This window comes from Patagioenas fasciata, chromosome 8, assembly GCF_037038585.1.
Source record: "Patagioenas fasciata isolate bPatFas1 chromosome 8, bPatFas1.hap1, whole genome shotgun sequence".
In the NCBI taxonomy this organism is placed as follows: domain Eukaryota; kingdom Metazoa; phylum Chordata; class Aves; order Columbiformes; family Columbidae; genus Patagioenas; species Patagioenas fasciata.
This window is the reverse complement of record NC_092527.1, coordinates 15396497-15464058: the sequence shown is the minus strand read 5'-3', so window position 1 is coordinate 15464058 and position 67562 is coordinate 15396497. Positions and strand designations below refer to the sequence as shown.

Genomic DNA, 67562 nt, shown 5'->3' with positions numbered 1-67562 from the left:
TGAATGGTTAATGTTCACTTCATACCTAATAAGACAAAAAGCTTCCTGCAAGAGGTAATTGCCACAGCGCAGTGGGAGTGGATGTGGTGAAAGGCCGTGGTGTATCAGCCCATCCACCTTATTTCGTATACGTTTTGGCAAATGACACAGAAAAATCCATACCTATTCAGAGAGTGAGAAGCTGCTTCAAGCAGTCATGCTGCAGGCTCCAACAAACTTTTCAGAGCCCTTAGGAAACCTTGTGTAGGACGCATGGTACTGGTGTGGTAATAACTCTTCAAAAAGAGGGAAAAATGACAGAAGAGGAATCTATGATAGTCTCTGGGGCTGGTTCGCATACAAGCTAATAAGAAATAATTCTACTGAAGTTAACTGATATTTGTAAGGATAATATGAAAGTAAATGGGAAGAGCATTAGACTTTTAAAGACGTAGTTACATGTTCATTTATCTTAGTGACAGTACATGGTAAATAGGTCTCGGCACTCTTTCTTGTCCTGCCAAGTGCTTATTCCTACCATCCACAACTGTAATACAAAATACTTTCTACTGCTGGCTCCTGAAAAGCATTTATGTAAACAACCGCGTGCATGTATCTGCTTAAACACATAGCTACACGCCAGGAAAGAAAACTGGCCTACTAAAATGATGTTTAAAAGAAAAACTACAATCTTTACCAGTAGGAAAAAATAAAAATAATTTTTAAAAAAAGAACGAACCAACAAAATACAAAATAGTTTCCAACAAAAATATAAAGTACATTTTCTATTGAACAATGTTTAAGGGTAGTTTTTTGGAAGATGATCTAAAAATACGTGGCTAGCTTCCTCTGACAGGCTACATTTTCAATTTCACACATTATGTGAGCTTGTGAATCAATGGCTCAGAAATGTTCCTCTTCACTCTAGTCAATTGTGCCTTGCAGCCTTGTTATGCTATGGCTGGGCAGGCACCCAATTCCCAGCTTGCCACCTCCCTGACAGATGTTATTTCCAGGGATATTGGAAGTTTCTAAAGAAAATGCCAAATTAAGAGCACTTGGTAGTGGCCATCTTGATCAAACAAGTTTGACAGAAGGAAACAAAGACCAAAGTGATCCAGTGGTCAATTCGGAACCAAGAAAGCACATTAGAGAAGAGAGAAATGCTTCCCCGGCAACCGAGGCAGGCACAAGCACCCTGCAGAGCCCAGGAGCTACGAGTCGCACCACAGGAACAGGTCCTCAGCCCTGCACAGAGCCAGGGATCTCTCCCCACTCCGAGGGCTATCTAAAAGGGAGAGGGTCTCCAGGGAAAACTACACCTTCTTTCTCGCTCCATAGAGCTGTGCCAAAGCATGAAGCCTTCAGCCTGCAGCCCTGAAAGCAGACGAGCTTTTGAGCTAAGAGATGAGTACTTGTAACGTACATGACATAATCTGGGTAGGTGGACTCTTGTCACTGATATTTCAGTGCCTTATACTATTGTGCTTGAATCACTGATGAATAAAACCAATATGGATATGTAAGGTGAAAACTCTGCAGAAATAAATAACAACTAACTCATGTAAAGAACCAAACAAAACTTAATCCTATGCCTGTAACTTAAACTGCATTCATAGGCCAAACAGGTTTACGATTATTTTTCTCTTTTGTTCAATTAGCCATCAATTAGATTTTGACTTTAAAGTAACCAAGATTTTTATGTCAATCGACTGACATATGACTGATTATTTTTTTAATTGATACATCAGTTATGTAGGTGTCCTTCCACTAAATGAAAGACACTGTGATCACTTTTCTTCTGATAGATCATGTCAAGTTCAGGAGGAAAAGCTTTCCAGGAGTTCATGTCCTCTGTGACACCACTGAGAGAAGGAAAAGCAATTTTCCAAAAGAGGAGATGGAGCAAAATCTCTAATACGGAAATGCCTGGAAGCATAGAGTCACAATGGATTGCATACCGATGGGGAGCCACAGTTCATAATTTCAAATCCAGAGTCAGAAGTCCGTACTCTGAAACACTTTCTCTCTGATACCACGGTAAACCTTACTGCATTAAGCAAATCTATCAAACAGATCGTCCCTGGCAAGCCACTTCAAACACTATATAAAAATGCAGCAGAGAGGTCCTGAGTGGTGGCAGCAGAGACAACATAACAGCTGGTTTTGGAGATAGAACCAGAATTACAGGCTCTTTAAAGCTTCTTTCAGTCTCTGCCCAGCTCTTTATAAAGACACACCATGTATGGAAGTTGTGTCTCTTTTTCCACTGAGGTGACTACTTTGTTTGCCAGCTTGCAAAGATGCAGAGAAATTGATTTTAGTTTCATGCTTAATGGCTGTGACGCAAGTAGCACCTGCACAGCGTTGGGCGAGCTCCCCCGGCACTGACCTCTGGCCACGACACTCACAGCTCTAAATGGATCTCAGCAACCTACTGTTTTGTGGAATGGATTATTAGATGATTACTATGGAAATACAGGACACTAGCAGAATATTAGCATAATAAAGTATAAGCCAATAAACACAGCAGTTGCTTGTTGAAATATAAGTTCCAGTCAGGCAACTACACAGCAATACAAACAAAACAAAACATAGACAGTCTCTACCAGCTTTATAGTACTAAGCCTTTGAATTTTCTGGAAAATTACATTAGGGTTTTTGGTTGAGTTTGGGGTTTTTTGTATGTTTGGGGTTTTTTTCCTAGAATATTGCCAGCTTGCTTCTCCTCCCACACACACAGGCTCATAGCTCTAATTTCTCCCTGACAGTCTACTTACTGAATATCAAACAATCAGTGTTGATTGAGTTTGTAAAAATTGAGTTCCTCATCTGCTAGTCAATATTTTTGTTGAATTGCAACACTATAAATTTTCTTGGCCATTTATTTATTCCCCTTCCCATACGAACTAACCCTTCCCAACTAATAGTTAGGAATGTAACCTATTCACACATTAAATTGATCTATTATCCAAATCCCCAGTGTGCTGTTTTCTGTAATAGATGTTTAAGTACCATACTTTATATGCACACACAAATGCACATGAACAGATAAATCACCAAAATCTTTTTGAGATTCATCCCATTGAAACTACACGTATTCCTTAATCACTCCTAAAATATTGACCTTTAATTAACCTGAGCCACTAATGAATCTACAAATCTGCATTTAAATTGCTTTCTTCCAAAATAAGAATGCTCTGAAAATTGCATCAGCATTGCAAAGACCGGAAGAAAAACTTCAGGAGCAAAGGAGTGAATAAATATTCATGTATCATAGCAACTTTTTTTCTTATTAATACACATTACATTATTGTCTATATGCTTCTTGCAGTATTTTTATGTTTATGATACAGAACTAAACTTTATAAAACTTCATCCACCTTGCCATTGTTGTATTCAGCTGTGACATGAATGGGAATGCTACAGAATTGACTGTGTTGCTATTTTCCCAGAAATGTGCGTGACATGAGGTATTAAAACTTCAACTGCTCTCCCGGTTCCTCCCTCCAGCACGTACATGAACTTCAGTCCGTATTACTTATTGCCAAGCTTTCTTACAAACGCAGGATTCCAATTGTGCACACAGTAGCATGTCTGTGCACTGTGAAGTGCATGACAGCTGATGACATACCTAGTCTTGATTACTGTGACAAGTACATCAACAGACCACCAGTTTTAGCACATGGTTAACTGAACAAAGATTGATTCACCAAATGTCTTTTGTCCTATGTAAAACCTATTTTTGAAAGGTGCTTATATTGCTGCCTTTATTGCCACATCTGCCCAATGCCGTGACCTTTTTGTAAGTACATCAGTTAGGAAAAGTTGTGTTAACTTTTCTCTGAATGTGTTTTAAGATCTATATATTTAAAAAAAAGAAGAAAAAAAGTATTTATTTTGCACAGCTACAATATGAACAACTTCTCACATTAAAAAGAAAAAAAAAAAATTAGTAAGTAAACAGTGTCTTTTATGTTGTCTCCATTTGTTTCAGTCACCTGTACTGCATGTGCTAAGGAACTCCCTTGATGTAGGGCTAAGAGTCAAAGGGATAAGCTGTTGCAGAAAACACTACCAGCCACCAGTGGCAAAACACTTTTTTTGACCTGGAAGTAATGTGTTACTCTGCTCGGATATCACTACAGAGAAGACTATATGTTGTTATAGTTATCAGAAAACCCGTGTTTTTTCTGTATCACAAAAGTCATCTCACATCCCATCAGCAGAGTGGAAGGGAGGAAGGAGTCCAAGTGTGTGTGACAATATTGAAATTAGGATTAAAAGGCTAAGGCCTGAGCGTGCTGGTACCCATTATCTCTCTAATTATGTGGAATATACTCATTCAGCCCTCACAGAGTCCCCCCCAATATTTTGGGGGGATTTTGATAACTTTTGATCAATTCTAAAGTTTATAAAACAAATCAACAACTTCTCAGTTAAAATACACAGAACAGCGTGCGGGAAATAATTAGAATAGTGTTTACATGGCTTAGAGAAAATCGTTACCAACTTCTACACAGGATATGTTTAGCTTACCATTCTTAATTATCGTGGTCTAGAGTATTGAGTGTTAAGATTAATATACACCCAACTAACTAAAACTTTCTAAATTACAGAGTACTGTATCACGTGAGAAAGTACCATATTTCATGTCTATGGATGAACAAAATTCTCTAAAATAAATACGACACCAAAATTGCTATCGCAGACCTCAATCCTTAACAAATGTCTGTAACACTTACGGTACCAGACTAAATGCAAGCACTAGAGAACAGAAGTTATGGCAAGAAATGTTTTATACCACGTAGAGAAGTATTCTTAATTGAGAACTGAATAAAGCCTTTTAAACATTCAAAAGGAAGGAGGTGGTGGGAGGCACAGAATCAGGTACCTTTAAAGATGTTGTGAAAAGTATTCACATGCTTAACTATGCATACTGTCTGCCTGACTTCAAAGTTTGTGAAGCTTATTATAGCCTCTGAAGAACTCCTCAAATAATTATGTCTCAGATTAAGATATCTGGGTGAAAAGACACCCGATTCTCCTTCCAGTTCCTCCATTAACTTTTGTGTGATCATTGGCCTGTTATTGAGATAGGATTTGTAACGGAGCCTAAAAGAATTCCACAGGGAAATTCCACTGAAATTCTCTGATAAAAGGGTATCTCACTTCTTTACATTTCAAAAGTCTCAACCATCGTATTCCAGAGCATCAGTTTCACCATCTGTGAAATAATTATTTCTTTGACTCAAAGGACTCCTTAACAGAATTAATATTCAAAAATCACTTCAACCTTTTATCCTAATAAGAGTATACTACAGTTGGACAAAAATGTACATATATTTGAGTATGTATTATTCTTAACTCCAATACATCGATTTCAGCAGATACATAGAAATCTATTACAAAAAATCATAATCTTACTAGTACATTTCATGGGTGTCTAAAGGACTTCAGCCCATTAGGATATGAAGCTCATTTGTGCTAATGAAAACATCATGCCTCTCTCAACAGTTTATGTATTTGCCATGGAAAAGGTAGCAGAAATGCGTAGACCAAGAAAGAGACACCAGAGACATGAGGCAGGTCAGTTTGCTCAGCTCACACAAATAGCAGCATGCTTCAAATTGAAGAGCTGCCTGCAAAACGTGCATTAGTAGCCAAGTACTCTCTCTGTCCAAGTATGGTTCTGGGATGAACAACAGAAAACTCATTGTTGTGCCCTTGTATATGCACATAGTTCACACATTCCATGTAAAGAGAGCTAGTCACAAGCAGACATACCAAAAAAATAATTAAAAAAAATAAACATGATAAGTTATGTGTTGAAAAGCGAGGAAACACCAGAACTATTATGACTCGTAACTCGGATTTGGTCCTGTGTAGATTATATGCTTTTTCCATACATTTTCTTCCACAAGACCTACCTAATCTAGGCTGTGGGTATGTTGGATCGTACAGTCTCCTAGAAAGAAAGATAATGGAGAAACTTTGTGAAGAAATAATTAAATATGCCTCAAAACATTTAGAGATTCTGCCTGTTTCTGTTCTAAAACTACTTTCCACTTTGCACTCCACGAATGTATACTGGCCACACATATGACTGGCATAGAATTGACCATAATAACATTTTAATATAGTTACTTGCACTTCAGTTTCCATTAGGGTAATGGTCACTTTGGTTTTATGCTTTTTAAACAGCTCTTATGATAAAAGTATTACTGAAAACTGAAGCCGAATTCAGAGTATGTACTGGAGAAAGTATGGGGCTCAAAACAGACAAAATAGCTTGTCAGAGTGAAAAACACAAAAACTGCATGTTCAAATGACAGCACGGACGAGGGTAGTTAGGAGATCAGAGTCAAGGAAGGTTTGGTTGTCCTGAGTTTTGCATGTCCATTGCCAAGAGGAATGTTTGGGCAACCAGTTATTATACATAAGTAAATAGGCTAAGGACTAGAATTATTTTTAAATGCAAAATATGGCCCCAGAGTCACATCAATTAAACTACAACAGAATTATTTGGAAAGATGCAGTACAGAGCATGCTCTTGCTGGCCTCGCTGTTCAAAATGACTTCCATACACAGCCAACAGAATTAGACTTCTCTCAGTAGTCTCTTATTTTCATTGACTGCCAAAGAAGGGCTTCTGATTTATACATACAAGCATGCACATGCATAAATGTGTTCAAACACTCACCCACGTATCCATGTGCTTTGGAAAAACAGTGAAGATAAGACTTCTCTTGCTGTCATAAATTAGGACAGGCACAGAGATCTTCAATACTCCTGAGTCATGAATGTTTGAGCTAGAACCACGTCATTGTCCTGGAAAGTGCAACTTATGGAAACTACTGTTGCATGATTAACTAGTGTCTAAATCTCTGCAGGGAAGGAAAACAATTATTCTTAGCCGTAGCACCGTTACTGTATTTGTATTAATGGGAGGGAAGCAGAGGACCATCTGCAGAGCTTTCTAATAGGTGTCCACAATAAATAAATACCTGAACAATTTGAAGAAGTGCATTTTTGTTGCTCTCTTAGAGTCTATGAAATCCCTACTTTGGACACTGCAAGCCGTGAGGTCTAGAGAGTCCAAGTACGGACTAATCCTGCTTTTGCTTTCAGCACCCCATATGTAAAGCAGCAATACCAATTTCACGGTGTGGGGGCGGGGGAGGGGAAATCAGAACGATGAGACACAAAGAGCTAGGTGGCTATCAGACAAACCCCAAAGGAGCAGAACAGATACAGGATTAACAGAAGCTACCAAAGAATGGGAAATGGGTGATTTGTGTCCACTTCCATGAACACTCAGTTTACAAGTCAAAAGGAGCCAATGGAAACCATGGCGCAGAGCACTGGTCCTCAATCTCTCCTTGTTGTGATCTGAAAATTCAATGACAGCTTCAGAGCTTTTTAAAGCATATAGTTCATACAAGTAAAAGACAAACAGTATTTCAACATAGTAGGTGGTCTGTTATTGACTCTGATGTATAACTGCTGCAAATCTGTTTGAAACACAGCTGCTTATGACATATTTGTTAAGAAATATCTTATCAGTGAAGACAGAATGAAAAGAATGGTTACAGATAGACATATAAGTTTAGCCTACATTGAGCTAGGTTGCTACAATTTAAAACTTTATTTGATGTAGTCTAATTAGAAATATTGATTAAAATGAAGCCAGCTCACTGGAAGGATCATGCTAATAGGCTAATAATAACAATTGATTTCGCTTTGACAAATGAACCAAAATGCAAGCTGAAAGTACTTAGGTTTTGACCTATTTATGGCCCACATTCCCTTTTCTTCTTTGCTTTGTTGAATTTCTGAGATTTGTCTGGAATATTATTAGAATGAGAAATCTGAAAAACACATAATTCACAGAAGGATCTGACAACAGCCACTTCTATGAGGGCCCATTTTGAAATGATAAGCTGTTGGGTTCCCCCCTCGCTCCACTCCAGCTTTACTGAATTATACGTAGTGTGTGAGCAGCAGTAATAGTAATTAAAAATAATGAGGCCTGCTAGGTCTGCTAATTCTATTATCTTTATAGCATCAGGCTTCAAGCAACTCACCAGCAAAACAGCCCAGATGAGAAATCTCTTCAGAAGGTTCAGTGATTGTTTACAGTGCAACAGGATATTCTTTCCAGCCTGGAAAAAAAAAAAATAAATCAGAAAACAAAATCAAAAGCAGACATTAGTAGACATGGTTCAGGAAAAAAGCAAAGGTTAATTGGTTGCTAATTGGCACAAAACTATTAAATTTTTATTTTTTCTCCCCACAATAAAATCTGGGGTAACTAAATAAGGTGGTGTTTTGTTTGTTTGTTTGTTTTTTAGTTGCAAAACTCCTTAGTTTTTCTTGGAGTAAAATCAAGAATAAAATTTTGCATACTCTGACTTTCTGTGTACCCTATTAATTCAGTGTAAAAACCACGAAATTTTTCAGGAACCTTCTGCTTCAGTAGAACCAAGATCACTCTTCTGACTTGCAGTGTGCTAAAAAGCAGAACTGAGGTGTAGGTCTAAAGCAGGACTACGACACCATAGGTCCTTTGTGTCTCCAAAACCATTAAACACAGAATTTTATTTTATGTCTGTTACACTCTGATACCATCTCTCAGCCCCATAAGCTACAAATGATCAGTAGGAGATGTTTTTTGCAGCTCACAGACACTTAATTCCTTACATGACAAATTAAAGAGCAGAATTTCAGTTCCTAGGTTTGACATTTGCAAAACAACTTTCAGAAGACGATTAAATGTTCTGCAATCTCCCTGTTTCTGCAGGCAACCCAAACCAGTAGCCTTCTGGAAAACTCCGAATAGGCACCCTCTGACTCTAGAGCCTCATTCAGCAGCTCATTTGTGTTCCCTGCATCACCAGTTCTACAGTAATGTCTTTATCCATCGTGGCTGGAGGCACATTTTCAGGGTTAGAGGTGAAATGTGCACGTGCGTGTGTGTGTGCACGCACAAGAGGTCCTGGGGGAATCTTGCAGTAGTTAAAGCATCAATATTTTTTGAACCGAGAATCACCAGGTTTAGCAAAGGAAGACAGCATAGCTCTGATTACAGCATTTGGTCTCACTACAAGCATCCTCAAATCTCCTTTGAATCACAAAGGTAACCAACATCATTAAGACACTAAAAAAGTAGCTATTTAAGAAGATGATTGCAGTGTGTCACAGTTTAAACACATGGAAACTACACATTACTATTTATAAATGTTTCCCAAAACCTTGATCCAATTGCCGCAGCGTGTAAAAGGTAATGCAAACTGGCAGGCACTGTGGTAGCATGTATTACTTGAAGACTAGGAGTGGGGAATAAAATTCAAATAAAACCAGAAACACAGAATAGTTAAGGTTGGAAGGGACCTCTGGAGATCATCTAGTCCAGTAAGTATATATGTAACTACTCCTACATTTATTCAGTCCTAAGATTACATTCGGCCCTCCGAAGGCAACTGCGAGGATGATGTGGCCCCCGGTGAAAATGAGTTTGACACCTCTGATCTAGCCCAACCCACCTGCTAAAGCAGGTTCACGTAGAGTAGATTGCACAGAAAACATTCAAGGTCCTGTGTTTTCCACAAAAATCTAAGAAGTGTAAATTTTTTATTATTGTTATTTTTAAATGAAACTGAGAATCAAAATACAAAGATATAATAGTTTCTATCAAATGTATTTTCATGTTGTTTAAAACATCATACAAAATAACGCCATTGACACTAGATGCCATGTAATTTTGCTATTTAAATGGAAAAATCAAAATCCCAAAATATACCACAAAACAGGCTTTTTTTTTTTCAGTTTCAGGACACCATCCTTATTTATCTGAAATGCTTTGACCAGCTCCAGGTCTTTCCACAGATTAGGATATATTTGAGGATATGTTTTATTTTTAAGATACATATCTTAACAGTAAGGAGTGTGTGGTTTCACTCTTTTAATGTATTTTTTCTTCTAAGATTTTAAGATAATGATAGAGCATACCTAATAATTCTGAAAGAAATGCACTTAACAGGCAAAAATACAGAGAACTTTTTCAGGGACATATTTGTACTTCTTGGTCAGAAAGATATGCAGCTAAATACAGCATGAGGTTGGTTAAAGGACTAGTAACAAATTACTCTGTCTGTATCCTTTGTAACATAGGAAAAAAGTAAAAGAATCAAAATATAAAATAAAAAATATAAAACTTCGTATGTGAAAAAGAGAAAACTATGTGCTTAACTATTCAGTATATCAAAAAATCAACATTAGACTTGAGATTTTTTTACCCTTTTTAAAAAAAATTCCTATCTGACTAACAATGAGGATATTTATGTCAATAAACAATGTCTTTTACATTACTTGCTTTCTCCATTATTTGCTACTACAGTGTGTACACCTTTTACTCATATTCCCAGTATTTTCTGTGAAATCATCAAATTCTATACAGTAACTTTTTGGGACATGCAGTATGTATGTAGTCTCTTCAGAAAATGTACCTGTCTGCCCAAGTTGTGTTTCCATCTGCCTGTGGACTCTTCCACATCAGAAGCCACAAGGAGGTAGCAGCAAAATAAAGGTCAGAGGTCAACAACAGAAACCGAAAAATCTCTTACATGTATTTCTATTAAATAGAGAATTAAAATCTTAAAATTCAGCAGGAATAAAAACAAGAAAGAGTACTACCTGTCTGAGATGTGGTAACCAGGCCTCTGGGATCTGTATATCACTAGCCAGAAACAGATGGAGCTGAGGGGGACCTGCAGGAGATGCTTACCAGCACATTTCACGTCTTGCAAACACAAGAGACATCAAACTTCAAACATCATGAGACTCTTCCAGCTATCCTGGACTCCTGACCTCCTTTCCTTCAGCTCTGTTTTCCTTGGAGTACTATTACTACTACCTCTTCTAACTTACATCCCTACTATTAATAGGAATATTATCTCATGCGGATGTTGTCATTCTCGGACATACACAAGAATCTTCACACTGTTCTCCACGCACCTCTATATGAACATGGACTTATTTTTTATCTGTTTGGGAAAAAACAGGCTGGTCTTGGTTCTCATGTGCAGAAGAGCAAAGACAATTCAACACTGTGTGCTTCAAATACCTTAACAGATAAGGTAAGTTCAAACACAGACTTCCAAGAACAAGGGTCAAAGCATTGGACATGCAACCATAGAAGCAGAATCCTCAGTGATTTTAAAAGGAGTTTTGAAGAGACTATAAGTTCAGATCAATTATGCATTTGATTTAGCAGCGGTTGTTTAGTTCACCATCTCATTTTTTTATCTTCAATACCTTCTTCCAGCTATCTCATATACCATCCCATAATTGCTATGGATTGGAGAATGCCATTCTGTGGATTGAGTGGAAATGAAAAGCATAGGAGGGAAGTCACAGATAATTACACTGGTTAGCATTAGTCAGAATCCAAGGTAGTGCTGGCAGAGAAATGCAAGGAAATATGAAATTGCTTTTCAGCCCAATGCTGGGTCATTGCCGCATGGAATCACAGGGAAAGCGGTCAGGGAAAAATTTATTAAAAACCAAGCAGTGTGTTCCAAAGAGAGGCAGCCCATCCCTCCTTCCTTTCAGGCATTTACAACGGAGCACTGGAACTCCTAAAGGAAAAATTCAGTAATTTCAGCTATAACCTCTGAATGAATGTATAAACAACTTCAATGGAAAAGACAGAAAGAAAGAGACACATTAGACCATTCTGAGTATGTGGATTTAGGCAACAGAAGCAATCAATCTCCCCAGTGCAAGTAAAGAGCACAGGGGAAATGTAGGACTCCAGTGAAACAGATCATACATCCACTGTCACTAGGAACTTCCACAGCAGCCATCTACATTGTTGTTACTTTTATTTAAACACACATTAACACAATGATAATAAAAGGCTTTTGTAACATACGAGCAAAATGACATCTTACAGTACTCAACATGTTTTTTTTGCAAGGAAAATGTAAAAGGAATAATTAGGAAATTAATTATATAATCACCCTAATAAAACATCACTACAAGCTGCCATGTGAAGTGTGGCCTTACCCTCTGTTCCCAGGTCTTTGCTCCTACCTTGGCTGACACTAGTGACCATGCTGCTCTAACATGCTCTGGATCAGGAACCTGAGCCAACAAGAAACTTAGCAAGTAAAAAGGATTAGTTCTCAGGCTGGATCAGGTCTCTTGTTCTAGGGGCACGATCACAGGGACACTTCCTCAAGCACACAGGAGGAACAAAGTGAGCCCCTGACAGGGAGGGAGAGTGGGACTGTCCCTTTCAACAGCACTGCAGATTTACACCCAGTGGAGCTGCCTGTTATAGCCTCAGCCTGGGCACCTGATCTTCTCCAAGGCAGACAAACAGCAGTGTTAAATAGGGAACAGGTTCCAGCATACATGCATCAACTGTATATCCAAAAGCACTTCTGAAAATGATAGAGACAATGACTTCTGTCCCTATCAGCAGAAAAGGCAAAGCCAGTCTTTTCAAAAGTGTGAAAGAATTGTAGAGAGAGAAAATGGCTAGGCAAGAACAATTAACACCTTTCTCAATTATGCCTTGCTAGAAGTTCATTCTCCCCACACATTATGTACTTGCTTTCCAGATGGAAATAGATTAAATTAATTGGGTTAAGCGTGTTTTTTTAATAGCACAACAGAAAGGGTATTGACAAACCTACAGTGAACAGGTACAGCAGCTGTGCAAATGAACTACCTGGGCAAAGGACTACAGAAAGCCCGATTTTTATATATAACAACTACTTATAGAACAGAAAGGGAACACTTTTCTAGATGGTAACACCTTCTCATAAGCTCCAAACTTATGCTGTAGCCAACCCTTTTCCAGCATTATCATCCTCACAAAGCCAGAATTGATTACTTTGATATGCAGAGTCACAGCTTTGCAGACTGCTGTTATAATTTCTTTCTGGATCTTATTAGTGGATATTTTAATTTCTTGAGGTTACATATGCCAGAACTGATGATTCTTCTAAAGTAATTGTATGCATGTTCCCTGAATCCTACAGTAACAGGTGACTCAGAAATATGAGAATCCTGCTGAAGACAGTGATTGAAGGAGCAGCCAGATTCCAGAGTTTAGTCCCCAGCATCGCCCAATGGTGTTTAGTGAGGATCCTTTCAAGCAAGTCATCAAGAAACATTTGTACAGTAGAAAACAAATCAAAATAACACTGACCAGTGTTTCTTTTTGGCTCTAAGACTAGGAATGTGCTTTCTCTGAACATATGCCTAAAATGCTTCATTTTGTTACTAAGGAGATTGGAATTGTCTTCTTTACATATGATAGGCATATCTACATGTCTCAGTTTGATATCTGTTAAGTAAAGCTTATTTGTTTTGTCTGAACAACTATGTCAAGTTAAATAGCTCTGTCACTGAGAAAAGCAGATGCTGGAGCTGGCCTTCCTAAACTCCAGGCAAAGCCTGCAATGAAACACAATTACGACTTTTTTTGTCTTGTCTTTGTACCACTGTGTTTTAAGTCAGTACTGTTTGTAGAAACAAAAGTAGTATCACAAAATACATTTGCTATACTACTTGCTAAAAATGACTTACTGTGTTTCAGACTGAGCACTTTAATCAGTCTTCAAGAGAAACGTGGGAATCATAAAACTAAAAACCTGTACTCCTGTCCTCTACCTTAGCATACCTTCCAAATTTTACAGATTCTTACAAGGTTCAAAACCTGGAAAAAGGTAAAACAAAAACTGCTGTTACCGTATAGTGTGCCAACAGAGCAGAAGTGAGGAGATGAGAGTGCACACGAAAGTCACCTTCACAAGTAAAAAGAAATTCAGGTGTCTGGCCTGGTGAGTACACACTGCTGATGGCATCACTCTGGTCCTGGCTTGGAGTCACGACTATGCCAGCCCTTTCCTCCACCCTCCTATTCATTCCTACTTTTCCTTTTTGCTGCCATTGCCATGCACACATAGCCATGCCAAGAACTGGGTTCAGGGAACTGATTCAGCTGAAAATTAGCTGAGGAGGAGGAGAAACAGGGACAATGAGGGTCAACAGGAGCAGCCTGCAATTAGATTGGCTTAAACTAATCTTGGAACAATACCCTCAGTACCCAAAGAGGCTATTCCTCTTTGTATCTATCAAGATGTGCAGAGAGTCAGCTACCCCATTTAATTGCATAGGCATAGCTAAAAGCTATGAATGTGAGAGGAAGGAGATAGCCTTGTCTGAAACTTTATAATGTAACCTGGTGCACTGTAGACATAATAAAATTATTTGCTAAGCCAGTCCACACATTAGAAGAGCAGCTGGCTAGTGCCTAACTACAAAATTACTCTGTAAATGAAAAGCAGGAATAAAGAGTAGCCAAATGGAAAAATACTTCCTGACCCAGCCAAAGAAAATAATTTACAACAGTTTCCCAGCACAGATAAAGAAAAAAGGGTGCATGCACAGCACTAAGATGTAGAAACTGAACTTCAGAGTAGTCATGAAATAATTAGATACTTGCATGGGTGTTTCAAGAACAGTTATCTGGGGGTGGGGGGGAGTAAACTTTTTTTTTCTATATAGTTTATGAAGGAGGATATTCAAGATCTAAAAGCTGACACGTAATAACAAGCAACTGATACTGTACTAATATTTATATATTTTTTCAATGTAAAATCATCTGCATCTCCATACCACCTTTCATCCAGTAATCCCCAAGTTCTTTACATAAAACTGTTCCAAACCAAGGTTAACTCTCAAAAGTCAATAAAGGGACTATTTTATTGAGATAGTCCATCCCTAAATGAAACTCATAGCATTTTATAGGCATGGAAATAGTTACAGATTTGCCTCATCACATGGCAAACAGAAGAAAGACCCTAAGGTGTCATTCCTTCCTCAATGAAATAAATGGCAAAAATCTCATTGGCCTTCGCTTGTGTGTTTCACCATAGTAGTTACATTCCCAGCAAGTTTAAATTATTTTAATTTCAATTAACAAATCTATAGCAATTTACTCCCACAAATGATTTGTCTTAAGTATTCTGATGTACCTGTTCAGCTGTAACTAGTGGAATTCAATTCTAATTATTACCCTCTCTTTTTTTCCCCCCCCCACCCCGAAAAAAATCTGGTTTTATTCTTTTCTCCATAACAGCTGTGGGACTATGGTAAGTAAAAATAAGTGCCTGCCTTCTTAATTTTGTCTAATTAAAGACATGTCTCCATTTTGGATGCTCAGGCCTTAGAAAAATACAAGTTTTGGCAGACTCGTCCTAGTTGCTAGTGTTTCCTACACGTGCACGCAGAGAGATCTGAGAGTGTAATGTGCACAGTACTGTCCACATTGTACTCTTAACACAAAAAACTGTCTTAATATAAAAATTCTGTACTGTCAGGCTTTTTTTTTTTTTTAGCAGCTCTATCAATTTAATAGAAGCTTCATATCTTTCAGAGGAACAGTAAATACATGCAGTTGAAATAAATACAGGGATCATATATGGTCTGTTGACCCACTGGTTCTCTTGGATGCTGCAAATGAAATAAATAGTGCTGAACATTATCCCCGAATCACCATGGGACAAACAAGAAAAAATTTCTCAAAGTCATATTTTAAGGTCACAGCAGAGGTGGGGATGGAAGCCAGTTCCCGCAAACTTCTAGTCTGCACCTCAAGCTTTTGAGAGCTGCATATTTTTTTAAAGAGATTGGGTGTTTCAAAGGAACAACAGATATGCAGGAATTGGTGATCACTGCTTCAGATAAGGATCCAGCTCTCCCTACTTTTCACATCCAGTTACTGGATGTATCAGACCTTTTTCTTGCTTAAGTTTCATGAGGTGTGCAAAGCTCAAGTCTTGGCCCTCCATGTGAACACTGAAAAACATATACCTGTGAACAAGGTGGTTTCAGCCACTCGGTAGGTGATAATCTTCCCTATGCTATGGTCTACAAAGAGCTTCACTCACAGAAATAAAAAGAAAAGCCTTCACTACCTTTTAAATGTGATAAGGAAAATTACAAGGACTCTGAAGTATTAAACCCATTCTTACTTGTGCATATTTTGTCAGAATAAGAGTGCTAGCCCTCTTATCTATGCAAATTATCATTTTAGAATTTGTGTGCAACAGTTACATGCCTCCCATCATGTTGCAATGTAAACCAATTCAGCAGGTTATTTGGATTTCCCATGCAACAAAAAAAGTCACGTCATATTGGTAGCAAAATAGCTGGTATTATCAAAGATTATGACAGTATCTATGAAGGCACACATTCCCAGGACTAGACAGAACTGAATAGTAAGAAGCAACATAGAAGACATTTAGAAGCCAGTAATAAAAATTAGTTGATATATGTTAATACAAGAAAGTGATATCTGTTTCCCGTGGCATATACTGTTTCTTTCCCCACTTCCATTTATATGCCAGGTAAAGTATCAACATGAAAAAGCCATAGCAAAACCAAAGTTCAGTCATGCACAAGAAAAAATAAATTCTACTATATATATTTCTCTCTTATTTGAGACATTAACCTTTTGACTGTTTGAAAGGCCTGTCTGGAAATGTGGATGTTTGGTAACCACATCTACTGTGAAGCAGGAAACAGAGACAAAATCTTTTCCTACAGCATGAATTGGTAAAAAAATGAGTTCTATAAGCTCCGTTGTAGATCACATAACCCAAAGCTGACTCAGCTTCCTTCTACAGTTAAGAAATTTAATCAACACCCTGTTACCAACTAACTTTCTGAGAAGACTTCTGAGATTTAATGAGCTCAACTTTGAAGTGCCAATGGATCAAAATGGACATAGGAATCAGTCAAGACCTGCAAAACAAAAAACTTACAGAAAACATACTGTTTGGCAGAAAATGAACTCAAATTTATCTGAGAACATGGTGCTTTCTGGATTGAAAGTAATAGAGAAAGCATTAAATTTTGCCAGTCCTACTGAAAAATTGTCAAGTAAAGACATTAATGTAAATAATGAATTAAATATAAGTTTTAAAAGAAAAAATATACTCATTTATTCTTTAATGGGATTTTCTTGTTATCTTCTCTAAAATTCTAGTGAACACATACTTGAGGACAAGAATGGATGTTTCTTCCACTAAAACTGGAGGAGAGGTGGAGGGAGCCCGTATACATCTTAGCAAACTAATTTATAGTCCTCTTGTTTTTACACAGCAGGAATGTTCTACTTCACTTGCTTATGAATTTCAGATTTAAACATTTCTGATTTTTTTTTCTGAGTACATCAGATTTTTGCAGCATTGATTCAGAATAATAATGGGTTCTCACTATTTTTATTCAGAGTCAAGATACAATATCACAAAATTTGAGAAGATTCTGTTGTTAACAAATGATACAATTGAAAAAGGTAATTATAGGATATTCCATCCGGAAATTTTTACTGGGATATGAACGAATATGGCACTTCTACAGGAACAGAACTAATAGTACAAATTCTAGAGAAATTCAAAGAAAAGGGTCTATAAAAACCAACTGAAGCACAGAGAGGATTACTGAAATGAGGATGTGAGATACAGTTAAAGCTGAATAAAATATTCAATTTCCAAGAAAAAAATGTAACTGTATTTTCTACCTGTTAAGCTTTAAAAGATACTTAAAACCTATTTGAGTTACCACACCACGTGGGAGTCCAGTCATGGAACCAGCCCTGCTATAAACTGGGCAAACTCCAAGGAAAGGAATAGTCATGTAGCCAGAGCATTCAGTGTAAGTAGAAGACAACGGGCACAAAAGGAACAAGATGTGGCTTTAAGACATTTCAGTACTTTCATGCTTTCTGAAAGAGATGATTACAGTAATAAGTGGTTGTTTCTGTTGATATTACCAGATGAAATAATGCTGAACTTGGCTAAGTTTTACGCAGCTGAGCTGCCAACTGACTGTATGGTAGTAATTCAGTATCAGTTCAGTTTTGGCCCAGGGTTTCCATCACTGAATTTCTGTTTGAATAGTCTCAGACATGGCAAGAACGTCAGTATGCTAAGGTTTCTCTTGGACAGCTTTTCATACATGTTTATGGGAGCTTTCATGTTTGTGACTTGAAGCAGAGTATTCAGTGCTACAGTGAGGATAATTACAATGCAAGACTTTAGAAGTTCAGGGTTGTTTTATTTTTCTTAAACGAAAATAAGACTTGCCAGTTAGTAATGCAAAACGTTAATGACAGGGTTCATAGTTCTGAGAAAACCTACATCAAATGCAGCCAGGCAAACTTACAGTGTCAGTCACCTCTGTTCAGTATGCAGCAACCTGGTTTCCTACGGTGGTGGGAGCACACAGCGCCAGCTTGTCACAGTCTATTGGACTCCTCCGAAGGCTAAAATCAAAATCATCAATCAGTAGGAGCCTTTTGGTGCTCTGTGAAGCTGTAGCATGAACCAAAACAGCAATTAATCATTGTTTAATAGGCTTTTTAATACAAGTGTGGTGAGTGATACATTTCAGCCTGCTTCTTTCTCCCCTCCCCGGCTTTCCACATCTCCAGGAGAAAGGAACCAGAGGAAAAAGAGAAAAACAGTAAGGTAAAACACATGGTAGCTGATATCCCATCACTGACATTAAACTGGGACTTCACAATGGTGTCTCTGGTTGTTGACTGCCAAGTCCCTACACAACTGCTGCAGGGAGAGACCAAGACATGGAACTAGTGCCAATCTAATGGGAGACATTTTTCCTTCCCACTAAATAAAAAAAAATTACATCTTGTCTTTGTCTCTTCTATGCCTTTTTCCCATTAAGACAATCTAATCAAGAGAATATCACATCTCTTTTTCTTTTTAGCAGGAAAGTACATACTTGTAGCAATAAGTTGGCTAACAAAGACAACTTCGTAATGTATTTAGAGTAAGAATTTTCACCCACATTCAACAGCCAGCCATAAACATTTTAACATTAAGTTGAAAAGAAAGTAAAATTTTTCATTCTTCCACTGTCACCACTAAGAGACATGCAGATTAACTGCGTAATAACTTCCCTGGCCACCTCTACCTCAAATAGGTATTGTAGATGTAAGATTTGCATGCAGTCTCATATTTGCAGTTTGTAAAATTGTTTGGCATTACTTTGTTTGCTTGTCAGTGTTTGAGTTGTGGTTTTTCTAATTCAAAACAACATTTAAGTCAAGCTGCACACCTAAGTACTAGATTAAGTGTATGCAAACTGCATCTATGTGTCAAGCAGTTTGCACCATCACAGAGTAACTGGGCATGAAAAGACAACATTTTGACAAACACTTAGAAGTCTCCTTCAATAAAATCCAAAGGCTGCTTACTCAGATACTTGATAGTCCTGGACATTCTCCTGCAAGAGAAGCTTTTTTTTTTTTAATAAGGGCTCTTGTTGAAAACAATGATTATTGCTCTCTTGAATGGATTCTAAACTTAAGATTATTTTTTTTCCTTAGAGTCTGATTACAGATTAATTCTGCTGACCTGCTTTAAAGCACACATTCCAAAATACTGACAATAAACTGTTCAATAACTTTATTCAGGAGGGCAAAAACTGTGTTTCTTATACACCAAAATTGATCCTTCTGTGAAAACAAAAGGAACAGGCAGCTTTATTTTAAACAAAATACATCTTCATCCTGCAGGTTGCTCTCTGCAGACATTAGATAACAGGTTTTCCATTTATAATTCATGATAATTTATGTCTCATCAATGTTGTAAAGAAAAAATCACCACAAAATTAAATCCACACCAATGGACAGAAAGAGGAGACCATTTTTCTCCTCATTTTTTTTTCTTTTACATTGATCTGCAGTTTTTGTGCACCCTCAATGTAAAATTGAAAGAAATATTGAAATCCCTAGTGAGGACTTGCACTGTTTTCCATTTTCCGAGGTAAATATGTTGGTTGAGAAAGGGATTGGAAGGATTTAGAGACTTGGTCTCAACTGGGAACTGGTGAACAGATGGGGCCAGAGACAGATACAAACTCAGCAAATTGGGCAGGACCAGGCACACCCCAGAATTCTGGGTAACAATGTAAATGACAGGGATATGCCCCCTGCTCCTAGGTCTTTAGAAGACTCGTGCCTTTCCAAGCAGGTTGCTCCACAGTGCTGCAAACTCAGGGTAGGTTTTTTAGTTGCCCTTTTCTTTTTTTTCAAATATAATGTGCATTGTAATGTAAACTATTGATATTTCTACCTCAGGTCAGTTAAAAATGAAAATGCATTACTTACACTAAAATAGGACACAAAAATAACCTAAATGTAAACAAATTAATAGTTCATCTTCTGAGACACCAGATTACTAAAATTTTAACTGAAATACCTCCCTAAAAGCCTAAGAAGGAACCTTCCCAATATACATGGTACACATGAAGACAGAACCAGTCTCAGTTACAGGCAGGCTAGTATAGAAAAACATAAGATAAGTAGATGCTGAAGTTATTCTGTTAAGCTGTCTCTTAAAGTAACTGTTTAGTCACTCAGGAGGAGCCTGGACACATGCATGAGACTCAGCATTGTCTAAGGGACACAAGACACAGGCATAAAACGCTGCTTGTGTAGCAAATGGAATGCTTGTTAGGATGGAAATCCTAACCGCTCCTTCAGCTAATGCTTTGCACATATGTTAATGTTAACAGATTTTGAAACAAATCCTTTGTTGGGTTACAAAAATGCTGTGAAGAAAACTTACAATCAACTGTTCTTCCTACTGGAGCACCAGAATCAGTAACTAAACTGTTTAAAAATCACACTCAACACCATCATGTTCATACATACAACCAGAAACACTTTTTTTAAAAACAACTGTCACTAAATGAGGCAATCTTAAGACACATTGGGAGGGGAATATCCTTTCTCAAAAATTGATCAGTAAAATAATTTACAATTAAATTAAAATTAGTTTTTAAAATTTGATTAAAATTAATTTAAAATTTAATGTTATATAATTAAAACTTCAAATCAATTGGTCAAGTCATTAGCAACTTGACATTAAGTCAAAGCAACTTCTTACAGAAATAGTTCAGAATGACAAAGATTCATGAATAACTTCAATATTTACTGTGAAAATTAACACATTCAAAGAGGAAATTACTTAAGTAAACAAAAAAGTTTAGGAGTAAATGGGGAAATAAACCGTTCTTAAAAAACTGAAAGGGCTAAATCTGGATGAAGTATTAAAGGTCCAATTTGGCAGAACAGTTCAAAATGTATTTCTAGTTAAATCTGAATCTTTACATATTGCAACTCCATGCTTTCTATTTTTAAATTGTGAGGGAAGGAAAGCTTTTCCTATTCACAGGTTTCAGGAAAAGCGAGTTTGGTTTCTCAAAAGAAGAAGAGAAAGGCACAACAACAGACTTAAACAATGCTTGGGAGCTAATTCAGGTCTAGGGTAGAGTTGATATTGAAAGGCCAGGGAGATTTTCATTACAAAGTTTGTAAAAACACTTTACTGATATTCAAAAGTGTGGACAAACCCCACTGTCTTACCTACAACTGCACTGACCCAAGAAGCGTGACTGCACCAGTGTTCGATAAAGTACTAAAAGAAACAAATTTATTCAGAAGTTCTTAGAAAGTTCTGAAAGAAATACAGCAGCTGCCTGTCCAGATTTAGCAATCCCACTGCACGCGGCTTAGAGACTCTCATCAAACTACATGTTTTTCTAAATGGAGCAGACACCCATGAATCAATTACTTCCAGCCCAAAACAGAAGTATTCTTCCTAGTGTTCCCTACTAAAATGAATACTACACCTATTAATGAGTATGAACAGTGCTTACAAGCACCTGCATTAGGGTATAAACTTAGTTTAATGTGTGTGCCTGGACCCTTATCAGTGAGTTGCAAAGGGCAGCTGGTGGTTTATGTCTCACGTACCATTGAGAACTCAGGATGAGCAATATCAGAGACACTACAAAATGGCTTATCATTATACCATCATGCTTGGGTCTCAGTTTACAAAATACAAGTCTTTTTTTCATACCGGGAGAAGAAAAACTGAAAAAAATGACAGCACTGCTGGGTCCTTTACCACATATGCATGGGAGAAAACAGTCATTTAAAATAATTTCAAAAGTTTAAGCCATTTGGCTGAAGAAATAACATTAAAAAAGATAAGAGTGGTAGGGAAGAGAGAGACTTCCACTAGCAAGCTCCTTATAATTTTACTTTTAACCTGATTCGTCCAAATAATCTTGTACTGCGCATTCCCTTGCCTGTTAATGAAAATGCCTAAAGCCCTGGAAAAAAGCACAAAGCCATAAATAAGTAAGTGATATTTAACCAATAAGACATGACACACAAATAATTTCTGGACCATTAATGAACGTCTCAGGTGCATTGTAAAGCATGGGGCCAAAGGTCTAGATTGTCTTTTCTTCCTCATAAAACAGGAATTATGAAAAATGCAGGAAGAGGGCATTAGGGAAGAGTCATACTCCTGTGTTTATAGAGGGATGCCATGGTTAAAATATGTCTCATAGCCAAGATGAGAGCTCTATTTTTGGCCAAAGCCTAATCAATTTCTTGGATATGAAAGGTGACCATATTTTGGTTCAGGTTTAAATTTAAAGGTTTACCTTTCCTCAGTCATTAAATTAATTTATAACTTCTGATGAAGTCTGGCATAGGGATTTGAGAGCTTTCCACTCTCATTCGTATTTACCAACAAACCAGAGAGCAGCCTAAATTATTTAAAGAAACATCTGTGGGAGCTAGGAGTCAGCAACCTTTTACAAAGCTATGCCAGGGACAGTTGCTCACGGCAGCAAGGAGAAGGGAGACACCAGTCTTCAACAGCATAACTTTCTTGAGTTCCATGAAGTATTTTGATGAAATACATAGTCACCACCTGCATTTTTTCTCAATAGCTGAGTCTGTCACTGGTTTTTGTAAGCTGATACTTTTTGTTCTTTTACTTAGCACAGAGGCTTTTGGTGTCCTTCCCCTTCGCATGCTCTCTAACCTGAAGGGTCACCTTTTTTCCCCCTGCCTTGTAGCTACATCACAAAAGTAGGGTGTTTGCAATGTCATTACAGCAGTTTGCAACTTCAATGTTCCAATCAAAATCTAAAAGAGAGCTTAAAAACTATCCCCCAACTTCTAAATCTTCAGGCAGATTGATTCAACACGTACTTTTATTTCAATGGTGCAAATCAATATTAAGTGCCAGGAAAAATAACAGCAACAACAAACAAAACCAGAATAACACCACCAAAAACCGCCAGAGTTTTCCGGTTTCATTTGAGCAACGTGGTCATTTTCACATCTTGATATCCGTATTACCAACCAGCTATGTTAAACACTTTTTATTTTCCATTGTACTATGGAGGCAGATAATGATTAGAATTACAACATTATTAGGATTATTGATTTTTCTTAAAAAAAACATCTGAAGAGTTCATATTAATTTTTTTTAGCAGGGCTGCCTCAGATACAGATCAGCAAAGAAAGAATTAGTTCTGACAGACCAACCAACCTCCATGGGCACGGGGAAAAAACAGAAATGCTAGCCCCTGTCCACAGCCAATTGTCAAGGTAACCTGTGAAAGGAGCACTCTATTAAATGGATGTGGCTGAGGTTAGCAGTAAATAACGCGTGTTCTATCTCTTTCTAGGGCAAAATCCTTGCATTATCCAAGAGTGCCCATACCAGAGGAGAAGAAAAAAACCAGCTGGTAAAGAACAGTGTTCTTTGAACTCCACATTTCCTTAAATTCCAGATTGAAGCAATAGTTTGTTACTGACCAATAAGTTCAGAGTACATAAAATAGTACAATGATGGAGTATCTCGGAAAAATTTTACACAGGTCAATCATCACAGGTTTTTGAGTCTACTAAATAAATATTTTGTATTTCTAAACAAATGTTTGCTAATCTTTAAAGCCACAAAACAGTTAAAAGTGCAAAGCTGACACCAAGCTGGATTAAAGAACTTCCCAACAAATGTCTGGGGAGATTTCTAGCGCACACCATGATGTCACACAGCAGCTGTACAAGAGGCAGATCTGCTGAAAGGCCACTGACAACACGTGAGACACGCTGGGGAGAATGTTCTTTCTGACTTGCTTGCTAATCCTCCTTCTCACAGCTGACAGCCCTGACACCTCAGACAAGGCTGAAAATTAACTGTTGTTATAAAATAAGTGAACAGGAGTCTCATGAAATTGAATGGGCTTTGAGCTTATAAATTCTGTTGGCAACTCATCTTTGAGTGAGGGACTCATAAAAACTTTTAAAATGCAACTCTTCTAAGAATCAGAATCTTCTTTTTCAGAATTTTAGACAGAGGTTACAGGTCTCTTGTTTCACATTCTCATGAAACAAGTCATCTGCTAAACAGCTTAGGTCTTAAAACGCCTGGAAGCAGAGAAATCACACTTTTTTTTTTCTTCTAAAAGTCCCAAAGCAGTACATTTATACATTATTCTAATTAGGGTTGAATTTCCTTATTTTGAGGAGAAAAAAAAAATAATTGTGACCAGTGTTTGTGGGACTGAAAGTAATTACACCTTTGTCAGAGCTTTATGAAAGAAAAAACAACAGAAACAACAGAAGTCTGGGTAGATAAGTGGCCTCATAATGGAGGGTTGCTGGACAATATTCTGCCACAGAACAAAAGCTGCACGTGCTTTGTAAGAAAAATGTTTTTACAAATTGCCTGAAAGTTGACCTGGAGGTACCAGAGAGCAGAGGAAAGAGGGTGCTGGCTAATGAACCATGGAATTATGAAAGGTGGAAAGGAAAGAGACATATTAGGTTAATATCCAAGCGTGCAATAGCTGTACAGGATTCCTCAGAGTACATTTTCCTGACATTTTTCTCAGTCCCTTTTAAATGGCTGAACTTACTGGTTTTTTATCTCTTCTCTTGAAGTTCAGTTCCACTGTCTAATAAAACTTCATGTCAGGAAACTTTTCTTGGTGTTCAGCCTAAATTTCTCCTTCCCCAATGGCAATACATTATTCCAGGTTACAACCTCTTGTTCTTTCGCAAGAAGATAAATTATTCTTAATTTTTAATATTTATCCTTCACAAATAGTTATTAACAATTATGTTCTTAACTCTCAGTCAATTGGCCAAGCTTTAAACATATAGATCCCATAAATCAGCCTTGGTGCTATTTTTTTTTTCTTTGCAGTCCCTGAAATTGCATTACAGCTTTTAATTTTGAGATTCCCATATGAGGAGATAGGCAGGTGGATTGTAGACTATTTTCCCTCAAATAGTCCTGTTTATTCCTTAAGCAAAAATGAATGTTTTACTGAAAAAAAAAAAAAAAAACAAAACCCTGCTCTATCAGGATTCTCATTTCTCAGTTTCTGCTTTAAATCTAAGAGATAAACAACATCCTTCTATTTATGGCAATAATTCAGATGACAATAGCCTTTCCACTGGATGGCCATGGAACAAATGCAACTGCCAGATAGTATTTCAATCTTTAGACAATCTGAGCTTTCCTAGTGTTGTCAGCATAACTGGAATACAAATAGCTGTAATGTGCTGCATGAGTATACACTGTACAAACAGTTAAAACAACTTTCAGTAGTGTATTAAGCATATACACAACTCTTGGCAGGAGACAAAAAATCCAGCACACAAACACACACTTAATGGAAAATCTTTCAGAACTGACCTTGCCACTGCAAGTGCATTTTAATGGAACTAAGTTTGTGGGCTTTTCTGAAACAATACTCATTCAAATCCAAATTCAAAGCACATTCTATCATAATATTTAATTGCCTAATTCCTCACATAAGCTTGGCACACATACAATAGGGCACAGGTTGAGATACACAATTTTGAAAAAGCAAATAAAAATGTATTTAACTTTTAATTTGCAAAGCAATTTTTTCTTTACCAGCTTGGGTAATGACTTTGGAATAGTTGCCTACAAAATAATCTATCATGGATGTTGATATTTTTAAGCAATAAAATGTAACATCTACTAAAACCATAGTCTTTGTTAAAGGAAAAATAGACTGTAATTCACAATGGAACTTACCAAACATACTAATTGAATAGAGATCAAAAACTATTTATGAAATCTACCAAGTTCTTCAGATTTTTAGTCTCTTTTTGTTTTCTTACTTATTCCTGGAGAATGTAAACTATGGAAACGGGTGAGTCATTTATTCCTATAAGTTGTAAACCATAGATACTCAAATTTTTAAAGATTTTCTACTTCAAAATGAAGACTGGGAAAAAAAATAAATAAAAAAACAGAAAGCTATTCTTCTATTAGAGATACCCTGCTTTTATATTGTTTTCTTCTCATATATCTGGTGAGAGTCAAGACAAAGGAAGCATTAGAAAAAAAAAAACCAACACCAACACAAACTGTATGCATTTATTGTTGCTCAGTAACAGCCACACAGAAGACCAACAGACAAGCCTTGGAATAAGTCTGAAGCAGCTGGAAAGGGAGGGGATCTTTGCTCAACAGGCCAGGTGCATTGCAGGCTGGCTGGGGGCTGCATCTTTTTTTTTTTTTTACATGCTGCAAACAGGATACTTAGCCATCAATAATTTTAAATATGACCCTTCCTATGACTTCTTTCTAAATCTTTACCTTATTTCCCATTAGACTTACAGTATTAAATAGCAATTTCATATTGTATACAGGCTATGAAAGTAAAGAGGGAACAGGTATCGTTTTCATTAAATAAATAATTTTTTATAAATAGGAGTGACAATGAGAAAGCTAATGGTTTCATTTACCTGCTGTGACAACTGAGTTGACTCTACCTAAAACACCTTCAGGGTCAAAAGGCTCTGCGAGGCTCTGCAGTTTTACTCTGTTCCCATAACGAAGAATAAAAAAGCATGTTGTTTGTATTAAGCCAACACAATGATGCACTTGCAGTGGAAATCTGTAACTATGAAAAAAGAAGATATTAGGAAATATTTAGTCAGCTCAGCTACCTTTACAAGATAAATTTGTATACAAATTAATGACAAAGAGGATTAAACACAAGGTTATTTAAGGTCCCTTTCTGTTAATGCCATTGTTTAAACATACACTTTCTTTATATTTCATTCTTTTCTTTCTCCTGTACTAATTCTGCTACTTTAGTGGGACACAAGCATATTTCTAATTTACATTTAGCTAACATTAACTTTCTTGGTAGTTGGAAGCATTCATGCAGCAGAGAGGAAACAGAAAACATATGCAAGCATTTGAGCAGTTTCCAGTTCTTTTACCTTCTGTACCTTGTGCTCGCTCTATACAAACACACGCATTTAAATATCAACTTACCTTCTGTACTTTGTGCTGTGTCTACACACACACATTTAATATCAACTTTTAACACTTAATAATCTCTGGTTTAAAGACCTCATGTAATTACAAAGGCCAAATTGTTATAGCAGTAGCTAGAGTCAATTTGGATAATTAAGTCTGGGTCAATTTAGAATGAACTGGTTTTGACAATAGATAAAAATTCCTCAAAGACAGTCTAAATATATGTTATATAGTGATATCCAAATGTATAATGGAAAAAGGCATACAATAATACAAATAAATTTAAACTTTTAAGCTTAATTTTTTTAACTGAATGACGGAGGAAAAGGTGGTGTTATCGTTATTTTTAATGGAAGAGAGTGTTCACCTGCTAGACTGCGTGTACATGACGAATGATGAGACCCTAAAAATCTTCAGTAAGAGACGGAGGTCGTGTTTGCTCTTTCTTTGGCAGATCTGCACAGACCCACATCCTGCCCCATATGCGAGAGAGCTCAAGCCCGGCCGAGGACCTGCTGTCCCAGCTACCGCTGCCAAGAGAAGGCAGGCTGGCAGCCAGTGAGCGTTCCGAGACTTGCAGGGCAGACATGGGCCAAATTTCCCCCTCCCAGGACAAGTAAGCTCATTGCTGCTGTTGGCTATTAGTATACCAGTGACTTTTTCTTCTTTTTTCCCTTTTAAATTAGAAACACTCTCAAAGGATCGTCTCAGACAAATGTCTGAAGAGCAAAGGAGAGGCCAGAAACATAATTCTAACTGTGCCTAACACTGAAACCAATGGTAATTAAGATGTAGCTCCATATTCTTTTCCTTCTATTTGTTATAGTTTATTGACCAACAACCGTCTTCACGGATGACTGAAAGAACTCAGTAGACTGCTGAATAAAGCTGGAAGACACAGACCATTCTTTGCTTCCAGCTTTAAAAGTGTCCTTGTTTACTGTCAAAAGCTACTGACCATTCCTTTTTGCTTTGGAGAACACCCAAACCCCATTGTACTTTCTGGATTTGTATTCATTTGACATTACACTACTTTTGAATCAGGCTTTACATTCATAAATATCAGACGGTGTTATCGAATAAGTAATGCATGTGAAGTGGCCTGCAATCCTTGAACAAAGCAGACCTTGCTCCCCCCATCATCATTATTCACCAGGCGTGGCAGAATGCAGGGCTGAAAGGATCAAAGAGCAGAGCAGCAGCCACATCTACTAATTATTGACAGTGTAAGCAACACCACTAATCAAGGCCAAAATACAGGACATTGTGAAGGACAGACATTCAGGTTCTCTGGTTTAGCTGACATCATTTAAAGTTGAACCAGTTGAGCAAAATGAGGTCCTTTAAACATAAGGAAAATTTTGAGTAAAATATGCGAGAGCAAAGTTGCATTTGCTAAAATTAAAACCAAACATGGAGCAATTTCAGTTAACATTGTGCTGTACTCATATTTCTGAGCCTTCTTACATAATAGGTTACTGACTTCATGCATGAAAATGGGTGTAACTTAGGCAGAATAACACCATCATTCATATTTTACATTTTAGATTTTGCATTTCTTGATGCCTTTTTAAGTCTAACATGCCATAACACCTTTAAAAAAAAAAAAAAGCTGCCAGTAGGTTTGAGGGAGATGAAAGAAGCCCACTGGTATTCTCCTTAATTTTCGAGGGAAATGGCTGAGAGGAAAGCGTTGGTTGCTGTCCTGACCAATACTGACTTTCACAATCAGTTTTTCCTGAAAGTGTGTTTGTCAATCCAAACATTTCTACAGAAGCAAAATGTCACTACACTTTTTCCTCTAATTATTTTGTATCCTAAGACAACAATGGATTCACTCTCATTGTAGTCAGTATTCATTGTCTTTAATGTTGAATAAGGAAAACTGTTGTCCAAGTGCTTAGAATGCTCTAATAGAAACTAGAAAAAGGTTGCCAAACCATCTGTGAAGAATTGTGCTCTCCTTCTCCAAGGAACAACTGAGTCATTTAGATTTACCAACATACTTTGAACTTGGCCCAGAAAATTCAGCTCTAGCACAGAGATAATTTAGTCTCTACAGCTCATCCAAGCTCTGACTTCTCTATCTGAAGCGTCAAACATGTTTTCCAGTAGTGAGAGCAAAGATGACAAACCTTGTGCTTCTTGCCTACCAACTCATACACAGAGGTTAGCAGAAAAACAGCATACAATATTTTTTTTTTTTTTTACAGAACTAAAGCTTTTGACCATCATCAGAATATCCATATTTTGCAGTAAACCTTCTGAATGATACAGACCATTTTTTCAGGAATAAAGCAAGCGTCCCAAAAGCCATTTCTCATAACAGATAAACACTTGCACATGCATTTCAAGTATTTTTGCTAAACAAACTACAGTGGGATAGTTTGCTATTCTGAAACACACTTGAATAGAAATTCAGCTAAATGGACAAAACCAAAATATTCCATGGTCTCAGTTTCAATTATATTCTATTAATTAATTATTTTGTACAACAGCAAAGATAATTTAAAGTGTAAATATCTGAAGTCTTCACACTACTATGTTTCACAGACAGGAACAGTAGATAGAGAACAATTTATCAATTTCATGGTTTCCCTGGAGCTGTTGTAGGAAGCCATGCTACACTCCCAAACCTGTTTGTGATCAATAATTGTTTATAATTATTCTATTAAAATACTCTGATACAGAAAGAAGCTGAGAAATACACGTCAGTGAAAACAGTTTTGGAAAAAGCAGAACTGCCTGTTTCAAATGCACCAGACAGAAACGCATTGACCCAATAGCAACAGGAAGATTAAAACAAGAGCTGTCTTACATTTAAATATTTAGAAGGATAAATGAAGTATGATACTAAATGTTTAGCATTCAGGTAGAAAATTAGTAAGAAAACCACTTTCGCCAATTTGTAGTTATTCAAAGGAAGATCAGATTCATCTTCACTGTTAAGGTACAACTAATTTTTGATGTAATTTATTATCCCTTGACAAAGAGGTTGCAGCAGGAATAAATGTGACCCATTTCCTTCAGAATTCCTCAAATGCCCTCGCCTTTTTTTTTTTCTTTTACAATAAGCCAGAGTAGCCCTCCAAGCAGCCAAATGTTTTTACTGCTACTGTTTTACTGATTGAGGATCTACTCCAAATGAAAGGAGCGTTACCAAAGTATATGTTTCCCTGAATAAACATCTCAACCTTAGGAACACATTTTTGTGTTTCCACTCCTTCGATAGAAACTGGGAAATCGAAGATTATTTAATCCCTTTTCTTATAATTCTGAGGCTACTCAAGTCATTGATGTATATTCAGTGTTAATTGCAGCAATTAACATTACATCCTCAAGTTACTTGGCTGAGAGGGTTTAGCCAAGTGGATTCCTAGTTTTTTGTTTTCTCCGCCAGCATGTAGCTTGAAATGAAATATTACTTCACTTCACATTGTCATATCTAAATATTTCAATGCAATTTATAAAAAACTCTATTCCACACCCCTCTGGACCAAATGAAACAGAAGTGTACTTCCTCAATTCAGTTTTGTGACCCTGGCACTATTTCTTTTGCAAAATAAGCGAACACAGCAAGAACTTCATATTTTTATATTTGATTACTATTCTTCCCAGTATAGTGTCCCTGCCACATCTGGTAAGTGAGCTAAGAAGTTTTACTGTATCAACAAGGTATTTCTCTCAAAATTTCTCTCAAAAACAAATCACCTCTTTTAACATTCAGAGACATGACTAATTGTCCTTCTGTGTAAGGCGATGGTAGGTACCATCCCCTCCTGAACAACCTGCTGCTTTTCTTGCACAATAGTTGTATTTTTCATCATCCCTTCACATCCCAGGTAACTTCTGTGCAAATCAAACAAAATTATTTTCAGCTACCAGGTTCCATCTCTTAACAGATTTTGTCACATCATATCTACATTACAGAGGGAAAACTTTAAACAGAATAAGCAGCGTTTGCTTGCCATTCACAGTTACTACTTAAGTAATACATGGCTATTTTGTGCAATATCCAGCCTGACAATGAAAGAATAGAAAAAAAAATCCTTTGTTTTGTTATGTTTGATCTTCCACTCAAACTGAATTTAATTTAAAAGCATAATAAGCCAACAGAAAATATTTTTCCCTAATTGAGATATACCATCTGCTGCAGTAATCAGAAAAACACATCTCAACTCATTTGGATGTTTGATGCACTGTTTTTGTATAGCTGACAACAGGAAATATGATCATGATTAGAATACAAAGTAATTTTTGTCCTAGCAGTATTTGTTTTACACGTGCACACTCAGTGGAGCTGCTGCTGGTAAATCCAGCTTGTCTTGTTTTCTTCTACCCCAAATAGGTTTTGTAGGTCTTTATTTCTCAGAGTCTGAAATAGGGATTTCATATGCTAGCCGCTGAAGAAGTGAGTTTAAGTGGCTTTTAGATGGGGAATTATCTGAAAGCGGATATTTTTCACTCAATTTTCACACATATTACCTGTACGGGTGACTCACAGAAAGCTCAGTTCTAAGTTACTTCTCAGTAGTTTGAAATTATTTCCATTTCGTTGACCTAAATGCTCAAGTAAAATATTTAAAATTTGGAAGTGGATTTGCTAGTTTGAAATAGGATTCATTCAGTCCACATGCCAAACCAAATGTGGTTCAGAGATGCAAGTTTGAGGTCCATGCTAATTTAGCTCAAATTAGGCTGTTAAAATCGATCAAGCCTTGAGACTATCTTGTCCCATGTAGACCATAGGACTTCTTCCAGAAAGATTGTTTGTACCCTGCAAACTGTATTAGTTATAGAAAAATGAAGTTTTCAGGACAACTCACATGTGAAATAGAATGGGGCTTCTCCACTAGAACAATTTTAAAGCTTAAGGCAGACCAGCTGGAGGAGTAACACTAAAGAGAAATTTTGAAGCTGTTGTACATAAATAATTCCCTTGTAGGAGGATTAAATTGCAGTGAATCAATGGCATTTTGTCTTAATCTTCTTGTGTACCTCTTATAAGAAAAGATTTTCTTTTATAGGACAAGGATAAGACAGGGACATTTAAGCATCATGCAAATGGAATTTTCCCTTTGCTGCTTGTATGAACTGTACATGAAACAAGTCCTCCCATCTTCTTAAACAATTTAGGATCACTGATGATCAAGACAATCAATAGGCATTTTCTATTTTATAAGGCAGTTATAAAGCTTAAGGTTCTTCAGGGCTACTTTTTCTGGGAAACAGAAATTTTAGCTCAATTGAACCAATGATTTCTTTGAATTAGTTTGACATTCTTATTTTACATATACTTTTCTGTGAAATTATTCCAGATTTATATTGAAAAAGCTTTTGGTTTTGTATGGTTATTTTTCATGTTCTTGTCATGAAAGAGGGACCAAAGGCTGGCACCACTTCTAAGGATGGAAAATGAATGAAAAATAGTTTTTCAAGCAGTGTAAGAGCTACATAAGGACTAAATTTTTTTGTTTAATTCTTCTGTAACAGAAGGTAAAGAGAAAGGTAAATTTCCTTTTCCATATTTCCTAGAATCTGTGCAAAGGAAATTTGAATTCAGAGCTCTGGTCCCTTAAGTTCTCACTTCCCTTCTTTTCTGAAAAAAAACGTGTTCTTTTGTATTTAAGTTATCCCAAATGTAACAAGTGGGATTTGTTCATTTGTTTTGAGAAATATATGTAGAAAAAAAATGAAGAAGGCTTCAAGAAGAAGTAAGATGGTGTGAGGAGGCTTCGGGAGATACACAGGCTGATGTAGTCATGTAACATGTAAGTATCTTCCAGTAATAATAACTCTCAGTACCATGCTTTTCAATCTCAAATCTTAAAACCTGATGGAAATTATTCTAGTTTAGATGCAAGAAATGCACTAAAAGCAGAGCAGTTAAATAGAAGCAGGGCTCAGAAGAGAAGTTCTCCTTTTTTTCCCCAGTGAGTTGTCAATCAAATTATTCCAATTTATATTAATCACATATAGTTAACTAATATAGTAACTAGTTTAAGAAAAGCCAAACATTGATCAGCTCATCAAGCGACAGATTTCAGAGGTTTTGTATCTTAACTGACAACATTACTGTAAAGTTCAGTAGTCACTGAGATAATTTGTTTCAGTTCTATTTTAGGGGTTTGCTTACATTAATGTAAGATATTTCATATATTCAGTGAGGAGTATATTTTACTGATTCCTGGAGAATGATAGCATTCTTCATTAGACTCGAGATAAAATTCTTTATTTCAGAAACACACAATGACTGAAAAAAAAAAAATAGTGCAAATTAGCTACATTCCAGTATTTAGAGTGTTTGAAAGAAAAATTAATCCCAGCTTCACAAACTCCAAATTCCAATGAAAAAAAGGGGCATAAAAATAAAACTGTGTCAGAATTAAGTTTTCTGTTTCTTAATTTTCCATTGTAATTGAAAGAAAGATGTTTCCATTTAACTAGGTGTTTATATGTAGATTAACATAAAAGAGAGATTAATTTTTTTCAAGTGCCTATGTTTACTCCTCTGTTCTGTCCTGTATTCTATCTCTAAGATTATTTTTTTTTTTTAAATGCAGGTATTGTTACTAGAATTATAACTTCTTCTTAGCAACTTCCTTTGTACTTTGATTCCACAGCTTCCTGCCAATTTGACTTAAAACCACTAGTGAAAAATTACAGAACACATACCTGATATTTGGGCCTCTTCTGTTTCTTTCTATCAGGGAAAATATTCATGTGCTGTCTGTGCATATTTTCATCATACAAGATATTTGATTTTGCTTAAAACAAGGCTATTAATTTTCTCCCAATATTTATGTAATTCTTTTAGAGAGTATGGGACAGCCTAATCTCCTTCACAGTTATGCAGCTCAAAATGCTCATAGATTATGAACATATTTCTCTCATACGTTTTTCTTCTCATGTTCTCAGTCTGGATTCTTTCAAATTTTAACTATGGGAAGAAAAGTCTTAAGTGTACATCTTGTTAGCGCTTATATGTGCTCTTATATGTCATACAAGCCTCTCCTCTCCTACAAAAAACAGGTTTTCTATTTCACACACAGAGAATCAATGAGTCTGGGCAAAGGAAGAGTCAGAAGAAAAAGAGAGAAATCCAATAATGATACCTCATGCGTGACCATTATCAGCTCCAACTTTAAAATTCTCTGTGGAAGCATGACAATCTAAACATGCAACAAGCAATATCCCCAGAAACTGAGTTCTAGACTTATAAAAGTTTAAACAGATGCTAGTTAAATTACACACAAACATAACATCTTCTATAGTTTCCTTATTAATCTTTACATACAAGCAACTTACAAGCAGGCTACAAGTCTGCTGTATCTACAGTATGTTGAGCTCTCAGATTTCTCCCCAGACAATCTATGGATACAAAATATGCAAAAGTCATTGTCACACACACAAAGGTGAACGCTGGCCTTGTTTTCAACATTTCTGAGTCCTAACTTGTGGCCTATTAGCGAGAAGGCAAACTGGTTTATTATTTGAAAAGCTGTTCACTGTGATTTATGGCCTTGTATTAGTCTCCTCATCTTGAGATATTAGACAATCATACTTTGTCATGGACAATCTGAGGTGAGGAAAACATACAGCATTCATCTTCTCTTGCCATCTAGGACACTTCTTTTCATCTATTGTTTTTTCCTGTGGCATATCATTTCCTTGTAATCAATTTAAATTGAAAACTTTACTGACCTTCCCCAAGTGTTACGCTGCCTTTTCACCTTCTCTGAGGGTTTTTCTGCAAAGGAACTGAAACCCCAAACCTTTCAGAGTTTGCAGCATTTCCTCTACAAAAAGGCATGCAAGTCTCATTGGTGACTATCAAAGAGTTTTAGCTAATTACCAATTAGGCAGACCCAAAATACTTTGTGTAAATATTTCCGCATTTTGCATTATAAAACAAGGTTGTATTTTCTATAAGAAAGAGGTGTAATATTTTCTCAAAGGGATAAGAGCTCACCCCTCTCCCCCCTGAAAAACAAACAAACAAATAAAAAGAGCAATAAAACAGACTAAAAAGAGGTTTTAGAAATGAAGGATAAAGTTTTCTAAGACCATAGCTTTGGAAAGAAAACATTCTCCTGGGACTGCAGGATTCTAAAGAGCAAGTACAGTTCTAAGAGGATTATTGCCACCTGATGGGGGAGGGTTTGCTCAGTTTTTGGTTTGTTTATAGTTTTTTGTTTTGTTTTTAAAAGTCAGCCACCAAATGACCAGTAAACAAAAAATAACTACCATACAATGTTGCTTTGATTCACTGAACACAATCAGGTGCCAGTAAAAAGGGTACATGCAAAAATGTTCCTGAACTACATTTTAAAACTTCCATGTTGAGAAGAATGAATCCATGATAGGTTTAGTAATTCAAGTGAAAAAAATCAGAAACATGAACAAGATTAATATATTCATACAGCAAAAGTGCAAATAAGGGGCATACAGCAAATACTGAAAGGAAAAGAGAGCACCACAGACCTACACTCTCTACCTGTGTGAATTCATTCTTCTTTGGCTTAAGGGTCTAAGTGTTCTCCAGACAGATGAATTTACATGTTAGTAATACAGTGATCTGTAAAAAAATAATTACCTCTGGCAAGAAAACAGAAAATTAATGAAAAATAATAATTCGAGGAGTCTGTTGGGGAAAAACAAAAGAAAAACAGAAAAAAACCCCTCAACCATTTCCCCACTGGAAATAACATTTTTCTAATGTGGAGTCAGCCAACAAGATTGTTGCCATCTCTGGCTATCAAAAGAAATGTCATCATTATGTTTTATTCTAAGCTAACAAACAACTACATGCAAAATAAGTGCAGAATGAGAACAGATATCGACATTTGAAACCACTACACCACAAAGCAGCTGCACGCCTTAGGCAGAGCCTGCTGCAGGTCATTTAAAATGATAAACCAAAAAGTCACATGGGATACAGTAACTGATATTTATAATTGCCTTTCTGAAGGATGTATCACCTGAGGACACACACAAAACTGTTGAACAGCAGTAATGGAGTCACAGCAATGAAAACTCCATGAAAACATTTGTTGGAATACAGAAGTATAAAAACATTATGGCTGTTTTTATGAAACCCTGGAAATAAAAGAGTATGGCTTTGTTGTGTAGGGCATACATGGACATAGGTTAACATTTTGTCTCCTTACCCTTAAAGTACAGGAGCCATTTCACTGGGAACCGCCATATATTTCTTCATACTAGGAGAAGTACAGGAGGAAAAACAATCTGGTATTTATTGATTAAAAAAAACCCAAATAAATAAACAAACCCCCAAACCAAACAACAAACACGTAAACAACAACAACAAAAATCACAAACAAAACAAAACCACAACAAAACAAGAACAAAAAAGCTCACTAGCATAAAAGCAGAGTCTTCTTGCCAATCACATTTTCCTTCTCCTCCCATCCCCAAACAAACAAACAAAAAGTTAGAGACACTCCCCAGATCAAGTGCTTTGTGATGAAAATATTCCCCCACAATGGTAGGAAAGCTGTGCTGGGTTGCTTGCCTTGAGGAAGACTGAACCAAGAACTCCCACTGCCATGTGAGTGTCCTAATACCAGGCCATCAAACACCCCCAAAGTACCTTTATTTTCATTTAAAATTTCTTTGTTAACACCTCAGAATATTATCTGTACTAACTATGCATGGGATCAGGATTTAGGTTTTCACATCAAAAATACATAATGAACTGAATTCAGACCAAAGAAGGGAAATAATACTGAGCATTTAAGCATCCTGGAAGTTCAAGTGCCACTTACTCAGAAAACCTGGGCATTTAGGACCTGAAGTCTGAGGGAAATATCAATAGGATTTAAATCAGAATGTACCACTGATACTCTAAAAATTACATTTCTGTCTTCTTTGCACTTAGTTTTGCCAATTATACCAGACTGACATGATTCATATAGGAAACATTTATCTTCAGGTTGTGTTAAACAACAATATATAAAACTGTCAAAACAATTTCAGAGACCAAAGAAGGTTTAACCAAAAGAGCATTAAAATTTAACCAGCTGATTGATAAGGCTTCCATTATTATTTTGGGTTGTGACATACATGTAATAAATGCTGTGGTGAAATGATTAAACCAGAAACAATTGTCAGCAATTCTATGAGTACATTATTTTTGAAAACAAGACTAAAACTCCTAATCACTTTAGTCATTTTGAGACTGCTATTTTTCATCAGCCAAAAGGTGCCATGTAAATTGTGCCATTATAGATATTCTTGGGTCACCATAAATTTTTCTGCAGGCAGAGACAGATAAAAAGATTACTTTTGAGATATGTTCTTCTGTTCACAGTAAATCATTCCCACTGAAATCTCAGATACAGAAATAGCCTTCCTCTTGTCCTGTGTGTTAACCCTTTGAACTTATTTAAAATGTCTTTAGTTCAAGAAGCCTTGAGATGGCTGTCTTGCTGAAATCACGTGGTTAGAGGGTTGGGCAGGTTGAGAGAAGGAAGAGGGAATTCTTTTTGCTTCATTTACCTTGAAAAACCCAGTTGCTGGACATCTTCATGATTTAAAAATAAAATGCTTTTGTCCTGATTAAAATGAAATATTTCATCCAGCACTAAAACACTGAACAAAAAAAACCCACAACATACACACACACACACACACAAAGAGATGATTGATACTTTCTGTTTTACATTAGTGACATACCCGAAATATTTAGGTGCCGTCAGGAAGAACATCAGACAGCCCCACTGCCTGGTGAGTGGCAATGGTCAGGAGGGACGATGTCCCTGACTGGAGCCCTGTGGCTGCCAATCAGAAAAAAACATAAAAAACATTATTAGAGAAACACAGTTAGAGAGGTCCATCTGGGCTCTTTAGAAAGTTTTCACATACACATAAATATTTAAAATGTTGTCTTCTTTCATGCGAATCAGCAGAAAAATCTGTTTTAACCAGACTTAACTGTCTAAGAAAGCAGCAATTAAAATCCGCTATCCACATCCTATCACTTTCACTTCAGGGATTTCTTTTTCCCCCACTCTCTACAAAACTAACAGCAATACGATGTTTTGCCTTTATGATTCAATACTGCAGGGAGCAAAGCTCAGCCTATCAGTTGTCAGTATTATGGCTGCAGTTAGGTCACAGTTATGGGTATGGACTGAGGATGCAGTGAAACAATTCTGCGTTGGGACAGTTTCAAACCTGCATAGAAACAGGCACTCAGCGGAGCACTGAAAGTTATGCAGATGAGCGGTATCCTTTAGAAGCTTCATCCTCTATCATCTTGGCTCCATGAGGCTGTCAAATAAATTAAGGGACACATCATATTGATATTTCATTTGGCAATGGTTGTAGAGGCTCTAAGGACAAAACTCAGAGGATGAACAGCAATAAGAGGAACCCCAGTGCAGTGAGCCAGCAGGAGCACAAACCACCACAAAGCATACAGGGAAGGCTGCTGTACGCCACCCATTTAACCTGGAATTTACAGTTGAAGCCAAAGGACAGCCAGTTTAAATCATGTCTATTACACAGGCTAAGATCCCACTGCCCCAGCCCAGCACGCTGTTGACACAGTGCTGTACCTAAAGTAATATATAAGCGTGCTCCCTTGCTTATGCAAAGAGCTACTCTAACACAGAGTGGGAATTAGCTTGTGCCTTACCAGGCAAACAGGCAAAAGAGCTGAAGACATACCCATATAAAATATTTCCCTGCTTAATGTCCTCTGCACTCAGCAGGGCTGGCTGAAGTCCTCTAACAAATATTCTGTGAAAAAAATGCCAACTGCTGAGCTGTTTGAACCTCTCCAATTGGACAAACTTTCAGTAAATCACTAGCAGATTTCTGAAGGATCTTAGTTAACATTGGAAGCCTTCTTCATCCTAATACTTTCATACTAATACAATATGCACAGTGCCCAGGAAAAAAAAAATGTATAGGTTATTGATCCAACTGCTTTGAGACATAACTGATTATTAACGGGAGCCAGTAAGAAATATTACCCTTTGGTTCAGTGCAGTGTAATTAAGGATATTAATCAAGTCCACAGGTTTTCTCATGCAGATTCTTGTCTTTTCTATGAATAGTAGCTCAGAATCCAAAAGGGTAATGAATACTGTAACTAGTATAGGAATAACTACATAGAACATAGAAAAATACAGCCATCTGTTATCAAAGGTTGGCAGGTTAAAACATTTAATTTACTTAAAAAAAAATAATCTTTGAAAGACAACAAATTGTCAGCATTGGAAACGGCAATGGTAAAAGACAAAGGATACTGGTAGCCAACAACATTTCTACAGACGAACGTAAGTTGCTAGAAACTTTTTAACAAATTGCATATCTGAACAGTAAACCAGCATCACACAGAAATCAAAGGCAAAAGGACACTCCCTATCCCAAAATATTGTCTCCTTGGAAAAATAAACAAACATTGAAGATGGCACACCCAAGAAGAAGGAAAAAAAAGGAAAAAGCACAGCTTGCAGGCTCTGGAAGAATTTTGCCAGCAAAGCAAAAAGGATAATGCTGGCTTTTCACCCAGCTTTGTTCCCATGTTCCCCAAAACTTCACAGAAAACCTTTATCCCTGATGCAGTTTCTTAGCAGCCCTCAAGTGCCAGAGTTATTTGACAACTCAGTACTTCCCGGTGCCTGTCACTTCCCGCTCAGCAAATGCACACCTTTTGATAAATCTTTATTGCATAAGAGCTACCACCATTTTCAAACTACCTTCCTAGACTTTAAAGTGCATACAATGTTAAATACGAGAAAGAGAACATAAGGATTAATCAACAGGGTTCATACCCTTAAGTGTTGGGCTTCATCCAGCCTGCATTGTCCACTTTGAATGAAAGTATTCCCATCAGTACATTACTGCCATTCATTCTTAATGTACTCTTAAGCTTTTGTTGTGCAAGCATAAAGGGGACAAAGATGGACGAGGATGATGTTTCACAGCATCCTGCTTTCTAGATTTTTTCCCACACAGAACAATTTCTGTTCATAAAGCACAGAGTAATAGTGTTAAGGGTATCTGACTAACCAAGAAATGTTACTTATAACAAATAACCCAGACTTCCCCTGTTATTTTCTGTGTAGCTTTTTCCACAAGTATTCATGCATCCGTTAGAAAATTTCATTCAGATTTCAGCTGGAATGTCAAGAATTAAATGAGGTTTCTAGGTGAAAAGACATGCCAGTATTTTGACACAAAAGAAAATAAAACATCACCATCATTTGCAGATAGTTTTGTTGCTCCTGTACAAGATAACAAATACTTCAAACACAACTGATAACCTTGCATTATGTGCAGGGAGCTCCAGTTTTTCTACATGTGAACTGTGAGAATTTGGCATCTGATCTCTATCACCCCTTACCAAGATTTCTCAAGCAGCGGCCCTACAGGCTGGGCAGCAGATGATCTTTTGTCAGCACCAGTTGGATTCCACTTGCATATGACCCATGCATAAATCTCTGCAGCACAGGAGCAAAGGTAGATAAATGATAGGCGGTCAGCTGCATCTTATCCATATGTATCTTGCCCACTCAATAAAAATAAATTGAGAAATATTCCTTTGTTCCTATGACCTCAATATAGTCTAGTTTTTAAACAAACAAAAACAAACAAACAAACAAACATATTAAAAAAATCTCCTAAAGTTTGAACACTCTTTGGGTTCTCTTCCTTGTAGATCATTCAGTTCACAACTTAAATTTCATATTACCATCAGCTAAAGGGGGAAGAAAGTTCTTCAAAAAATGTCTCTAGTTCAACACAGCTCTTTACTACAGCTCCACAGTTCTCCCCCTTACCAGCTGGCCTGATAAATTCAGTTGAAACTTCACACTACTGTTTCGACTTGGCTAAGTTTTTACGGATTCCCTATTAGTTTCATGATAAATAAGAGTTATTTAACATAGTCACATGTCTGAAACTGAGATGCTGTATTACAGCGGACCGCTTCATTGTACAAACACAAGTCGGATTTTTCTGTGGAATTCTCTTAACTGCAATTATGCAGAAGGACTAGTTGGATATATGGAGAGTATAGAGCTCATACACTATAGCATCTGGATTTAACACACAAAGTATCCTAAAAAGTTATAAAATATCTTCCTGTAGGTCTGCCAGTTACCAACACTTTGAAAAGAGAAATCATTTCATTTATTTATTTCCCCAAAGAAGAAAGTACATCTTTCTGAATACTAACATGAGCATTAAAAGCAACAGTATGAAAAAAACATGGCTCAGGTCATGGATTTTGTTATATATATATATATATATGTTCTTCAAAATAAGGAAAAGAGTAATTCAGATAAATCACTACATCAGATGACTAACTTCCATTGCATTATGAAATTTCTGCTACGATATGTTGGATTGTCACTGCATTAGCATTCATTTTGGGAACATGATACTTAGCAACATCCCTGTTGGGAACATGCTCAGGAGGAAAGGACTGAAAGTGAGAAGACATGTTTTTTCTAGTTTATCAAGCTAATTTTTAACCAAATTCAGGAACCTGAGAAATATATGTCCAAAAAATTTTGTGCCATACCAGTGCTGTAACATTTAACACAATATTTGGCATGCTTACCTCATTTATAATTTTCGTTTTCACTAGCAGGGTTTTGTCAACACTTCTCAATATAATTTATTTTCAGGGGGTTCACTTTTCTTTAAGTCTCCATTGGAACACTTGATTCTTTGGCACTTAACTGGTAGAATAACACTACTGTATCTAAACATACTACCATTCTCCAGGGGATCAGCACTTCGTTCTGCCGAAGTATTCTAAATTACTAAATTCACCCTGATTTTCCCCAGTGGCAGCTAATGCCTATGTATTAGCTACTGGACAGCTGGCAGCTTACTCAGAGGAGAAAGACTTTTCCAGGACATGTTAATAGTTCAGAGCACTGTAGAAACAGAGAATTGCTGGAGAAATGGAGCGTGCACAAATCTGTAGAGCATGCAGCAATGCTTACACAAGTGTCATACAGCAAACTGTACAATAGAATCACTTAGTATGCCAAGCCTACAGAGGCCATGCATACTAGCTGGCTATTGTACCAGTGAATTCCATCCATGGCAGGACTACACCCTTGAAAACAGTGCAACATCCTGAATTTCCCGAGGCAAGCCTAATTCAGTCACTCTTCTAAGTGACGTTAATAGCATGTGGATATTAGAGGCAAGTAATTGAGCGGTGCCATATACTACTTATCATTTTGAAATTTTAAATTGCGTCAGATCACACTTTGATTTGCTTGTAGCATCTAGTTACGCAGCTTTCCAAACTGAGTATCAGAGCTCAGACAGGAACAAGTAGGTTTGATTTCTGGTGACTCAGATTAGCCTGCTACGTTTATGAAGGAGGCTACTGTATATCCTTGCTCTTTTTTGATTCTGCAATCCAAATTTAAAAGTTCACGTAAGAACATAGGTTCTACTTCAAAACATTAATCCTCAAGACTAAGTATCAGTAAATATAACTGAAATGTCTCAAAAAAAAGATACAATACAGAATATTTATAGTCATTTGTTTTGCCTCCAATACTGACACACGTTTTCGTTACTTAAAATACATAATCTATAGATACAGTCTTTGTCAGAAATATAACTGCAATTCAACAAAATCTAAACACAGTTTCTTTAAGAGTTCTCTTCCAGAAGCCAGTGAATCAGCTAGTCAAATCCAACCTACACACATTGTGTGTGTTTTACCTTGTACGGGATGCAGCAATATTGGAGATACTGATGCTTCTCCCTGAATCCAACAGTTCCTCCTCTCACCTGTGATCGCTGCAATGCACTGCAAGGAAAAAAGCAAACTGTTCAGTCTTTGGAAGTTTAGCATCTCTCTATCCCGTAGTCAAAACAACCAAAACATGTGAAACACGAGAAAGTCCATCCGAAACTTCCTTATATGAGATTCTCACCAAAGCCCAGATTTTGCTGTTCAAACAGCTATTGTAGATACAAATTAACTGAGGCATAAGATATCTGTGCATTGATTTGAAACTCTGTTTCATACATGGTACCATTTAAAATAGATGTTTCAGAGAACCACACCAGACAGGGCAAAAGGTAAAGCAACAGGAAAGGTTCAGCTTGGGTTACTCTTTCGCATCTCCTTGCAGAGCCCACTTGCCACAGCACTTTATCTATGTTCACTGGACAGAATTACTCTAACTACCAACTAGATCCTTTGTAACCTTACTTTGAACTAATTGGAATTTTTTAAACCTGCCTGTACATTTGTTAGCTTATCACTAACTCAAGTGATCATTCTTTCTTTCTCTGGACATGTCCCCAGCTTCTCATCCCCCATAAACAAATGCCTAAACCGAAGAATACATGCTGCTTTTTTGCATGCACATTCAGAGCTGTCTTCATGCTAATCTGCCACAAAAGCTAGGCATAAAATTATTACTATCTTAATGAAAAGGGGGTGAATCCTCCCCATGAAGCATATCCGCTGATCATCACTGCAAGGGATTCAGAACTTTGACTATTTCACAAAGCTGCATGTCCCACATCCACAGACAAATCCTCACTCTTACTCTCTTAGACCTCTAAAACTGTGGTGAGGTGCAGCTGTCTTGACATTTGTTGTAAATGAGCTTTTAGAAAAAAAAATGGTTTCAGTTATTACCTACAGATCTTCAGCACAGGTCTAAATCACATTTCTCTTCAACTAAAGTGCCCAGTGGCAAGGTTTCACAGACCACAGTAAAAAGCAAGGTTGTCAAGTATCAATGCATGGAGCGTCGCAGCACTGATCTTTATTCCAATACTATCTCAGAAACACTTCTCTTCTGAAAAGAAAATCACAGTGTAATTTTTAAAAATTCTAACATCAGACACTTTTTCAGTTTAGTTCGTCCATAAGACCAAAACCCAAGTGGTTAATCAGTCATGTTAACATGGCAGGAGAAAGCTTCACTGTGGGGTGCCTGATTCAGAAACAAAGAAAGGAGATATGAAATCTTTCTATCACTTCAGGACTATCAGGAAAGCCCACTTATATGGAGCAGTTAATAACACAAACATTATATAGCCTTAGATTCCATATCTGTGCATCCTTCTCATGTAACAACACAAAGTATCTTTCCCTGCCCTCCTTTGATTAGGTCTGTACATGTTCTCAGCAACATCCTCTGATGTTCTCCTTGCATTAGTAGTTCTCCCACATCTTCAATATAAACCTCTCCTGCCAGTCAGAGTTTGTTTGCTTCTGGTATTCAGAGATGCCAATATATGAACCATAAAGAGTGCCATGGGAGCTACTAATCTCCTGGGTACCCTTGTCTTTTGTTGGCTGCCTCCTCTCATAAAACCAGACTGTCCAAGTCACTCAGTGTGTAGCAATGAAAGTGCCTTTCCCAGCTCGGCAGGATTACCATTGCAGCAGACTGGCATTGGTAGATTACGCAGCTGAGAATTTACAGAACAAGAACACACAGTGGCAGAAAGTCACATATGACCGCAGTCAGTCAACAGCTGATATGCACTTCTCTAAAGGAACTGGGATGGGTCGTATCTATGCCTCAGCATCACCTCACTCCCCCTCAGAATAATCTCAAGTTGCATTTTGAGGGACACCAAAGAAAGCTGAATTTTTGAGATTTCCTAATAGGTTTCTTCAGATAAAATCTGACACATTGCTCAGATGCTTTAGCCATTACCTTTGCCCTCCATAGGTACCAGAAGTGACTCACAGCAAATCCCAGCTGTAGCTACACTCTAAGCTACTACAACTTCTTACAACCTATGCATTTATGTATAACTAACTCTAATGCCATCTGCCTCCTGCTTGTCAGAAGTTTTGTGGTTTACATCCTACCCTAGTTATGTGCTTTCATTTCCTTTCCATAAAAAGAACTGCTTTGTCTTGGCTGAACAACAGAAACTGAGCAAAACAGCAAACAAAGAAATGATTCAGTAGATAAATGAACCACTAACATTAGCAATACTACAGATATTGGTTTCCCAAAACAGTTTCAATGCCTAAAGGCTTTGCCATGGGGGCAGCAGAAATGATACACCATAATTGTTGTTTCTGAAAGTCTCCAGATCTGATTATTGGCACTAAAAGTATCATTGTATTTTACTAAACTGAATTAGTGAGCTATTCTTGCTGGGAGCAGCAAAGTGCTAATAGCTTGTTGTTACGATATTCACCGCACTAAATGCCTGGGCTTTCACAGACAATAACTAGCTCTGCTGCTGGTAAATGCTGCCCACTGTCCACTGCAGCATATGGCAACTTGCAAAGGAAAAATGTTGATTATGAATTTGCCTAATAGAATGCTTTAGTAAAATATATGCATTATGTATGTGGTTGAACTTTTCCATTCCTTTAAAGTATCAGCACTGGTGGTCCTCTAGCAAACAACAGTATCTCAGCCACAATATAAAGGAAAATCACTGAGAAAACAAAAGCCAAATCCACAGCTTACTAAAATGCAAAAGGACACATTCTCTTGATAAGCGAGTCCACTAACCCAAAATATCCCACAATTCTGGGCTCCAGAATGGTAAGATTCCAAAGAAAGCTCATGGCAAAATTGATCTGACCTAAAGGAACAGACACAAAATTACAGTCCTAATATACAAACAAAACAAAACAAAAAGCCTAGACCTACATGTTTAAGGTATTTTTTCAGCATAACAACAGAGTAATCTTTGATTCCTCAGTAAAACTTCCTTTCCCCTAATAGTAGGTCTTCAAGTGCACAGAAAAAGAGAAATAAAACCTATTTTTTAACAGAAAGTGTCGCTTTTCTGGGTTCATAAGACACCATAATCTTAAATATTTTCTAAACACTTTCAAATGCAAAAGCACATTTTGATTAGTTTCAACATTATTATTTCAAGTGGATATATGGAGATGAAAGTGATACTGCTGAACTGTCCCAACAACATAAAGCACTCAAAGAGCTAACTAGAACTGAATAGAAACGTATTTCCATATTAACAATCTTGTTTGAAGTGTCAGTTTGCATGACATTAAAATCAAGATACTTCCAATTTTCAGAAAATAATAAGAGAGTGACTCCAACCTCCCCAGGTGCTGAGGTCGAGGCAATTCTGTAAAATGAACTGTAAGAAATTGATATTACTCCAGCATAAACAGTCTCAATTCACATCTCCTTTGGACAGTCTAAGGTTTAAATTGGATCAGCAATATAAAAATATTAATTCCCTCCTGCATCAGCATTTCTTTTTACCATTTCAACTAATTTCTATTTGCGTTCCACTTACTCCATTCATAAGAACGGAAAAAGGAATTCAGTCATATCGAACAACACTCTCCAAAACTGCAAGTTACCTATTTAAGTAGAGCAAACATGAACCTACAATAATTCAAAACGAAGATAAAGTAAAAATAATTTTTAAAAATCCTCCATGCTACACTAGAGAAGACCATGGGTTTGTGCTCATTCTCGCCTCACTCCTTCCAGGGCTGATGGACACAGCCATGATCATCTGCAGCCAGGGCCACAGAGAAGGCGCAATATCCACAACAGCCACCTCTGCTGGGAAGGAAAGCTTCTCTGGTCCCCAGTGATGCTACTGTCCCCCATATCTATATACATACTGGTTGGACTTGAGTAATTTCCATTTTGACACTGATAGAAAGCCAGTGTCAATGAAACCTTTGTGATGAAAACTGACCAGTGATAAACAAAACCTGTCAGCATCAGCTAGACTGTCTCATCTGTCATTTTTCCTTCAGTTTAGAGATTTCAGGTTCATGACCAAAGCAAGTCCCACAGTATAGAAGCAATTTTGCTCTGCTCTATGTTTTTTATTCACAAAGAAACAGAACCACCAGCGAGTTTTTTGAAACTTCCGTACTTCAATAAAAGAGCCTCAGGTGTGAAAATAGAGAACTAAACCAGTTTTTTCAGAAGCCTTTTCCTTTTACCATATTTTGAACAAATATAATAATTGTAAAGGAACCCATTTTCAATTAACATCAAATGTAGACCAATTTCACCTTTGTACAATTCCCCTTACCTAATTCTGTGCTTTAAAGCTCTCAATACCCACCCTGTACCATACCAAACTGGTTTTCAAGAGACAAGTCACCTATATTGCTTTGAAGATGCACCTTCTTTTCCTGATCATGATTCTCTTCCTTTTTGGGGAGATGGAAGCCACCAGCACCCCTATTTGTTTGTTTCTGTAACACTGCTGATACAGCTCTAACACTAGCACAGCTGAATTACTATTTGCCTTCGTTAAAAATTGTCAGTAGTTCACCACTTGTTCTTATTTTAAATGTTGAACTTTTACAGCAGCTAAAATCCCACCTTTTTAGTAGCTAACAACTACTTTTGTTGCTTATTTCTGCTTGCTTTTACTAGTGGTATAGTTTTGCAACGTTGCTCTTACCTCAGCTTGCAGAAAAATCTCTCATTTATAGCTCTATCTGTTGGCACAAGCCATTCCGTCCCTGGAGAGGGATAAAGGAACAAAGAATATGAAAGGGATGCTTATGGAAAGAGAACCTGTCTGGTTGCCCAGGGCTTATGGTTTTTTCTAGCACAGTCAGCCAGGCATCCAGACAGAGCATGCAGAAGGTGAGACATACAGCACTTCACAATAAGCACTAATAGAAATACAGGAAAGGGTTTTCTCCCTCCCTCTTATCACTTAAGGGAAAAAAAAAAAAAAAAAAAGGAAAAAAAGAAAACATCTTGGAAACTACATTACTGAAACAGTGAACACACAGTAATGGATTTTATATGAAGGACTCAGCTGGAGCTTCCTGTGTGGAAGTGACTTTCCGATTCTTGCAGCTGCACAGTGCGGGTCACCCCACCTCCCCTTTTTTGCTCTCACAGATGTTCTGATGAATATGGCAAGTGAATATGATACAGCTCACAAACCTTGAGTCACTCTCAAGTCTGGTCCTGATGGACATCCAATTCCTCCTCAGGCAGCCAAAAAGCACATTCCACTGACATGCAGCAGCCGCTGAAGAGATAAGTGAGTGTTTCCTGGCAGGTCGTCAGGTCACCTATAAATGCATCTGAGTCAGAGCAACACAGGCAGGTAGGAATGCCAGGCAGAAATGATGGCATACAGATTCCCCCTGAGCCTCACAGGCTCTGTGCCAAACATAAATAGGCTTGTAGTGTAGCCTTGGTCAGCCTGGAAACATTCAAATCCCTGGCAGTACAAACCTCCACAGGCCACCCTACATTTAAGGCAGAGGGGTACAGCAGGCTGATCTATGGCTGGAAACACTGCAGTACAGAAGCAATTGATTTTGCTAAAGAGCTGCTTCCAGCCTGGAGACAGGGAAAATGATGGTGACGTGGACATCATAGTACCAGCACAGAAGGGGAAGCCTCTATGCCTATCGCCCCCCATGACCTAGCATGTTTTCATTGTTCTGATGGAGGGAGGTTTCAAGCATTTCTCTTAGGCTGTTCTAGACAAGCCATCATTATCATTTCTTCAACATCCTGAACACAGCACATAAACGTGGTGCTCTCAGCTTCACAGCATGGTCCACTGTCACAAGTCACTCTCAAGTTCTTGGACCTCCTATAGAAGTTCTGCAGACCACGGAGCAGGTATGAAGATTACCAACACTAGCAAAACATGTCAGGATGGTACTATAGCCAGCCACTGGATAAACTCAAAGATCAAGTGCAAATAACACAGGACACTCCCACCACTGGTATATGAAAAATACCTGTCACTAGCTGTAATATTAACTACAGGTGAGGATGCATGCAGTGGCCTGCACACAGATGGGATACTAGGAACAGAGAGGATGAGACACACAAGTGTTGCCTTCCAACTCACCTTACTCCCCAGGAACCTTGGAGGCAAACACAACCACAGAGATTCCCCTGAGAAACATCCTTTTTTTGCAAACCAGTATATCAGACAACATACCCAAAAAGTATGTTGGCATCTAGCTAAGCCAGTTGAGACCAAAAATGAGCTGATCACATAACAGCTCGCATTGCATAAAATCTGATCCAGCAAATGATACAGATACATGTAGATCCTGCATAGTTGCTCAGGAAACTAGACCCAGAAGTGAGTCTTCCTCTCCAAAGTTACCATCTTCCTGTGATGCTACATGTTATAAAGAACACTACAGAGCCAAACAGAATTTCCTCCCAACCTCGTGACATAACAGCCTATAGAATTTGCCATAGAATTTACCAGCTGACATTCAGGCTATTCAGTAAGCATGAGTGGTTTTCCACACAACATGCCTATCCAACCGCCTGCATTAATTTATATGACTGCCATCAGCATTTGCAACTTCATCAGCTAGGAATAGACAGGAGCTTTCAATACATATGCTACAGGGCATATGCTGATCATCGGCTGGTGTCAAGAAAGAACATGCCCTCCTTGCACCCTATTATACAATTACAGGTAAATGTATTATGGGGATTTATATCTTCATGTGAAGCACCTGGTATAAATCAACATCATGGGCAGCATACAAGATTAGAAGGGTCCCTGGGTCTTTCCTGATAGAGCAAATAATTTGTTTCATATCAAGTGAGGCACCTTTTTTTTTCCTTCCCCAGTTCCAGTAACTCCATTCAACAGCTTCAATTTCCCTTGAATTGCTTTCTTGCAGCCTCCTCAATGTGTCAATCACAAAGAGGAAGCCATTCATCCAAAAACATCTTTTCTGCTTCCCCAAACATCTACCAAATAGGATTCAGGCAAAGAGATTAAAAAGGTAAACTCAGCAACTTGTTCTGACTCCCCTCATTGCATTCAAATCACCAAGGGGGTAATTCTTTTTTGCTTCAAATATAAAAAAACATTTATAATGGAGTTTATTTAGACCTTCTTGCTTTAAGTAAGCAAGTTTTTAATCTATCACATACATTCCTGTAATGTAGGTTTGATGTTAATGGGCTGTAAAGTGGGTAATAATTTTCTAACTGACCTCTTCAATCAGATTAGATCATATTATTGACCATGCTGTTTGTTTTATAACCACAATCATATTGTGGAAGAACATCTCTTGCAAGTAGCACATTTGTAAGTGCCCATTAAGGCAAAGGATGACAGGTCTGCATGTTTGGCATTTTTTTAATATTTCTTTTTACCTTGCTGGCAGTATTCCCATCAGCACCCTAAAGCTGTCCATTTTGTATGTTTCTAGGTGCCTGCTGTCTGGGGTTTTTTGTTTTGTTTTGTTTTGAAGAGATGCTGTGCTATGAAAGCCACAAAATCTAAAATATGCAAAAAAAAAAAAAAAAGACAACTTAAAAAAAAAACCCACACACACAAAAACAAAAAACAACACAACAAAAAACACTTGAATGCAGCTGGCATTCCTCTATTTTTTGGAATGGTTTTTTTGGTCGCTGTAGCATCTCTTAGGAGTAAACCCTGGACATTGTTTCATATGACACTTAGCAGGAATTTTTCAAACAAACGTTGGTAACAAAATGACCATTCATGTGCTCTTTTCAGCACGCACTTGTGCTGAATAGCTGCATTTAGCAGAGATTTTTGAGCTCCTTATACCTCCCCTACACAGGAATGATAGCTTGTGGTCAGGCACTGGGCTGGGACCTAGACTGATTCAGTAAATTCCCAAGCCCTCAGGGGCAAAGTCAGCCAAAGAGTGTTTCAAACTTCAAGTTCTTCAGACAGTGGTTTTGCTTTCCTTTGTCAGTTTGCTCTGCCTTCTGCGGATGCCATTGCCACTTGATTTGAAGAGAGACCATAATCAGACAAATAATCCCAGTACAAAATACAAATCTGAAAAACAGCAGTGGAGAGAAGCAGACAAAAAAAAAAAAAAACAAACAGACTAGGAACAGGGTTTGCTGCTAGGGGAAAGAGCATCAATTTTTGTCCTCAAGCCCTCTAGCGCGGCTTGGGCAAAAACACTTTTCTCCTAATGTGTCAGTTGTTCCTCTTCAAAATGAGGATAATGTTTCCCCTCACTACTCTCGCTTGTGGCTTTGTTCATCAAGTTTTAAGGTTTTTCAAGGCAAGATTTATATTAATACACTGTTCAACATAATAGGACCCAAATATTAACTGTGGATATTTAAAATGAAAATATATTCCCATAAAGATGTCAGCTCCATGACATGAGGATCCCAACTAAAACAGCTGCAGTATTTATGGGCAAGGGAAAAAAAAATATATCCTGTCTTCCATTTTTGTTTTATTACACTTCACTGAGTCTCCAAATTGTGTTTCAGAGTTGCAATTCTAATGATAAACACAAAAAAATAAAGGCAAATGCCAGAAGGAGCAGCAGTGGTGTCAGCTACACATTATTCTTTTCTAGCTGTTATTTCTAGTAATGAACCAAGTTGTTTTCCTCCAGTTCGATGAATACAAATATCCAGATATTCTCTCCCTCCCTGACATAGTTTTTTTTTTTCCTGAGCTCGTTCACTATGAAATGACTGACTGATGCTGAGTTGTTAGCTTATTACAAAAGTCTTCTTTCCACATGATATAGAGATTTCTCCTACTGCACTTGAAGTAACTTTTCCATAACTGCCTACACAAAATGAGATTCTGATGTTGTTCAATCTAACTGTTACTAAGTCCCTACTGAAATTTAATGCAAAGTAATTTGGGTAATCTTTAGCCTGCAGTAACTTGTTCATTAGGCTAAGCTTCTAGGCACCTAAATTACCCAATATAATTTGGATTTGTGGAAAGTATTTCTTCACTGTGTACACAGAGATTATCCAGTTCTTAGTCAGGAAAACATCAATTATGAATTAAACTGAAAAACTGGAATTCAGCCCAACAATTGCTAATTATTGTCGGTTTGTTGAAATTGGACTGCAACATACTTTTCAGGAAATGCAAACATGGTATGAAATACAGACAGATGCACAAACGTGTGAATTCTAGTATTGCCTCAATATTGAAACTTTCCTTTGTTACATTCTGTAAAGCTGTTTTGAGTTTTTCAGACAGAAACAGAGGTTTCTGTCAAAAGCTATTTGGCTTTACAAAGCAAATGTTTAAGTTAGATTTTGAGTTGAATTTTCAATTTAAACAAAAAAAAATTAAAATTTTGTTTTCAAAACTACTGATTACAAAGACATAATTAATCATTCAGATTCCCTGTCTTTTCCTTATTTTCCCTGTGCCTTTGAATGCTGTAAACATGTGTAATGATTAGAGCCTCTTTTCTCTTACTCTCTTCCAAACTCTTTTAATGCTGGAAAAAAATGAATATTTCAAAACTTACAAAGTAGCTGAGACTGTTTCATTTTAACAGTCAAACTCCACTTGTGAAAGTAGCAGGATTAACTTACAGCTGTATGTGGTTTCCCAAGATTAAAATATATATGTAATTACAGTGTATGTTATGAAGATGGTGGTTTATAATAAGAATAAATTGATTTGGAGCCTGAAGTATAGTAAGAAGTAATTATTGTACTTAGCATCTTTCTTACTCATTTAGCAGACAGCCCTATACCAGGAACCATAGTTATATGTTGCTGAGAATTTTGGTGATGGTAACTTGATCTTAAAAGCTGGTCTTTAGCTCTCACATGTCAATACATTCTTTTGAAAAGATCAGCAAAACTGGGTGACTACAAGCGTTGCTCAAATGTAAAGGCAGTCTTCATAGACAACACACCAAGTCTATAAAATTAGACTGAACTCTAGCTAAACAAAGTAATGGTCCTCCAGTGGCAAGACAAAACACAATTAGAATTCAGATACTTATTTCAAGATCAATATTTTTCTACTGATTTGCTGAGGAGGCTTTTATGAAATTTAAGCATAGTTCACTTTTAAATACTCTTACCGCCAAAGGGTATGGTAGGCTGTATTAATTCCTTTCCTTTTATAAATCAATAATTAGACTGACGATTTGCTTAGAGTGCTTTGGAAAAAAAAAGGAAGGAAGATGGGAGCTATATTTTACCACTCTACAGCACGTGCTGAAAGGCTCAGTAACTCAAACCATCATACTTAAAGATCCTGACACTCTGTGACAATGTGGAAAAGAATAAAAACCAAATATGAAACTTTTCCTTCACAAATTTTAGTAAATAAATGTTCACCATGACAGACAGCACCCATACCTGAATACAATTCCTAGGTTAAGTCCATCTTCCTGGTGTAACTTGTGAGCTGTAAGGGTGGAAATATAAGCCTGGACACTGAAGCAAAAGGACACTTCTTGAGTGTTAAACTGATAGCAGTATGATTTACGTTAGCTAGTGGTAGGAGAGAAATAAGGAGAGAAGACGTTACCCAGTCACCATACAGATAAAAAGTTGTGTCTTTGTCTAGTATTGTCCAGTACCATCCAGCCCTATTCACCATGTGGGACTCCAAAATGAAATATACTACAAAATCAGCAGGAGTGAATTTTCTTACAGAGAGGACTGTGATTTGAAGAAAGAGTATCGATAGTGGAAATTGTCTGTACTTGTGGATGGGTAACCAAAACAGACTCAGGCTCAAAAGAATAGATGAAAGTTGTGTAGAGAGGACTAAAGTCCTCTAGAATATTTGGAAGAATCCTTTAGGATATTTGCTGGCATTAAGCATCCTGGAGTAAGGTGCCTTCTTGGGAAATACCTAAGGAAAATTATATTATCTGTACCATCTTTAAAATGTTTCATCAGATAAGTGAAGACACATTTTTCAGATCACTTCATTCCATTCTGAAAAAGAATGAGAAACAAAAGATTATTGACAAAAAGAAAGAAAAAAAAAAAGGAAACACGCAAACAAACAAAAACCCCTACATTTTTTTCTTTTCATCAGTTAGCCACTGAAGTAGGAGAGCATCTGTGGCCAATGAGTATATAGTTTTTCTTCAAACTGTCTTTAAAGACAACGTTTAGGAATTATCACATCCAGTTCTACTTTTCTACCTTGTGATATTTTCATAGTATCTTATTATCTAAGATAACTTAAGAAAAACATAGTTTTTCTTTTTTATTCTTTTACTACAATCTTAAAGAATTTGTCAGAACTCTTAAATCATTCTTCTTACTTCCTAAGAAAGTATATCCAAGGCTTAGCTTAATGGCATCATTCATTCTGAGTTACTTTAATATTAAATGGTCACATCTTTACTTCCTGAAGTAAAACAGGAAAAGGCCATTCCTCTAACCTTGGAGAAGGTCCTCAACAAGTTAAAACCTCAAACAAAACAAAACAAAAAGCAGTTGTTTCAAAAATATTTTAAAAATTCAGCATGAACCATCTAGAAAATAATTCTGTGTTTGGAACATATATTTTACTTGAGGTTTTTGCTTTGGGAATGGAGGATTATTAAATGAAAATGTTTAACTGAGTTCAGGAAATCCTGCCAAAAAATGATTGGAAGCTGGAAGAGTTTCAAGTGGAATTGTCAGATATATTTGCCCTGATCTTCTATTCTTCCCAAGACATGTGGTTTTGTCCCTAGTACATACAGGATACCGGATCAGATGGACCTTTGTGTGCATTACACTTACAGAAGAAGACTGGAAATTTAAAAATCAATTTTTGTGCAAAAAAAAACCAAGCAGAAAGAGCCAGAAAGGAACACTTCAAATTGGTGCTTTATGTCAAAGCTGAAGTTACCAACCAATAGAAAAGAGACATAGTAAAAAAATTAAAATAGGGATATTGTTCCAATAACAAGAGAAGAATTGAAGTTTTCCCTTGAATCACAAGTTTTGCACTCCAAATTCAGTCTGAAAAATAAAAACGGAATGATAATGGAGTCATTGGTTGAAGCATGATGGAAAGCAGAAAAAAGCCTGTTTTTATCAATAATGATCTACATCATTAATACATTTGCAATATCTTCATTCTATGTTAACTAATACCTAGTTAATACATTAAAATATTGATGTATTTATACATAATAATTCAGCAAAACAATATAATAAATTCATATCTAGACAACCAAGCCAATTATATTTTTATTCCTTTCATTATTAATTGGAAAAAAAATAATAATTCTAATTCAACACAAGCTTATTACTCAGTGTGCCTGGCAGATCCCCACATGGGCTGCTGCATCCTGTATAGGTAAATGCACCAATTCCTTCTGAAAGCCCTGGCACTGCAGACACTATCTTGAGGTAGGCAGGAATCTTTTGCCTTCATCAGTGGGTCCCATACAATTCTTAAAAATCTGAACTGGATTAAGGAAGTACAAGTCAATAGTAGATGCCTAGGGAAATGTCTTTTATGATATTCCACTATGTGTTCTGTCTTCTTTCCTCTATTCCACCATTTCCAATTAAGTTTTGATGCAGTAGGAAGTTGTGACTTGGTTTCACCTATAACTCATGTAGACTAAGCCTTCTGGGAACATGTAGGTGCCCCAAAATTGCCCTAACAGGTGGGCTGGAGCAGAGTCTGACACAAAAGACTCTCTTATACATTGTGTAAGAATCATAAATGCTTCTCGCTTGTATGAATGGCAGGTCCTGGGTTGTGGATCCCTGCAGCTTCCTTGATTTCTACCAGCAATAAAGCAAATAATGCCTAACCTTTGCTGGCAGATAGCTCCATAAACAAGAAAAAACCCAAACCAAACCAAAACACCCAACAGTAATGAGCATCAGCTTTCTGAAAGGAGAGATAACTGTAGTTGCGGAAATTGATAATTTTGCAGGTTTTGTTTAGGAAGGAGGCACCATCCACAGTTTAGTTTTAATCTGCTTTAGAGAAAAAACTATATTGCTTTTGGCATCAGATAAATGCAAAAAGGAGACTGAGGAGTTTAATTAGTTTTAGTTTACTGAATGCCCTTCATTATTATTGTTGGAAAAATGCACTTAGGCAGATAATAAGGAAAGTATTTTAACTCTAATGGACATAAACATTGTATTAGTTTTTGGCATTAGAAGATGGAAGCAGAGTTGTCTTAAGGACAGCTGATATATTAAATACTATCTTCTATCCTTCCACATTAGAAATGTTAATTGAACAACAAAAGATATCAGTATACCAGTGAAGTCCTCCTCAAGTATTAGCAACTTTCCCTGGTGACCTGGCAATACTGGGTAGGTGAACAGCTGCTCAGGAGTGCAACCATTATGAATTTTATTCCACTTAATAGCAGATGCAGGAAATGGAAGGTTATATTACAGATCAATATGCAGGCTAAGGGAACCTGACAACCTTTGGTTAGAATCAGAAGAATAAATGGCATTAATTAATTTACAGAGTTGTTGAAAAAAAAATACCATTATTTTTGTAACTGAGACGGACTAGAAATGCTCTGCTCTGAAATACAATATTGATTCATGCGAAAAGCAGCCTCTGTTGTAAGTATCCTGCCACTGTAGAGCCTGTAAATTCTATTTAAGCAGCCACTTGAAGAAATCTTAAATATTTCTTTTGATCCTCAAGCATTTAGATGGCATGATAGTACCTAACTGTACTGAATATACTTCCTATTTTAATAGTAATGGCACTACAATGACAATTCATTTTTAAAACTATATTTCATAGCATTTGCAACTATGGTCACATATTTACAGCCCCCGAACTTGAACTCTAACCTCAAACATCAACAGCATGTGAGAAACTACAGTTACAAACTCCATTTCTAATTGGAGTTTTTTTTTACACTTATCACTTAAGAAGAATTGCATAACAGAAGTGTGACACACTAAAATAGCACTCAGACAGCTTTAGCCTCTGCATGCATTCATATGATATAGGAATGTAAAAGGCTATTTCTATAACAAGGGTTAGCACACAATAACTCCAGAGTGCTGCACAAAGGATGCAGAAAATAGGCTCATATTAGCAATGGTTTACTAATAGAGTTCATCACTGATGGCATATACTGAGTCTAAAAGTGAAAGTTACTTTTGGAGAAAAAGAGAGAGGGAAAGACAGAAAGACTGAAATATCCTTGATGAGGGGCAGTTGCTGCATGGCTGATTGACAGTAAGCTCTGCACAGGCAAATTATTGGGTCCCCTACTGCAAAACAGAAGTTGCAATCAAGGGCTAGAAAAAAGGCTACAAATGGGTGACTTTCACACCAGTACGAGAATCTGCAATGACAGCAATGTCAGAGTTCAGAGCTGTAAGGCCATTGGAGTAATAGCACAAGAACCACAAGGGAAAACACCACCCTTTGGGATCTGGAGTGATTAAATCAGTGCTTTTACTTGGGAAAGCAGAAAGGGGAAAGCTGAACTGCTCAGACTACACATCAAAGATAAAATGTCATCCCACAACACTATCACCTACCTTGACAGAAAAACCATAGTTCCTCAACATGTACCTTAAGGTCTAAAGCTTCTGTTTCTACTGAATGTTTTTAAGGCTTTTTCCTACAGTACTGTTCAATTCTTGCCCCCAGACCTGCCCAGGGTACAGGGGAATCTTCTGCATCACCAGATTTTAGCTACCAGGAAGCACCTGCTGGCAGAAGTGACTCAGGAAGACTATTTTGCATTTCTGCACAGCATTTCATAGCTACCTATCACCAGCATACCCCCCAAAAGCAGGTGCTAGGGAGGGACAGAAAAGTGAAGGGGCTCACTCATCAAGCTAGTTCTTGATAAGTCTTGCCCCTGAAGTGACTACTGAACTGTCTTTTCTAGGTAAATGAGGACCAATCCTGTCTTCCATGTGCTCAGTGAACAGTGATAATACCATTTGTTCCTGGGGAAGGTGGCCTCTACTCAGTGAAAGCAGTCCCAGGCTGGGGCAGTCACAGCCTTAATGGATAATGACAAGGCTCAAACTAAGCAAAGGAAAAGTAGCATGAGTCATTCTGATTTGATCTTTGTGAAATGCTTGGGGAATTCTCTGTATTCGTTATCAACTATAGATCCAAATATGAACAACACCATTAATGTCCTGTAATTCACCGGTACAAGTCCATTCTCAGAAAACCTGCAGAAATTCTTTACTTTTCTTGCAGCAGGGACTAAATCTAGTTGTCATAAACTGTAGACCATGTAGGCAACAAGGGCTCTATAAAAACGTGGGAAAAATCTACATGGACTTGTTTTCTGCACCTCACTCCTCCAGCATGAGCAGTTAAGACTACTTGGCTACCTTCTCCTGAACTCCTGACTGATGTCAAAAGCTTCTCACATTGGTGCTTCCGCTTTCCATCTCCAGACACAGTAGGGCAGGATGGCAAATAAGCAGGCCAAAGCATCCTCAACACTTTGTCCACATATTTGACATTTGTTTCTCTCTTCATATATTTGTCCTTCTGTTCATTCGTAGTAGCACCTATTCACAGCCTGAAAGGGACAATTTTTTGATGCCTCTCTTCCAGGATGACAACCACTCACAGATATTGAAAATTCACTAACAAATCCTGGTACATTCTGGTTTACATCAACTTCTCACTAAGCCTACCATTTTCATCTGTTCAAGATCACTTTTCCTATTGCCGTCTTCAGTTTGTGTACTCTTTGTAGCCTTTCCCATACAAACATAACTGGCTCACAAACTATTTACTCTTCTCGCCACTGCTTGACTCCTTGGCCTCCAAGTTTCCTCCCTCCTGCGCTCTCCTCCTGTGTATATTCCTGTGATGTCATGGATTTATTTTTACAACTTAAAGATTACTGTTAATAAGATCTGTAGGCCTGCCTCCTTACTCTGTACTCATTCTCTGTATGTTATTTGTGCCATATTCTTTGAAAGGGGGCTGCTTCTGGCTGTCACTACCTTTATAAATACTGTACACACGTGTAGGAAACATCACACTCAGAATAAAGGTGGAGAAGGCACCTGGTAAAGCAGAGAACTGAGTAAGAACCAGGAAGAGGAGAACGACCTTTATATTCTCCCGGTGGAGCAGAATCATTTGCAGCTGAACACCACCCAGGAGCTCTAACTCATGCTGAGCATCCAAGCCCTCATACATACTTAAAAAATAATCCAAATCTAGAAATAAACACAAAAGAGGTGACAGTCTAGATGTGATTCCTGGCTGACCATTATTACCAGCTCCAGAAGTGATTCCATTATACCGATCTTCTCTGTATGAGCATTCTACCAGGAAATAGTTCCAGCACACTCTCTTCGGGGATGAGCGGCAGGATGACCATAAATTAAAATTCATGGATAGTATTCCAGAAAGCCTGGCACATCAATCTCCTGTAACTGTTAACAGCAGATACTGCATCTGGAAGAAGGCATACAACAGTCCTTCCATAACCATAGGTTTCCTGTAATTTTGTCCAGGTTTTCCAGACTTGCCTTTGATTTTATCAGGAGCCATCTGGTAACTGTCTTTTCAAGCTGCATTTTTAGCTAGATAAGGGGGTTTTAATGTTATTACCACTGCCTGTAGCCCAAGATGACTCACAGTCAACCTAGTAAAAGAATTCTTGTAGAAGTGGCTGCAGACTTAAAGCACCTCCATATAATTTTACCAGCTGTTGAAATTAGTACCAGTCATCTTTTTGAGCTACAAATTCTACTATTTTAGGTCCGTTACATATTTCCCGAAGTCCTTTCTGAAGAACTCCTACTAAAGGTATTTTTTCCAGCCATGTAACATCATGGATATGGATTTGTTCTTCAAACTAGGTAGATCTAGCACAACAGCAGCAGCTACAAATTCAGAGGAGGTGCCAGGGGAAACACATTCATCCAAAATAATCATCAGTAGCACCTAAATATCTCTGCCCTGTCCTAAACAAACAACAAGTTATCATTTCATACCCACTATCACATGGCTAACTCTCCAGGAGGTCAGAAATGGACTTCTCAAGCGCAACAAACCCTCCTGACTGACTGTGAGACTGTGCAACTATTGCCTAGAGCTGGTAAATCAGGAATGTACCTGGTTTGAAGGATGCACCTTCCTTCATAGTGTTACAGTTTTCAGCACAGTCCTCTTTTAAATTGGCAACATAATGTAGCTTCAAATAAGCAATTTTTATACAGTAATCTCCTGGAAACTGACAATAGTATACAATTCAGCAAAGCCACCTTCCTGATTTTGGGGCAACAGGATCATTCTGGTTTGGGTTTTCATAAGACCTTGAATCGGTGCACTTATGCTTTATTTGTGACCATGTTACTAGGTATTTTCTGTAGTTAAAATACGTAAAAAACTGAGAGTCACTGACTGATTCCCTTAAAGTGAATCCACAAAGCAAATACACAGATTAAACACAATTCTCACAGCTTGTGTTTCTATGATGCTACATACGTCACAGTGATGAACACACAATAAGCTGAAAAGCTATGTAATTAAAGTATTTCACATTCTCTTTTGTTCGCCTTGCCTGCTTTCTGCCCTCTAAAGAATTCCCTACAGGACTCAACTAGTTTATCCCTTTAAGCAATTTAAAACATCTATAAACTTTAAAGGACAATAATCAGCTAGTTCCAGAACTGTATTTCTTCAATCTGCTCTCAAAAGTGGTTTCTTTCCAGACACTCCCCAAGACCTCGAATGGGTGAACTTCAGCAGTGCAATAGTGGCGTGGTTTTCTCAGCCTACTGGTCAGTCAGGCATCATATCTTAATACAGAAAAGTAGGCTTCACATTTTCTTAGGGAGAAAAGAGCCAATTTCTTATACTTTGGCTTTTATCCTGGAAAATGTCCCTAATAATGGGGTCAATAAGCCATAAATTTTTTTGTATTTATAAACTATAATTTGTTCCTACATGGTTCCCTGCAAGCTTTGTTCAATTAGGGTAATGAACAACTGAAGGATAAAAACAGTTCCAGGTAGCCATTTCTTAAAATATTTCTTCCCCCTCCAATACACATGCTACATTCCACTGTAGCATTCTGTTGAACAGTTTAACATGTTATTGACACCTATGGTTATAACACATTTGTGCCCAGTTGCACCACAGAGCAATACAGCATGTAAAATCTTCAGGAGCATGCTGTAATCACCCTGCCATTAAAAACCAAACCAAACCACGTCTTTTTCATCTATTTGAAACACTATTCCAGAGAAATTTTTAGAGCTATGAACTGTGATGATACCGCTCACTGGAATATTTAATTGTCAGGAGAAAAAAAAATGGAGAAAGACAGGTCTAGGCAGTAGTGATTTTTGGTGGGAATTAATAAGAAGCCCAAGTTGGAATATTCAAATTCTGAAGAGTTTCTCATGCAAAGGTAAGTTAAAACTTGCAGGAAAGATTATTGGAATAAAGAGGAATCCCTCTCCCTGTCTCTCTGGCTGTTGATGCACACACAGCTGGTTGTTCTAGCATATGTTAGACCCTACTTCTCAAGCCTTTCCAACCATTTCCCCAAAGGAAAAAAACAGTATTAGCAACAGAGCATACCAATAGCACTAAATAAACTTTCAAATTTCAGCTTATAGGCTTCCAAAAGTCACCAAATTGCTCCAGTCACTGATGTTCCTCAACAGCTTTGGACAAAAACTCAGGTTCTTTCTTCTGGAATCTCATTAAATCAAATCATGCCATTCCATCTTATGTACCAACGAATGGGACTTTTCTAAATGCAGAATTTCTGTACTCAAATGGGAAAAAGTATCACACAGATGACTTAATCCACTCTTTCGTTTTTTTCCAAGGTGAAGACAAGACAACTGCGGGCAAAACAAAGCTGCCAAATACCAGTATTCTGTTTTACTTTGCCAAATACATATGTTGCAGAGCCACTACTTAGTAAGTGCCAGCACAGAAAATTTGATACGGGCATAGATGCCTACTTTTTTATTAAACTCAGTGTAGTTTAACAGGAGATGACAAGATTTCTATAAGCCAAACAGTAATACCATTATACAAAGTGGCTGTCAGCTGATCCTGGTTTTACAGGCACTGTCAGACCCAAATGTACTATTTAAACTGTAAGACTAAAGGATATAAGAATTGCAAGTAAATGCCCCTGACACCTAAATTAATTTTCCATCAGGCATCCTCACTGCATGCAGTTACAGAGTGATCTTCACACATTGAATAGGACCATTTAACAATGACTATCACAACCTGACTTGAAAGTAATGACCTATTCCTAACCATTCAAAACTGATATGTTGTAGTTCTATTGGTATCATTTCACTATATATGGTAAATGACATTTGCTGGAACAATAAAGCATAAGCACACAATTTAATTTCAGTAGGTATGTTGCAATTTTCCATAGCTAAAGATTAAACTGTGTACTAAAAGTAGATATTTTACACAGTTTTATTGATTTAAACTCAAATTGTTCATTTAATGAGACTGAGAGTTTTACTAGCTGAATTTTAATTTTTTGCACTTTTCTTTCCCTATTCTAATTTTTCAGATATTCTTCCTTTCAAAACCAATTTAATTGTGATGTCCAGCAAATGAATACTCTGTCTCTTTTTCAAAACCATTAACATTTTCATTTAGAGGTCTGTTTTTCCAGAATCCCATCTCAGATTGTCCTTCTTTATCTAATTCACAAGGGATGTATCATGACATGCATGATAAACATAAGAATAAATATTTGCAAGCACCCGTTCAGTTCTTAACCTAATTCTTATGTATAGAAGGGAGATTAATTAACAACTGTATTGAGATTAGCAAGTATATTTCATGTTTTTTTGAGGCTTTTATGAACAGACATCATCTAAGAGGGAACTGAGATATTTTTCTTTTAAGAAGTAATAAATATCAGAGATTATACTCAGCAGAAAAGTGATTGCAAAAGCATATTCTGAAATAGAGGCAGGTAAAGAAGATGGCGCACACTTCCTCAGTGAGGCAAGACTGCATGTAGACAGTAGCACCTGTAGGAGAAGGGGCTGAACAACCCAGTCGGTGCCGGGAGCCCAGAGTGACACGGGCTGAGCCGTGGGACATCGCTATCCTACTCCAGACATTTGTGACAAGTCTGGGTTTCAGGCTCAGAGAAGCCAAGTCATGCAGTTTCTCCTGCTTCAGACCTTCAGCTCTGAACTCACACTGCCATAACTGCAAGTAAAAGCAAGAGAGACCAGAGACATCTCACACCACCATATCATGGTACAGCTGTAGCACAGCTTCCCTGGGGATCCGTTGGGGAGAAAGCATGTCTGCCCTTTTCCTGGTGCTGTTTATATCCTCTGCTGGCCAGCACAGCTTTCTGGACAGCACATTTTACAACAAAAACATGTAAGAGATAAGGAATAAGATCAGCCTAAATTCCTCCCATTTCCTGCATCTGGTTGCTTTTCATCTGCTTCTGTAATTGCACAGGCACATGAAATTTGCCTTGAAGTCCCTTTCCATCTCTCTTTGGCTCACGGTCATATACATCACTAGGCATTTTGGAACCTGCTTGCCTCAAGAGACTACTGCTCATGACGTGGGATTCGTCCTTGCATTTCCTGCTCCTTGATTTGGGGAGATCGCCTTCTCCTTGCCTGTTTTCAACTTCCCTTTCCACATTCTAGACAGGTGCTGGAGTGTGGTAGAAGATGGAGAAGTAGAAACTGCATTACAAAATTTACATTTCAAAAGCACTTTATTTTATTCTCAATGTCCCTAATGTAGTTCTGTTAGACTTGTTTTAGCTTCCTAAATGTTAATGGAAATTACACATTTTTCCACAGATATGTTTTTGGCACATATATAAGTTGGGAATAGGGGAATGGAAAGAGGAAAAAACCCATAAAGCTTCAGAATTTGTTAAAATCTCCACTGTGAAAATGCAGCCTTCCTCACATCTTTTTCTGATGCAGTGCCTTTCACAAGACAAGCAAGTTAGACTTTATTGGCCATCTACCATGAAGTTCAATAATTTCAAGTGCTTAAGAGTTCTAGACTTAGGCCCCAAACTTAAGTGTTTTAGTAAAACTATTTATACAACCATTGCTTTCATTTCTTCTCATTTAAAATGTTTGTTGAGTTGTGTATACCATTGTCAATAACTTCAAATACAAGTTGTTGATACTTAAGTAATTAATGGTCTAATAGCACTAAGAGGTTTTCAGTAAAACTAGTGAACTATTCCTTTTTTGCAAAGTTTTACGTCATCTCTCTGAAAACAGAGGTACAATGTAAGAATGGAGAGTAATTTAATTTTTAATGGGCCAAACTCTTAATTTTCAAGTTACATTTAGTTTAGGAATTCTGTAGAGTTAGAATTCTTTTTTTTTCCCAGCAATATTTATAAAAACAGAACTAGAGAATCTTTGTCATTTGTTTCATTCCATATGATCTATAAAGTCATAAATTGCACAAGTTTTCAAGTTAAACTGTCTGAATACGTGTACTAGTAAAGGCACAATGAAAAAAAAAACAGCTATGTGATTAAGTTGTGTGATATTTCAGACCTCTCTCTTTTTCTACAGCTAAGTATGACTTATTCTGACACTTCATTCTTCTCTGCAGTCTTGGCCTGCATGATAGACTGCATGCTTATAGAAAAGATTGGAAAGGTAAAGAAGATACTACAGGAGGAACGCCTCAAATGCTGGAATCCTTAGCTCCATATAGACGATTGGACAGGCTTAAGTCTACACTTCCGAGACCAGCATTTTGCACTTTCATGCTGTGTGGTTACATTGTCTTTATTTTCATTTTTAAGAGCCTAAACGTTAGAGATCGGTCAGACCAGTGGAAAAGTGCACAGAGTGAAATGCACCCTTTCTTTCTTCTCAGTAAGAATTGTAATTTCTTCAGATTCCATTTCTAATATTTTCCAACAGAGAAACAACATGCTAAACATTCAATTTTATGTTCCTGTCACTGGTGGGAAACAGTGTAAATTAGGAAGTATCGAGTCTAAATGTTTTTTAAAAGACCTCGTCAAATTCCACATGGCTAGCAGTGACAGGCATCATGTCAAAGGTATCTATTAAGCTCTCCTCAGAACTCTTACGTCTCTTCTAGAAAAATATCCCATTTTATCATAGGGCCCAGATTCACTATGAACCTTAAGATTCAGCAAGTGAAGGAGGAAAAAAAAACGGTTTTCATGTTTTCTGTCTAAAAATGCAATTCGGGATACTTTATAATGTATGATCTACTTCTTAGCTCTTTGCTGATTCAATATAGAAGGGTGATAAGATTCCATCAAACACATTATTCTAAATCCCAGTAGAATAACTATTGCCATTTCCAGACTATATCACAAGTTATCATACATACACTGCTGCATTAATGAACTGGAGTAAGTATGACATCATAAGGTTTTAGAGTCCAAACTGGAAGGTTTTGAAACATGAGATAGTACCAGAAGATCAAATGTGAAGATTGAACTTAAAGTATGGAAGAGACTTTTGGATATATTTTACTAATATCACATTTTAATCTTTTAGCATCATCACACCCCAGCAATTTAAAAAAGCTTTAGGCTCTCCACTTGCTTTCTACATACACCCAGTTACAATTATGTCCATTAGTTGCCTTAGCAACGGAGGCAGAGGTTAAGTCATTTTCCAGAAGAGGCCCAGTGCAAATTATGGCATTATACCAACTTATTGCCAATCGTTTTAATTAAAACCTTTCGCTTTCAACCCAGCTAACAGCAGAGATCAGTAAACAGGGCAGATCAAATTACTGATATTTAAACTCCCCTGCCTTTGGAAAGGCCCGCTGTAGCTTAATTACTGTTGGGCAGAACTGATTAAGAGAGAGCAAAGAACCAAAATCATTCAGGTATGGCTCAACATATAAAAAATACAATATCATAATTCTAAATGTGTGCCATACCAAATGAAACTGATATAATTTCTAGGTGATTACCACTGTGCTATGGCAGTATCCATGATACTGAAAACAAGAATACCGTTTTCCATAATGCTCCTTTGTTGTTTCTCCATCTCTTTCCATAAAGCAGTTGAAGATGCAGAAGCTACATGCCCTATTTTGCCTCCATAGCAGCAAAAACTAAATTTCATCATTACCAAATAAACATGATAGAGCACAGCAGACCTAGCATACCCAGGCTCACGTAGCAAGGGACTAGGGGAGTACCTTGCAGCCGCACAGGAGAAAAGAGAGGATCCTGTGCAGTGAATGGGTTTTGAAGAGGACACAGTGCATGCAGTTTAACTCAAGAAACAGAGAAACAGGCGAGGAGACTCTGGGACCAAGCCTCAGCACAGGCAGAAAAGAGAGAGGTCCAACATACAGTCGTTACTGTGGGATACTCACAGTATCACACTTGGTAGCCAATATGGAAGGAAACACTACCCACTCCTTCCCACCCTCTTTTTGCCATTCTACTCCCACACATCACCACACACCCGCAGGGAAACAAACAAACAAAATTAAAAAAATAATAATAAAAAACCCCACTATAGACAAAATTCCTCTGCTTATCTAATGCAAGCTCTCTTTGAACCTGGATGCCAAAATGCACTGCAATTTTTTGTCTGTGGCATAACATTCTGTCATGCTGTTAGTGAAATACTATTTTCAAAGGATTCAGGAAGAATGGCAAAGTCCTATTATATAAAGTAGCTGGTAGAGTGGGACACATCGGACTGAACTTCACCTACCTAAAAATCAGACATGTAAGTATGATTTATCCAAGGGTAGAAAATTGCCCAAATGCAGGGACTTCTCCAAGTCTAAAATGAACTTCAGTCAGCTTGCTCTGGCTTATATACCTAATTAAATAAACCATTCTTATGGCAGTAAATCTTAACTTTTGCAACTGGAAAACATAGTTTTCCTTTTCAAAGCTTGTACAAATCCCACCATTTGATCGACAGAAGTGAAACCTACTTTTCCCATCACCGTATGGCATTCCAGAAACTTTTTTATATATATATATAAGTATATAAGGAGCCCTTATTCATGTGAAACTATACTACAGTCTGATTAGTCAAAATAGGCAGATTGATAAGGGAAAAGTCAGGCCTTCCATGTCAGAGAACAAGTAGGGAGGACTCTTTTAAGATTATTATTAGAGTTTTAATTTCTTCAGGGTAATATAGCTAGATTTAGGTATTAAAAAAAAAAAAAAAAAAAAGCGCTAAACAAGATCAGAAAGCTTCGTGAGAGAGATTTCGAATTTCTCATTGACACATGTCCAACAGTACCTCTTCAGCTGTGAGGAAAAATAACCACTTTTTAAGGGCTTACTTCTACGCTTACAAGAAATTCAGAAGATGACATCTTTAGCTTAAAACACTCCCTTTCTCTCTAGTAAGCTATACTTTCCGAGGTAGAGACTTCAGAGACTCTCAGAGTTCACTTAAACACTATTCTAAAAGAGAAAAGGGTATTTTTCTTATTCTTGGCAACACGTGAATTGCAAAAGAAATTATGCAGACAGATCACCTTCTCCTAGCTCCTAGGTAGACCAATTACTCTTTCCAACCAAATTCTTAGGGGTCTATATTATTATCATTAAAACACAACAATAAATCTATTGCTAATTTATTGCAAACTAATACAGGGTGTTGGGGTATTTTTTGCTTTCCAAGTGAATAAAATTCAGAATAT

At 37.3% G+C, this 67562-nt stretch overlaps 1 long non-coding RNA gene across 1 annotated transcript; it reads right to left on the bottom strand.

The window, feature by feature from the left end:
- Window positions 1-8066: 8066 nt before the first annotated feature.
- On the bottom strand, window positions 8067-37999 carry LOC139828491 (uncharacterized). Its single transcript, XR_011740167.1, has 4 exons — window positions 37908-37999; window positions 36380-36430; window positions 26687-26844; window positions 8067-8144 (listed from the first exon to the last, which is right to left on the bottom strand). It is a non-coding gene; the product is annotated as an uncharacterized lncRNA (long non-coding RNA).
- Between the last annotated feature and the right edge of the window lie 29563 nt (window positions 38000-67562).